Source organism: Squalius cephalus (assembly GCF_949319135.1).
Source record: "Squalius cephalus genome assembly, chromosome: 2".
Taxonomy (NCBI): domain Eukaryota; kingdom Metazoa; phylum Chordata; class Actinopteri; order Cypriniformes; family Leuciscidae; genus Squalius; species Squalius cephalus.
In genome coordinates, this window is record NC_137123.1 from 62,601,975 (window position 1) to 62,674,063 (window position 72,089).

The following is a 72,089-nucleotide window of genomic DNA, read 5'->3' on the forward strand; positions in this document are numbered from 1 at the left end:
ATATCTGTCTATCTATACATGCACACATTACACAATGCAAAAATGGTAAATTAACCAGATAGATAGATAGATAGATAGATAGATAGATAGATAGATAGATAGATAGATAGATAGATAGATAGATAGATAGATAGTGAAAAATATGAGCCTCTAAAAAGTATAGGAGGAATAAAATTTGCAGATGCAGAAGTCCTGATGACCTTCAACCCCCCCCCCAACCACCCACCCACCCACCCACTCACACACACACACACACACACACACACACACACACACACACACACACACACACACACACACACACACACACACACAGAGAGAGATCTCAGACTCAACACACACCGGCATCTGTCTCTCTCCTCTCACACACACTGACATCTACACATCAGTGATGAAGACGGATGGACACACTCCTCCCTGTACATCCATCAGTTGCTCATCTCCAGCTGCAGGATCTTCACTGAGCTCGAGTGTGTGTGTGTGTGTGTGTGTTTGTTGTATAATTCAACCCGCGGATCGATACCGTCTCTCAGTTCCTCTCCATTTAGCCACACAATTCACAGCTGTTCAGTGAAGCTGATTCATCGTTTCTCTCAAAGACAAGAGACCCTGATCTCCACCTGAAGTTAGAGATCTCAGGATATAACCCGTCGGCCCCTAAACTCCCGGATCCTCGGAAACGCTCAACCTGGAAGATTCTCAAACAGACTCAAAGCATCAGCGTTACAGTAGAGCTGTGAGAACTCAATCAGATTAACTGTGTGATGCGCAACTTATCAAATCACAATGAGTAGTGGTCGATGCCTAGAGGGATATTTGTTATTTTATGACCTTACAAGTTCGATTAAACCATCACAATATGATGAAAACATTTTATATTTTTTAATGGAAGAACAAACACTGAGCTTGTTCAAGGTATTAGTCTGACTAAATGATTTGGCAAAAAGCCAAACTACAGAGACAAACTAATTTTTCTATTAGAAAAACGCTGAGAAAAAAGCATACAATGACTACAACATAATCTTATATGTTATTACATGTTTTTGCATATGTTCATAATTTCTTTGTATATGATGGTCTGGCCAAAAGTTATGTCATTAATATTTGAATAAAGGCTGAAGATGTAAATATTCCCATATGGCCCTGACGGCCGTGTCTGTGTTGTCCTGGTTTCATGTTTCTATGTCTGTCTTGTGTTTGAGCACATGGCTCTGTCTTTGGCTACGTTTACATGTGGACACATGGACATTTCACCCTCTCCGTTGTCAAAAATAACATTGTGCACACCTGTCAGTTTTCAGAAAAGTGTTCGTTTACACGAACCCGTGTATATATGGCGTCATGCATGTCAAACCTGTAGGTGGCAGTGTAACGAGAAGCTCAAGGCCACGTTAGCCAATCAGAATCCTGAAAATAGCAACAACAGCAACGAATCACTTTCTCTTTCTGGTCGCACTTTTGACGCAGGTGCAAGTTCTGTGTATACTGTGACGTCGGCTGCTTAAAACTCAGTTTTTCTCAGTTTACATGCAAATTAAGTTTTCCTAAATCTCTGGCCGGAGAATCGTTTTCAGAGGCGAATTCTCCGTTTGTGTGTAAACGAAGGGAAATGTCCCAGTTTTTCAAAATACCCATGCACGTGTAAACGGGGCCTTGGTCTGTGTTTGCCGTGTGCTCCTCATGTCCCGCCTCCTTGTTTCCCATGACCATGCCCCTTGTTTCCCGAGACCACGCCCCCTTATTTCCCGTGACCACGCCCCCTTGCTTAGTCCACGTCTTGTCCTCGTTTCACTGATTGTGCACTCCTGATCCTCATGTGCTCTGGTCCCTTTATTACTGTGCCTCTTTCCCTCATGTCTTTGCTGGTTCGTTTTGTGTATGTACTTTGTGATGTTTTCCAGTTTGTGCTTAGAAAAAAGCACTTGTTTCTTAGCACTTAATCTAGTTTTTTATTTATCTTTCCCAATATCAGAGTATCCTTGTTGCTATTTTGTTTACTGTGCGACAATATTTGTAGAGAAAAGCCTGCAATTTAAGATCATTCTAATACATTGTCAGTCGCGTGAAGCATTACATTAGAAGTCAAAATACTGTTCGGTCTGTCAGTCAGTTTAAGGTTGAGTGCCACAAAAAAGTCAAGTCAAAAAACAGGTCAAATTTTCCAAAGCGTCTTCTTGAGAGCCATTAAATTCATGCATATCCGAAGCGACCTACATTACAGTCAAGCACACATTTGATCATGCACTTCTGCAAATCAAATCCATGACCTCGGTGTTGCTGGACAGAAACGAGTGTGTGTGAACGGCTTCTCATTCGTTCTGTCTGCAGGAAAACGCCTGATTATGTACGGGTCAGGGACATCATTATGCGTGTTCGTGTTTTTAATGCTTAATTAAACTTTTAATGCTTTATTATAATAAATTAACACATTAAATCGACAGCCCTAATTGTAACGTAAAACTGTCAAGATGATATTGAGATTATATTGCATTCACATGTATTCCTGCTTGATATATGTATAAGGAATAATGTAGACAGAATAAAAATTAATTTTAAATAAAATAAAAATATAGTGGATTATTAGTGGATTATTACACGGCTAAAAAAAATGTATAAATAAGGGATCATCAGTGGAGCATTAGACAGATACTTAAATTATTAATAATGATAAAATAGAGGGATTATTACATGGTTACTAAAAATAAGTAAGTAAATAAATAAATAATAGGATCATAAGTGGATTATTACATAGCTAAATAAATAAATAAAATAAACAAAAAAAGAATGATTATTAATGGCTATTAAAATAAAAATAAATAATGGGATCATAAGAGGATTATTACATAATTAAATAAATAGAGGGATAATTAGTGGAGTATTACACAGCTAAATAAATAAATAAATGAAGATGATAGAGAGAGATAGATAGACGGACGGACGGCGGATAGATGATAGATAGATGGATAGATGGATAGATAGACAGATAGACGGATAGATAGATAGATAGATAGATAGATAGATAGATAGATAGATAGATAGATAGATAGATAGATAGATAGATAGATAGATAGATAGATAGATAGATAGATGGGTAGATAGACAGACAGACAGATGATAGATGGATGGATGGATGGATGGACGGACGGACGGACGGATGATAGATGGATGGATAGATAGACGGATAGATAGATAGATAGATAGATAGATAGATAGATAGATAGATAGATAGATAGATAGATAGATAGATAGATAGACAGACAGATGATAGATGGATGGATGGATGGACGGACGGACGGACGGATGATAGATGGATGGATAGATAGACGGATAGATAGATAGATAGATAGATAGATAGATAGATAGATAGATAGATAGATAGATAGATAGATAGATAGATAGATGGGTAGATGGGTAGATAGACAGACAGACAGATGATAGATGGATGGATGGATGGATGGACGGACGGACGGACGGACGGATGATAGATAGATAGATAGATAGATAGACGGATAGATAGATAGATAGATAGATAGATAGATAGATAGATAGATAGATAGATAGATAGATAGATAGACAGACAGACAGATGATAGATGGATGGATGGATGGACGGACGGATGGACGGACGGACGGACGGACGGACGGACGGACGGATGATAGATGGATGGATAGATAGACGGATAGATAGATAGATATATAGATAGATAGATAGATAGATAGATAGATAGATAGATAGACAGACAGACAGACAGACAGATGATAGATGGATGGATGGATGGACTGACGGATGGACGGACGGACGGACGGACGGACGGATGATAGATGGATGGATGGATGGATGGTAGATAGATAGATAGATAGATAGATAGATAGATAGATAGATAGATAGATAGATAGATAGATAGATAGATAGATAGATAGATAGATAGATAGATAGATAGATAGATTGACTGACGGATATCCAAAAAATTGGATAATTAGTGTATTGTCACAAGGCTACTTTATGAATAAATTAATATAAGCAATATTGATATGAATTGTGAAGTGCATCGGAATAAAATAGATACAAGGACGATCAAATGACGCACATTATAGGAGTAATTGATGCTTTTGTCTGTTTGATTTATGATCCTCATGATGGTAAATGTGTTGCACAAGTCTGTCAGCTCAAAGTGTTTACTGTCAAGCTTCATCGCCATAGTCTTCATCAACAGCAAACAACACTGACAATTACAACTTAATTATAATCAATCCCGCTCAGCTTCAGCCATGATTCTTTAATAACTCCCTAATTTACATGTTCATTTACAGGTAAATATGACCTTGAGTTGATGGAAGATCTTGCAGATGGGTCGAGATGCATACAACTTTTTTTTTTAAGTATTTAAACGTAAGCATTTCTTTAAAACCATTAGCCAATGTTTTTCCAAAACTAATCAATCATTGATATTACGCAACATTATTAGGCAAAGAAAAGGAGTTTTAAATGAGGACAGACACACTTGGAAAGTGTTATGAAAATGAAAAAGCCACACAATTTAACGCAGCGCTCAAGACAAGAGCAATACTTTAGCAATATTATGGCAAGGCAACATGACAAGCGAGCCTTTTGAAATTGCTATCAGTGAATTTAAAAAGAAGAAATAAATGTGGAATCCAAGGTGTTTTTGTGTGCTAAAAAGTGAGTGGAAGCTTTAGCACAGCCGAGATAAGGCGGACAATGCTATCAGCTCCCAGTATGAGCGGGTTTAACGGTTTTATTCTTTCTGCTGGATTAACTCCAGCACAGGAGATCCCAACCAGCGGTTATGGGGAGAATGAGGATTCAGATAACACACAAACAGTGTTTGTTTTACTCACTCAGACGACACATGAAGAGAAACAAAGCAAGCAATCAACTGTTTTCATGACTCTGGATTTAAAGGGGCAGTTCACCCAAAAATCATTTGTTTTAATCTCATGTCGTTCCAAACATGAAACAAAAGAAGAATGTATTTGTGTTTTTGTACACGTGTGTTAGTTGGACACCCTTTATTGTCACAATATACTGGGTGCGTAGATAATCCAAGGGAGATCACACTGAAAATCAAATAACTTTTAATAGACAACAGGAGAACTTGCTCGAGGTCATGGAGCAAAGGACCCTAGGTTGATTTTGCTCCGAACCATCCCTTTAAAGGGGTGGTATAATACCCATTTCACAAGATGTAAAATAAGTCTCTGATGTCCCCAGAGTGTGTGTGTGAAGTTTTAGCTCAAAATACCCCACAGATATTTTTATATAGCATGTTAAAATTGTCATTTTTTGAGGATTTTGTCATTTTTTGAGAATTGTCTTTTTTTTTGCGTTGAGCAAAAACGCACCGTTCTTGTGTGTGTCCCTTTAAATGCAAATGAGCTGTTGCTCCCGGCACAGGGGGCGGAGCTTCAACAGCTTGCACTCACACACACATGCACTGAAATTTTCAAAAACTTTTAGCCTTTTATGTTCAAACCGAAGTCAGACAATGATGGAGAGACTCAAGAAGAAGTGACAACATGTAGAAGCAACAGGACATTTCTGAATGGTTAGTTGATGAAGTTATGAAGCTGATGTGTAGTTATCTTCTAGTCATTGATTAGCATATTCTGTCTTGATAATCTATAAATCGTGTTCAGGGGGCGGGGTTTATGTAAATTCTAGGGTTGGTGATGTCACTAACCCTTGAGTAATGTCGTGTAGTCTCTACCAGCCGTTTGTTGTAGTCCTTAAAAAGCGATTTCTTTAAAGCAAATATCTCCCTTTGCTCTGAACTTTGAGCATTTTAACTTTGCAGATGTTGTTTATGCTCAAACAGCAACATTACACACTAACTAAAGTTAGAAAAGTCAAATCATAATCAACCACCCCTTTAAATACACAAGGGAGATCATTAACAGAACAGGGAACAGGCGAGTGATTCATTAGGAACTATGGAAACTAATAGGGAAATAAGGAAGGCAAATCAAACCACTGATAATACACAAGAACATAACCGTTACAACAGTATTGTAAAATGTAATTTATTCCTTTGATCAAAGCTGAATTTTCAGCATCATTACTCCAGTCTTCAGTGTCACATGATCCTTCAGAAATCACTCTAATATGATGATTTGATGCTCAAGAAACATTTGATGTTAACGGTTTATGTGTTTTCACTGTTATACAGTAGGGGGCGCTATTACACATCTTCTGAAAGAGTACTGAATCTCAAGATCAAAACACATGTGAAGAAAACGCAGAAACAAGTGATATCATATGTAAGCAGATGCATATGAAAAATAGCGTGATTATCAACATTAAACAGCTTATAAATCAAAACTAATGTTACTGAATGAAATGTCGACCCAGAACAAGCTGACTGTGAAGTTTTGTGGCTGTTGATGGACTTGATCGACTCCATCTGTGTTTAGATCATCGTTCTGAATCTCATCTGAATGTAGTCTTTGACAAAAACAGGTTTTTCTCAGCTTTTAGCTCAAAATGTTGCTTTTTTATGAAACACCCATATTCAAGTGTTGATAAAAAATGCATGAATCTAGAATAGAGTGGATTTTTGTTGTTGTTTACAGGCAGAGGCTGTTCTTTCTTTTGATTTATTGCATGTTCAGATAATTCATATAACCAAATATTCTGGGGGCCATGAAACTTTTGTGAAAATGATCAAAAATGCTGGCAGTGGCTGGAAACTTTGTTCAGAAACGCTGGTGGGGAAAGAGTTAACAACAGTTGAGCTTCTTTATATTTTTGTGGAAAACGTGATACATCACGATTCTTTGATGAATAGACAGTTCAAAAGAGTTCAACAGCATTTATTTGAAACAGAAACCTTTCGTGACATTATAAATGTCTTTACTTTCACCTTCTTTTAATTGCTTCCCCAACCAGCGTTTTTGATCATTTTCACTAAAATGTCAGACCTGAACTGAAACGTTCCTGAACTGAAGAATCATAATTAAAAATGTAATTCAAGGAAGAATTGAAATGTAAAGTAATGAATGTACTTTTATTCTAACCTAAAACTGAAAGTTTTAAGCTACTGTCATTCCAGAGTCACTTCCGCCAGAGAAACTAAAACAAAAAGGCACGAAAACACATCCATCCGAGAAGCCCATGAAGCTGTTCACTTTCCACTTCTCCTTCATGAAGAAAGTGTGTGTCAACTCTCCATGTCGACGCTCATATTCTATAATCCACAATCACAAACAGCAAAAGTGAGAAACGCTGCTGACAAAACATATTTATCAAACGCACAGGTTTTGTTTATTTTATGAGGCGCGTTTGATTGGCAGTTTGGGGGCGGCGAGGAGCGCCTGATAACACACACACACACAAACGATGAAAAACAACACTTCCCTTCATCACGCACAGGATTGTGTGCGTTATGATGTCAGCTAAAGTGTGCGAGTGACCGTCATTCAATCAACATGCCGCTTTGAATATGAATTCAGGTTAATTTTTTATAATTCAGCCTGTAATTATCACACAGAACAGGTTGAGTGTTTATACACAAACCTCATGTTTTGCATATTACAGCTCAGTTTGGTTGGTTTTAATCACCAAACACGTGTTTCGATGCACATGTGCATTATGTATAAGCAACTTCACGTTTATGTGTGCAAAACTCACCACTATATGCAAGGGTGGTTGCTAGGGTGTTACTTTGGTCTTCTGGGTTTGTTTAGCGCGTTGCTAAGGAGTTGCTAGGTGGTTTCTTACCAGCTCAAGTCAAATACACATGGCAGTCTCTACACATGGCATGGTGAAGACATCATTCCTGCTGCTTTATGCAGAAAATAAAGTGATTTATGGGTTGCTACATCAACTATTTCCTTTCATAACATGCATTAATTAAAATATTGTTATTGGGGAGTGAGCCACTGAGAATTATTACAAACCTGATCGCCATAAAATCTAGTTCACACTAGAAGGATCCCATTTACATCATGGTAATTCAATTACACTGAAAGCAAGCTTGAGTGTTGCTTCATGAAAATATATATTGCACAAAAATATGATAGCTTTGTGTGATTAATAGAAATGTAAGTTCTTCCTCTCCGTTGTAGCTCTCAAAGCCTATGGAAACCCATTTCTGCCACCATGCACTGGTACGTCATTATTATGACAGAAACATAAAGTTCTGACATAAAAAGTCAAAATCACTTGTGTTATGTCAAATTTTTGAATGTCATGATTACAACTTTTATTCTTCAAAAAAATCTTCATGCCTTAAAATATCTTGAGTGTAACTCGACACCCTTTCCTCATTTAGTATGCGCGGTTCTATGAATATGCAAATGAGCCCTGCCTCCACTCACTCACTCAGCTCAGAGATCCACTGGTTGACGATCACACGTTGATCTGATTGGTTACAAGGTAGTTTGTGACGTCAGAAACACCAGCGATTTCAAAGCGTGTTTTTGAGACTGTCTTTGGTTCACTGCAGTTTTAAGGAGGAAATACTCAGCAATGCTGTCGACTTATGAATTTACACATGCTTTGTCTTAAAGCATATTAAAAACACCACATAGACACATAAACTACATTAAAAGCTGGATTTACACCACAGGGGGACTTTATCATTACGTTTCTCCAAGATGATATGCGATGGGAAAAGGGAAAAGAATGAGTTACACCACTCTTCTTCCTCTCCACACCACTGATCCTGTTATCAGACAGGTTTCTTTTGTAATTTTGTAATGGTGGGCGTTACTGTAAATAGCTTCTGCAAACAAACCAATTTGCACTTGGTGAAAATAGCCACTCCGTATACATATATATACATAAATATGTGGAAATGCACATAAGAGCGCTTCTCATTTTCAGTGAATAAAGAATGTGGGTGTAGATTGACATTACTATCACATTAATCCTTTAATGTGTAAAGGTTCAAAATGGTGGCTCTTTTTTTTTGTCTTTAGCAAGGTTTTGCTCTTCATCATGACCTTCTTAACGCAAGCGAACGCTCCAGTGAACAAGTGTGCGTTTGTGTCTCACAGCTCACGTTTGAGCCGTCGGTATCGGTCCGGTCTGACGTTCCCCCTCAGGGATCATTACACACGTCAGGATTCCCTGCTAATAAGTACTTTAAGCATTATCATTTAGGACAAGCTCAATTGTGACCTACATGCTTTTCTCCTGCGTTCATTTACATTTAAATGATTCTCGACTCTGAGGAACGACTGCGTGTGCGTTTTTAAACCTTCCCTCATCTGTCCATTCTTTCTTAACCGTATCGAGAGCATACGCAATGAGCACGACTGCTTTCATCCAATAATACACTCCTGACTGTATTGCACACACACATTTGATCAATCTCTGAGTCATTTTTCACACAGAAGGACGTCTATAACAAATACAATGAGTTTGTATTCAAGCAGCAAGAGATGTGCAGCGATTGTCAATCAACTTGTGATTATTGATCTGTTTTTTACAAACCAAGTGTAAAATGCTTGAAAACAGGATTGATTCGTTCTTTCAATGCATGTAATGATGACATCAGTGGATGAGGATGAGTGTGTGTGTGTGCATGATCTTGTCATCGGCTTCCAGCTAAAACACACACAATTCCCATAAATGCATTTTGTTCCAGTTAGTGAAGAAATAACATTTGGATTTGTCTGAAAGCGGCGTGTCATGCGGAAAGAGGTTTATTGTGGGACACACTGCTTGCGCCACTATCTGAATGGAAACAGAAGATGGAAGTACTTGTTATCGTCAGTAAAAAGGACACACATAATGTTCAAGATAAAGCCACTTTTAGCCTGAGAGGATTTGCACAGTTTTCACTGAAAACATTCTTTACTGGCGTCCATTTTATTCCATTTAGAACCTTCAAATCAAGTCATCTTCATTTATATAGCGCTTTTAACAATGTAGATTGTTCCAAAGCAGCTTTACATTGATAATAAAGTGTTTAGGCTTTATAGCAGGTCTAGAATAAAGTTATTGTCCAGCTAAAGTTAGTTTTGATTGATTCAATTCCGTTGCAAAGATCATTAGTTATTAACTTAGTGGCCGCTAGGGTTGCACGACTACTGATTTCTGCTAGTCGATTTCTTATCAAAACAATACTCGAGTTACTCGACTACTCGTGGTTCATGCTACTGTAAATGAAAAGACATGAAATAGCTAGATCTTATCAATAAACATTTATTAATTCATAGCCTAATGCAACAATTACATAAGTAAACTCTCAAAACATTATAATTATGACATTTCATTTTTAAATTTTCATGTAACAGTCTAAAGCCAAATAAATAGCTGTTCTTGCCTTTCATTTCAGACGTCTGCTTCTAGGGGCTGTTCACATATTGCGTCTTTTTCGCGCTCAAGTTCGTTATTTAAAATGTAGGCGTTTTAATAATGGAATAATGGAAGCCATTAACATAATGGAAGCAACGTGGTGCGCTAGTTTTTCCAGGCGCGCCGATGCCGCGGCGAGATGAAAACATCTCAACTTTTCAGAATGCCTCAAGCGCACCGCAGGTCATGTGACAAAAAACAATCAGCTTTGGCCTTTCCGTAACATCATCGAAAGCTCGGCCGAACAGCTGATCTTAGCTGTACAGGGTGGGTTTTTCCTTCTCATCTCCAGAAATATATCTAGTAGTAAAGCTAATGCAAGGGCTAGAAATCAATTAATCCTTTGCTGATACTTCTTCGTTGTCATCATGGAGAGCGCAGTCATAGACAGTATGAGCGCAGTTCATGGTTGCATAGCAACGACAGACGCCATGGGGAGCGCAAGCGTGTAGGAGACAGCGGCACGGCCGCGCTTTCCACTCGTTTTTAGACGTTCGCCATTTTTAATTCATTTATGGTTAATGGACGCTTGAGTAGTCGATTGTTTCCGACAGCGTCGACTAGTGGTTGAAGTAGTCGATCTATCGACTACTCGACTAGTCTATGCAAGCCCTAGTGGCCGCTAACACGACACCGCTCTAACAGAAAACTTCTAATGCGCTCCGGCCCGTTCATTCACACAACAACAGTGTTTGGTGCTCGAGAACGCAAACCTTGAAATAGGTTTAAGCGGTGAAAAAAATTGAAAAAAGTTCTCTCTGCGTAAACTTCAAAAACGTGAATCTGTGAAAACGCTGACGGCGTGCACATGCATATTACGTTAGGTTTGCGCGTTTGAATATATATGTGCGCAGGTGTGTAGTCTTCTTTCTTTACAAATTGACCTCAACAAATTACTTGTCTGGCCTTAAAAGTTTATAATACAGAATTTTTTTTTTATCACTTCTTTAATAATAATTCGTTACATTTATATAGAGCTTTTCTGGGTACTCAAAGCACTTTACATAGATGGGGGAATCTCCTCAACCACCACCAATGTGCAGCATCACCTGGATGATGCGACGGCAGCCATATTGCGCCAGAACGCCCACCACACACCCGCTTACTGGTGGAGAGGAGACAGTGATGAAGCCAATCAGTATATGGGGATGATTAGGAGGCCATGATGGACAGAGGCCAAGGGGCAAGGTGTCCAGGACACCAGGGTTACACCCCTACTCTTTTTCGAAGGACATCCTGGGATTTTTAATGACTACAGAGAGTCAGGACCTCGGTTTAACGTCGCATCCGAAGGACGGTGCTCTTTGACAGTATAGTGACCCCGTCACTGGGGCATTAGGACCCACACAGACCACAGGGTGAGCGCCCCCTGCTGGCCTCTTCCACACCTCTTCCAGCAGCAACCTGGTTTTCTCAGGAGGTCTCCCATCCAGGTACTGACCAGGCTCAGCCCTGCTTAGCTTCAGTGGGCAACCAGTCTTGGGCTACAGGGTGATATAGATGAACACTTCAGGATTGCGTTGTCGTCGTGTTCAGGCGCAGGTCCTTCATCAGGTCTGGATTCGGCTTGGATTCGGCTTGGATTCGGCTTGGATTCGGCTTGGATCCGGCGGACTGCGGTAAAGTACATCCATAGAACCTTTCCATTGCACAAAGGGTTCTTAACAGTGGAAAAGTGTTCTTCAGATTATTTTAGGGCGTTTTCACACCTGAAAGTCCGCACCAAAGTTCATGTTTTGACTCATTTTATACATTCGGTAAGTTTTGGTTTGGTTTCACATTGCAGTTATGCGAGCGCACTAAAGAACTTTACATACACACTTGCGTCGTGTCGTCATCATCTCTGTGGGCTGCATCTTGACATTGACTGGTTTGTAAACGGACGTGCGTCTGACGTCAGCGTGTTGTCAGTTCGGCGGGAAACTTTGACAAGAATGAGTGAACAGACTCATATCGTTGCCACTATACTGTTATTATTACGACATTACTCCCTGCAGCTCCAGCTATACTCGAGGAGAGTTCACATTCGCCAAATCAACGTCCTCGTTGTGCGAACATTTGATCGTCGCCGGCAGGAAAAGAGGAGGAGAAGACTGCGAGCAATCCTGCGGGAACATCCGGAACTTCCTGTAAATGTTCTGAAAGTCCGAACCATACAGAAAATGCGTTCACACTAGAAACGAACCAAACCTTTGTTCAGTTTGATGCGGACCGAGACTACCTCTTTACGTCTGACCACATTTCATCTGTTTGGTCCGGACCGTGGTCATGGGGAGGTATCACACCCGTAATATTGATTTCGGATCAAACTGAAAAGTCTGAAATTCCGGACCAAACAAGGAAGGTGTGAAAAGGCCCTAAATATCTTTCACTCTAAGAATAAATGGTTCTTTAAAGAAGTTTCTTTGGGGAACTAAAAATGGTTCTCATTGCAAAAACCTCCCCTTTATTTTGAAAAGTGTTTGATCCTTGATTGCATTCAAGAGAGACAATGTTTTCAAACCTCAAACCCATTTCTGTCAGGTCCATTAAGTCAAGAACACACAGACAATAAAAATAATTTAAGAATTTTTATTGAATAGATTGCAAACAGGTTGATGTTCCTGAATTGAAATTTGGCGGTATGGCTCTGTTCAGGGAGTCCTCTGACCTTTCATGAGCACCATGAAATAGCAGAGAGTCAGAGGACAGCAGCAGCAGCATTAGGGAACGTTCACACAGTTTAGGACTGTGAGAGCTAAAATATCCCCCCTGTGAACAGAGCAGGCAACATGACAAAGCAAAATGCCACGTTATGCATAAGGAGGAGCTGGGGAGGTGGCGGGCAGCAGTAGCGAGCAGCAAGCATGTATGAGCAAACTGAATGTGCTTTAAATAGGGCGCCTTGTTTGAGCTTGGCCATTGAGCAGCGAGGGGAGTTACCCAGCTAATGCAACTCAGCTGGAGCAGATCAGCTGGCGGGACAGTGTTGAAGCAATGCATTAGCAGCGTCTTGACTACCTGGCCTGCCAGAACTGACGCTGACGCTCAATTTATGAAGGTTATGAAACCCATCATCATGATGTCCAGTGGATGTTCACATTACTCTGTGGAGATTGCAGTAAATACAGTGTGTCAATATTACCTTTTCATGAAACTTTGATTAACATACAACAACAATTGATTGTTTTCATGGCCCAAATGTTGCACGCAATAGTTTTCAAAACTAGTGTTTAGAAAAATGAATAGTTCGGCCAAAAGAAAGGTAAGTCTTGATGCACCACATCAGTTCACTGTCTTCATTTAATGACGTATATATAGTAAACAGGAGGTGTTTAGCCCTTACATGCTGTTGTGCTGTAGTGGAAACCTGAGGGTTGCTGGTTTGAGGATTCAAGTATATGGAGGTTATCACATATTTTTTGCCAGATGCGAATCAAACTTTAGAGCTGACAGACAGAATGTGGTCCTCCCACCTCTTTTTGTTTCATATATTTTATTTTGGGTTCATGCCAGCATACTGAACTCTGAAGTCTCGTGGGTGGCGATTAGATTTTGCCGTGCAGGATTTGTAGGCCGTCTGACAATAGATGTTATTTTTTAACAATGCATTTTTGAAACACAGATGCCCAACAAAGAACTCAGGTGACTTTACCACAGCAGAGGCTGTGATTGGATAACTGGAGTAACCAGTGGACCAATGGCGTCGCAGCATCTCAGATGTTGGTTTGGTGTTTCTGAAACGCCGGAGTCAAAGTGTGTGTGATCAGAATGATTTGGTGTAATTCCCTACAGAAGCGTCTCACACGAGTGTGTTCCCGAACACCAGCATCCGAACGCCAGAGAACATTTACTGTGTTTCGTCTGACGCTCTGAGACGAAACTCAATTATGATGGAGGGAAAAAGAGAAAGATTGCAGAAACGTACATTATTATTACTGATATTTTGCACCAGGAAGTGACGATTTTGTTCTCTTGAACACATGGGATGAAAACGCTGCTTTATTTACAAAGGTTGTATGCCATATTCCAATTTTGTGCATAAGTTAATTTCACAATGTTGGATGGAAACAAAGCTAATGACAAAGAAATACAGCCGACATCAAAGAGGCCTTTCTTTTATTTATGACATTGTTGAAAAGAAAAAACAGCTTTGTGACAAATGCGGAAAAAAGTGACACAGATTGCATGAAAACAGGCCTGAAGAAAATGAATATGAATCATAAGTGGGTGGACATTTAAAATTCTGTTAAATTAAAACCTTGAAGAACAGAATTAGAGCACGAGTAGATGTTCAGTACATGATGTTTCTGACCCTCTCTGACCACAAGCTTCATGTGGGAGAGGGTGATTTGCTTTAGCCATTAACCTCTGGATGGTCTAATTACCGAGCGCAGATCTCAGGACATCCCACGACCTCACAGGGTTATTACAGACGGCAGGAATCATAAAAACACTCCGTACATGAAGATCTTTCTAGGTCCCGTCTTCAAAGAGTCAATGCCGTTCTAATTCCCGAGTTACACTTTGAAGAGCTCGACAGGCCAAAGGTTCGAGCGTCGCCCAGTCTTTCTTCACAGAGTGATAAGTCACGGGGATTTGATGTGATTTTATGGGATGGAGCCGCTTGGGCTTTGATGTCTCCGGTTACCTAAAATTAGATGTTGAATGGAATGGCGTGCAGGTAGAAAAAGGTGCCTTTGAGAAACGATCCGGGGCCAGAGGTTAAAGTGGACTAATTTACTTTACTGTCACGGGCCTGTCATAAGAGAGAGAGAAACAGGTGAAAAATAGATTCGCAGGAACAAGAACTTTAATAATACGACTGCTTTAAATATCTGTCGCCTTTTTCATTTTCAAGGGCGAAGCCGCTCGAGGGAGCCGCCGCTTTCACAGGGCGACTCCATGTGCGACGGACGGGTCAGTAAAGTTGGGCTTTCAAACTTTGAGCCAAATTATCCTCTTTCTATCGGCCTGTATTTGCACCTCAAGAACAAATAATGAGGTTTTTAGAGAGAGAGAGAGAGAGAGAGAGAGAGAGAGAGAGAGAGAGAGAGAGAGAGAGACTATATATATCATGATATACATACTGTATATATTTTTTCCCCCACACTCACACACACACACGTGCACACACAACTAAAACTATGAAAAAACTAAATGAAAATAAAAAAACGAACTAAAATTTAAATAAACTGAAAACAAAAATCAAAGCTAATTCAAAATATAAATAAATGCTATGATAGTTTATAAATAATACTGAAATTACACACACACACACACACACATATATATATACACACAGACACACATATATATATATACATACTGTACACACACACACACACACACACACATATATATATATACACACACACACACGTATATATACACACACACAGTCAAAAGTTGTATCTGTTAATAATTAAGGGACTAGCTATCATGAACTAGTGTATATAATTATAATTATGATAATTATAATTGATAATTAACTTCAAGATGTGATTTTCATAATGTGAAAGATGTAAGGTTCATTAAAGTCAACATGAAATCTTTCATCAAAATGTTATAACTTACTTCAAACCCAAATTCACATATGATCGAATCCTCTTTAACGATCCTGTTACACAGAGAAATACATCATAATAAGGCAGCAAAATGATTTATTCATACTGACATGAACATAATGCATTAAAAACATAATGGCTATACTTCTCCACAGATATTGTCTCGTTCTAATGTAATGCGGGAACGTCTCGTGCATCTGTCCGCTGCTTGTGATCTCAAACAGAAGTGATGTTAAGAATTGGTGGGACGATGCGAATCTGCTCTCTGATGCTGAAGATTACAGTCTGTAATGAGACGCGGATGCCTGTAATCTCAGACTTTATTCCTCTAGACTGAAATGCGGAGCAGTGACATTGCTTATTAAAGAACAATAAAGGCCTCAGACGTTTCTGGTTTGAAGAGCTGGAATAAAATATGACTGGTGTGCTCAACATTGATGAAAATGAATCAATGCACATTCACGAACATGCTTAATTCTGATTGAACAATAACTATGAGCAATAGCAATGCTTGCTTTCAGTTGCATTATACACTCACCTAAAGGATTATAAGGAACACCATACTAATACTGTGTTTGACCCCCTTTCGCCTTCAGAACTGCCTTAATTCTACGTGGCATTGATTCAACAAGGTGCTGAAAGCATTCTTTAGAAATGTTGGCCCATATTATAGCATCTTGCAGTTGATGGAGATTTGTGGGATGCACATCCAGGGCACGAAGCTCCCATTCCACCACATCCCAAAGATGCTCTATTGGGTTGAGATCTGGTGACTGTGGGGGCCATTTTAGTACAGTGAACTCATTGTCATGTTCAAGAAACCAATTTGAAATGATTCGAGCTTTGTGACATGGTGCATTATCCTGCTGGAAGTAGCCATCAGAGGATGGGTACATGGTGGTCATAAAGGGATGGACATGGTCAGAAACAATGCTCAGGTAGGCCGTGGCATTTAAACGATGCCCAATTGGCACTAAGGGGCCTAAAGTGTGCCAAGAAAACATCCCCCATACCATTACACCACCACCACCAGCCTGCACAGTGGTAACAAGGCATGATGGATCCATGTTCTCATTCTGTTTACACCAAATTCTGACTCTACCATCTGAATGTCTCAACAGAAATCGAGACTCATCAGACCAGGCAACATTTTTCCAGTCTTCAACTGTCCAATTTTGGTGAGCTCGTGCAAATTGTAGCCTCTTTTTCCTATTTGTAGTGGAGATGAGTGGTACCCGGTGGGGTCTTCTGCTGTTGTAGCCCATCCGCCTCAAGGTTGTGCGTGTTGTGGCTTCACAAATGCTTTGCTGCATACCTCGGTTGTAACGAGTGGTTATTTCAGTCAAAGTTGCTCTTCTATCAGCTTGAATCAGTCGGCCCATTCTCCTCTGACCTCTAGCATCAACAAGGCATTTTCGCCCACAGGACTGCCGCATACTGGATGTTTTTCCCTTTTCACACCATTCTTTGTAAACCCTAGAAATGGTTGTGCGTGAAAATCCCAGTAACTGAGCAGATTGTGAAATACTCAGACCGGCCCGTCTGGCACCAACAACCATGCCACGCTCAAAATTGCTTAAATCACCTTTCTTTCCCATTCTGACATTCAGTTTGGAGTTCAGGAGATTGTCTTGACCAGGACCACACCCCTAAATGCATTGAAGCAACTGCCATGTGATTGGTTGATTAGATAACTGCATTAATGAGAAATTGAACAGGTGTTCCTAATAATCCTTTAGGTGAGTGTAGGTTGTTGCATTATAGATTTAACCTTTTATGAGTTATTTCTGGGGGAATATTAATTTGTTGGTGAAGTCGTCCACACTTGGGTTCAGCCCGACATGTGATCGTATCCTATTCTTACAGATTCATCAAGCGTTTGTGACTCAAACACGCAGGCGTTCGACACCAGAGCAGAAGCTCGGCGGAAAGACTTGGGGAAAATAATGAACATGAGACTTTACATGGCTAATCAAATATGTGATTCATATTCAGAGCGCTTTGGTGCAGCTGTTGTCTAAACTGCTCAATGTATTCATCCGCCCACGATGCAACGGGACGAGCGCGTTACGGCTAACCTTACGACCCCGCCGATATTTGTCTCTACCAGAATATACGACGTGTTTGTTCAGGTTCAGGATTACAGCATGCACGAATATAAAATGTCTGTTTCTTGTTTCCCAGATGAATGTTTTATTGCTCGGATGTTGAGATTTTGGACTTTTGATGCAGACAAAAAATATGATTTACTCACCATCATGTTGTTTTAAACCAGTGTGCTGTTGTTTTACTCTGAGGAATACAGTAAGTACAGCTGTAGTGACCACAACGATCAAGCTCAACCATAACTATACATTTTACTATACTGCATTATTACTGTCAAGGTCAATACGGATTTACTGTCTCTATGAAGCCCCTCCTTCTGAAAAGCACACTGTGCTCTGATTGGTCGGCTGGAGCAGTGTGTTGTGATTGGTCGATTGCTTCAAGTGTGTTTGGGAATGTCCCGCCCCTTTCCATAACCGCCAGTTTAACACACAACTAACTAACTCAACCAGGCCCCGCCCCTTTATTCTGCGCATGAATTATTATAATGAGTAATATAGTGACGTGTTCGTTCCCGGAAGAAACTCAAGACTACAATGGAGGCGTTTCAGGAGTTCAGAAACACTGACTCTGATACAGAGAAGAACTCAAACAGCAACATTACACACTAAACACAGATGATGGACAAAAGCATAATAGAACACCTTTAAATAATGGGCTAAAGAATTAAATGATAGGTTACAACCTTTGTAAATGATTTAACACACCACACTATTATAGATGCAGGAATATCAGCGAATCATGTTTTGAAATGCAAACAGCATCTGACACCAGCTAACACACACCGCAGAAGTGTTTTGACAGACGACAGCGAGGGGTTAATCACATCATCTCCTCTCACACCGACAGCACTGGATCGATACGCCTCGTGTTTCTCTCTGGCTCCGAGTGTACAAGCCTGATCCGGTCTGACCCTGAAACCTGCCAGCCGGAATATTCCTGACCGTGATCCTGGGACTTGATGAAGCGTTTATGTGACTTTTTACTCATATTTTGTAATGTTTTTTGCTTGCACTGGGATCTTTGATAAGCGCTTCTGCTGGTCTCCTGCATCTGCACTTATTGAAGAATCTTTTCTCTGCTTTTCTCTTTCTCCTCTCGATTTAAACTTTTTGGGTGTACAAACTGATGATATCATGCTCTTGTTTTGCTGTTACAGACTAGCATGTTCATATCTTTTTTATTTGCTGCTTTTTGAATAATAGATGTCACAAAACTGCATCCCAGGCGGGAAAAAAATTTTCTTTTCTTTTCTTTTCTTTTTACTTTCCAAGTGTCACATTGTCAGTTTGTTTTGATTTCTGTTCTGGTCTGTGTTTGATTAATCCGTTCATTAGTTCAGTTCTGTCCTCCTCCACTCTTGCCTGTTTGTTTCTATGGTTTCTGATTGATTGTTAGTTCAGTTCAGGCGTGTCTTGTTAATTTGCTCTTCAGTTCTGTCTATTTAAACCTTCCTGTTCCTGTTCCTGTTCCTGTGAATTTGTTCGGTAAAGATTTTAGTTTATTTGTAAAAAAAGACTGCTGCACTTAGATCCTGTTTATTCTCCACCATTTGTAACTCTAAGGGCCCTTTCACACGTTCCTTGTTTGGTCCGGATTTTCGGACTTTTCATTTTGATCCGGATCAATATTACAGGTGTGAAACCTCCCCATGACCACGATCCGAATCAAACAGACGAAATTTGGTCTGACGTAAAGAGGTAGTCTCGGTCCGGATCAAACTGAACACAGGTTTGGTTAGTTTCTAGTGTGAAAGCATTCTCTGTATGGTTCGGACTTTCAGAACATTTACAGGAAGTTCCGGATGTTCCCGCAGGATTGCTCGCTCTTCTCTTCCTTTCCTGCCGGCGATGATCAAATGTTCGCACAACGAGGACGTTGATTTGGCGAATGTGAACTCTCCTCGAGTATAGCTGGAGCTGCAGGGAGTAATGCCGTCAGGGCCGGATTGGGGCCACTTTTCAGCCAGGGAGTTTAAGGCCCAAGACTGGCCCACTTTTTCCATGGTGGAATTCCAAATTAGCACTTTTTCCAAATTGGATAAATGAAGCAACAGTTCAGCTCTTACTATTGTGTAGTTTGTAATGGTTCAACAAATAATGTAAAGGTTAAATAATAATTCACTTAGACTTTATAAGAAGCAATTGCGACTTTGTTTCACACAATTCTGACTTTATATTTCGCAATTCTGACTTTATAACACGCAATTGCGACTTTATATGACACAATTCTGACTATCTCGCAATTCTGACTTTAAAAGAAGCAATTGCAACTTTATTTCATGCAGTTCTGACTTTATATCTTGCGATTTCTGACTATAAGAAGCAATTGCGACTTTATTTCACACAATTCTGACCATATCTCACAATGCTGACTTTATAACACGCAATTGCAACTTTATTTCAGGCAATTCAGACTTTATATGTCGCAATTCTGACTTTATAACACGCAATTGCGACTTTATTTCACGCAATTCTGACTTTATATCTCGCAATTCTTTCTCAGATATGTAATATGCGAATGTAAACTCGCAATTGTGAGATAAAAAGTCGCAATTATCTTTTAAAATGTTTTATTCTGTGGCGGAAACAAGCTTCTATATACCTCCTGGCCTCTTCCTCCCATCCATCCTCCCTGACGCGCACCGTTTACGGTAGGGCCGGCCCAGCTATCGGTAGGCGCCGGCGGTGCCGCGGTAGAAACCCGAGAAAACGTTTTGGAAAAGACGGCTATGGACCCAACCAACTCTATAGGAGGGGAGGGGAGAACTCCCTCACATGGTACAACCCATGCAGAGGCGGAACGTGTAATGTAGCCTAACTAACGTGACATTGAAATGTGAAAAAAAAAAATTATTTTCCTCGACCGGCCCAAAAGTGAAGCGGCCCACCGGGATTTCTCCCTATTCTCCCGATTACCCACTCCGGGCCTGAATGCCGTAATAATAACAGTATAGTGGCAACGATATGCGTCTGTTCATTCATTCTTGTCAAAGTTTCCCGTCGAACTGACAACACGCTGACGTCAGACGCACGTCCGTTTACACACCAATCAATGTCAAGATGCAGCCCACAGAGATGATGACGACACGACGCAAGTGTGTATGTAAAGTTCTTTAGTGCGCTCGCATAACTGCAATGTGAAACCAAACCAAAACTTACCGAATGTATCAAATGCATCAAAACATGAACTTTGGTGCGGACTCTCAGGTGTGAAAACACCCTTAGATGATGTAAAGCGTTCTCGCCCATGCAAAACTCATTGCAATGCTACAGAGCTTTATTTGATTAGTTAGCATGACCCTGGTTGTACAGTAGATGATGTAAGTATGGCCATACGCAGGATTTTAGAAATACTGAGGTCTGAAAACTAAGCTTGCTTGGCTTAAGGCCCCTGGGAAAAAATTGGATTCCCCCTGAAGCAAAGATTTAATAACAATCGCTTTAAAACATGTCAGTCAGTCTTTCATTTTCATCTGTGTCAGTAAAAATGCTGTCGTTTTTACAGAAACCACTGGCAGCAGTGGTTGGTATATCTGTACAGTAAATGTACATTTTAAAATTTAAAACTGTGATTTACAAAAACCGATAAATCCAACAGAACTTTTCTGCTGAATTAGCAAAGCCACGCTCATACTAAAATCTGTTTTGTACCTTTTTTTTTTTTTTAAGTTTATTTGAATTTGATTCCTTTTCCTCTCTCCTTTTTCTCACACAGGTGTCCCTGAGGTTTTTCCAGTTTTTTTGCATCTTCAACTAAACACAATGGGTCTCATTCATGAAACACGAGCAGAACGAATTTTTGTGTAAATTGTGTGTAAAGTGGTTCTGGCGTAAATTTTCGGATTCATTAAAATGTTCATATTTTCCAAATGTTAGTTGGTACGAAAGAAATCTACACCTGCTCCCAGCCACGCGTAAATAGTGCGTTTAACATCCGAACGTTTTGCTCATTAATAAGCTGCATATTAATTCACCTTATTCGAGTACATATTTACACAGCATTTTGAAAAAATATTATTTATAGTAATTAGGCCTACATACGGTTTTTCTTTTTACTTTTATTACGAGAGCCAGTAATAGCATCTGCAAACGGAACACAAGTCTTTTTTTTTTCTTTTTTCTTTTTCTTTTTTAATATTCAAGCTGTTTATTCCTTTTTTTTTTTTTTTTTTTTTTTTTTACAAGTCCGCAAGTCACAACAAGTGTTGCAGTCAAGCTTCATGTCGAACCATTTTCTTTTCACTTCTGGGACTGTTCGATTAACAGATGAAACTTAACTGCATCTGTAATATGCTGCCAAGCATTTTTACCTAAAGCATTATTACCTAAAAAATCCTTTTTTTTAGGACCTGATACGCCACTATGTAGCCTAGCTTACGCTTGAAAATAAAATGTGGCGTTTTGAATGAACTTCTGATAATAAAACTTCAATTTCTGCATCTGAGAAATTTCTCTTCTTCATTCGCTTTTGAGAAGACACGTTGAAATCCTTCGTTTCGTGTCATAATATGATGCATATAGTTGTCAGTCGGTTTTAGTGGGCGGGATTTATGGTAATTGAGAGAATGAGCGTGCACGCGCGTCCCATTTACGACTGATTGGAATTCATTAACCCACACACACATTTCACTATCAAATCTGACGTTTCCGAAGTATTTGTGAATCAGGAGAAGAATTTTCGGGGATGTCTCTTTACGCGCAAATCACTCACATATTTACTCGTATATTTACGAATGTTTCATGAATGAGACCCAGTGCGTTTTGTAATGTCAATACACATTACATGTAACACGAAGTAACAAGTTAAAATCATTCGACTAGAAACTGTAGATATCACACCAAGAATGTATAGTATACAGTATTTTCAGTAACTGGTAGTGTAAGGCATTACTCGTCTGAAAATAGTAATATTATTACAGTTTTCCCGAGCTAGTTACTTGCATTACATTTGCCAGTAGCACCTTCATCACACACAAGGCACACAACACAGAGAACAGAAGGGAAGGGGAGGAGGGCGTGAATGGAACAGTGATTGGTCTGGGTTTGGCACGAGGTATCATTTACCATCACCGATTGGTCGACACGCGGCAGTTAAGGCCAATCAGGGATGACTTCCCTAATGAATATTCATGAGTCTTCCCCTACCATCCTGGGAAAAAAAATATAGCGCCCCGGACGCGCGCGCGCAGCCCGTTCACTCTCACCGCCTTCAAACAACACGAGCGCTGTATTGCTCTCTCTCCCTCGCGCATATAGTAAAAGGTCGGAAGACCGGTTGTGTTTTATAGACAATTTTGCATATAAATGACTATTTATAGGGCTTGAATTACAACCTGAAACTGCGCATGCGCGGGTAAAACTACTGGGGTGAAACTGTGGCTCTGCGGCTCTGCAGACAGATATTATTGGGACAGATGGGGAAAAATGGAAGCGTCAACAACAGCAAGTACAAGTACAGTTGTTTGTAGTTATTTGTGCTAGACAGTGCCAGTCTGTTGTTGGCGTAATAAAGACCCTAAAGAACACTCCTCCTTTGTATGTTCTCCCTCCATCTGATGCATCTCAGGCAATTATAGAGTAATTAAGAAAAAAAATGTAACTAGTAATATAACTAGTTACTTTCTCCAGGGAGTAATAAAGTAAAGTAAGGCATTACTATTTTTGAGAGTAATATGTAATATATTACTTTTTTGAGTAACTAGCCCCAACACTGATCGTATACTAAAAGCAGCCCTAAATAGTCTCACTACATTTTGTTACATGTTCAAAGTAAACACGGTCTCTGTCTCTATCTTTGATGATAATAGTGTTAGCTTTCTATCCCAAATGTAGTTTAGCCTGCTAGCCTACACAGCACTGGACTATACGTTGGTTGGTTGGCAATGCTACGCCACACATCGTCTTTCAAATCGTTGTCCTTGTAGTTTGTGATTGGCTGAAGCCTTTTCTGTCGCCGCAAAAGTGGGAAAAAAAATCGGCATCGAAGTGAAAAAAATAAAAGTTGTTTTTCCGCCGCAGCACATTCGCGTTCGGTGTGGAAGCGCTCATTACACAAACAGCTGATCACAAAATAAAACCATCGCGCGAATTATTCGTGCGTCAAAATCGCTATAACTATAATAACACGGGTGGTAAAGAGACGAATCAAAGTTCATCATAAGTAGCTTTTACACAAGCTGAGGGAAATACTAACACATCAAAGCTGCAGTTTCATACACACAAATATCAAGTTTAATCAAAGTAAAATCATTTAGGTGAGTAAATTATGAAGTTTTTGGCTTAAGCATTTTATTTTAGCAGGGAGCAAGAACCATGGAGGAAGACAGATTAAATAAAGCAGACGGCCTTCAGGCGTTTATGGGGTTTGTTTTAAGAAGTTCAATTATAGATGACTTGATAAGTTGGCACTGAAACGTCTGTGCTGTTATTAATCATGTACAGATGGCAAAAACTAAGTTAAGCGAAAGGCTGACTGAACCGGTATGGAAGGGTTAAAGTGTGGATTTTCTGCATGGGTTCAAGTGATTACAGGTCAATAGCAATCACTCAAACTCTAGAAAAACATTTAAAAAAAAATCAATAGGGGAATTTGAAGTGACGAGTAAAAGTTATGAGTATGAGTTATTGAACAGTTTGAGTGTGTGCTTGGTACTAAGAGCTTGGGAAGGGGTCAAATTGTTTCCGTTTAAACCCAACTTTGGTTTTTGTTAATCAAATGCTATTCAGAAGAAGTGGTCTTTGGTTCAAGTCATGAACGCACCTCTTCAGATGTGAAGTGGTTTCCGCTGGGACACTTGCTGGCAGTCTTTTAATTAGTGCTATTGGCGATACACTGAGTGTCATGTGGTTCCTTCTCTTCATTCTGAATGCAGAATGATTGGATTGAGGAGTCTGGAAGCTTCGAGACTCAGTCGGAAAAGACATATATAGACATGCAGCGGATCTTATCTTGCATAATCTCGTATTAAGGACAGAAAAGTTATGAAGTTATGAAGAGTGAGGTGATTTAGTTAACCATTTTATTTGGACAAATAATATTTATAAAATAATGACATCTGTGTACAAATTTTATATATGCAATTGATATGTGCTCATGTTTGTGTATGTATAATATAACATTAATGGGGGCTCATCCGGGATTATTTTCTTATGATTGGCCCATCCCGAAACAATTTAATATTGTTTATATATATATATATATATATATATATATATATATATATATTAATAAGTTATTCAACAAGGACACATTAAATTGAGAAAAAAATGACAGTTAAGACATTTATAATGTTACAAAAGATTCTATTTGAAATAAATGCTGTTCTTTTCAAGAAATAAAATGTGTCACGGTTTCCAAAAGAATTAAAAATATCAAGCAGTAGCACAACTGTTTTCAACACTGATAATAATCATAAATGTTTCTTGAGCATTAAATCATCATATTAGAGTGATTTCTGAAGGATCATGTGACACTGAAGACTGGAGTAATGATGCTGAACATTCAGCTTTGATCTTTGTTATAAATTACATTTTAGTATAGATTCACATAGAAAACAGCCATTTACATTTTAATAATATTTCCCTATTTGGTAACACTTTAGAATACTGTTCCTTCATTAATGAATAATTACACAGGAACAAACGAGTAAAGAATTATTAACATTCTAGTAACTACTATTAACTAACAAGAAACTCTGATTAACAAATTAGTAAGTAATAGCGCTCAGATGAATGTAGTAGTTCACTATTAGTTAATCAAGAACTACTATTTTTCTCATACCTCCCAGAGAACTACTATCTACAGGTTCATAATTAACATGAATAATGCATAATTTATAATAAAAGGTAATGGTAGCCCACTAGTAATGACTCAAGTATTACTACATCATTCTAAAGGAACTACTAATTATTTGGATCAGTATCTAAAGTGAAAAACATGATAACTACCTAATATTGACTGAAGTCATTGTAAGCTTTTGAGATTTTTGTAAGATTTTGAATAGTAATTCCTTCCAATGGATTTGGTGACACTTTAGTCATTACTAGTGTGTTCCCATGATCTTCACTTTAGAGACTGATCCAAATAATTAGTAGTTCCTTTAGAAAGATGTAGTAACACTTGATTCATTACTAATGGGCTACCATTACCTTATATTAAACATTGTGCATGATAAATATTTATTAACCTGTATATAGTAGTTCTTATAGTCTTCAGTGAGGTATGAAAAATAGTAGTTATTGATTAGCTAATAGTGAACTAACACATCCGACTGAGCGCTATTACTTACTAATTCGTTAATCAGAGTTTCTTGTTAGTTAATAGTAGTTACTAGAGTGTTACTAATGCATTACTCATTTGTTCCTGTGTAGTTATTCATTAATAAAGGAACAGTATTCTAAAGTGTTACCCACTATTTTACTGTATTTTTAATCAAATAAATGCAGGCTTGATGAGCAGAAGAGACTTCTTTCAGAAACATCTCAGTAGCCGCGTTTCCATTACCCTTCAAATTGAAATTGCGAATTGAAAATACGCCCAATGGAAACACGTCAATTTCGCAAAAACTCCCATTTATCGCAAAAAAAGTTTTTACGCTCGCATGAGGGGGTTTTTCAAGAGCTCGAAGCAGAAATGAATGAGAAACACCCAGAAACACCTCATGTGTGTCATTAATGCTTGGATAACACGCCTACGTTTCCTTCCATTAATAATAATAATGTCTAGTGCGGTACATGACTGTGATATATATAAACTTACCAACGCCCGTTGCCATGATTTTTGGAATAATTTATCGCTAGAGGAAAAAATGACGTTTTAGTCGCATAACATCGTATAATGGAAACGCTGTCATTTCGCAATAAATTTTAATCAATATTTAGAAAAAAAATCGCAAAAGTTTTGCGCAAATCTTTAATGGAAACGCGCCTAATGACCCCAAACTTTTGAACAGTATCGAAGGCACAATTCATGCATTAATTATAATACCTTTGGTAGAAACGATGATTAATTTTTGTAGGTGTTTAGCTTGAGTCCTTTTCATTTCTCTACGTTTTATTAATCAACACGCTGTCATTCACTCACAGTGAAATTAAAGGCCGCTGGCTTCCATTTGCAATTATCTGATACAATAAACACATTAAAACGGCCCCTAGGGATACAAACTATTATTTATCCTACATTATAACAAACAGACTTGAGCAAAGCACAGGACTTGTGGTTGTAGAAAGCCAAACACAATCCGTCTGTTATCAGGTGTTTCCCACACATGATGCTCACCTGTGAATGTTTACATCATTGCTTTGAGAAACCGCCTCAGTTTCCAAAAGAATCCAATATCTGGGAAAAAGATCCCAGTCTTGCCTTTCCTCTTTGCTAATTCCACAAACGTTGTTCGTCCAATATCAGCAACCCCGAGCGCAGGTCTCTGTGGAGGAATAGAAATGCAATCTAAATCCATTTTGTGTTTACTCAGGCCCTCAGACACACAAAGTGAAGGTAATAACCTTCAGCCTTTGCTTATCTCTCAGTTTCCAAAGCAAGTCAGTGAGTATGTAAGAAATTAAATAAATAACTGTTATTCTTTTTTCTCCTTCCACAGACTCGTGTGATGTTGACCTGAGCTTCCCGACTGAAGTAAAATGGTAAAAACGAAGCGAAAACGTAGCAGGAAAAGTTGGTACATATTCCCTTATCTATCTTTAAAAGCACAAGGAAGAAATCACAGAGCTTCAGGGAGGAATTTCAGATTTCAAATATCTTTCAAATTATAATCTCTAAATTGAATGAAACATCAAGTGCGTTCAATACTTGAGGTACATGTGTCGTGTTTGGACTTTGACTGTGAAGCTTAGAGTCTGAACATCTTCAAGCCCTCCAGAGACGTCGTGGCCTTTTCTTCTGCATTTCCCTTTGGTGATTTCCATTATTTTAAAAATGCCACCTTCTGTTTCCCGGTACAGCAAACGTGACCCGCATCCGTATCCCCGGCTTTATTTTGTGCACTTAATTTCAACAACTCCACTCATAATAAATTGGGAAAAAATGACTCTAAACAGTTGCGTTTGTTTATTTGGTTCCTCTCACCAAAACATTGTTTTAAATCATTGTCCTAACAATATTTTTAACCGTTAGCCCACTTTAATTAATCAAAAGCATAATGTTTAGCAGCTCTGACCCAACAGTGTCAATGCATTATTCTTCCCCATTATAAAAAGGAATAACTTAAAAAGCAAAATTATGACAGACAGGAAATCATTCAAACCTTTTCTACAGCATGACGTGAATAATCGGTAACACTTTATAATAACTGCATGCTATTAATCATTAGTTAAGCATTACTAAACAGTTAATTCATCATTTATAAAGCATTAATAAGCAGTTTCTATAAATGCTTTATTCTTGATTTATAAGCATATCTATAATGTGTTTAATAATTGTATTTTCATACTTTATTAATGTTTAACTTATCATTTCTAAATGAAGTATAGCATTATTTACAAACCAGTTACATTATTTACCATTATTTACAAACTAGGTGTTGTCATTTAATAAGATCACTTGGAAAGTGTAAGTAAATGTAGTAGATTCAGGTATAAAGCATTTAGTAGTGGTCAGTTCACTATTTTTGTGAGCTCATCTAAAGTGAGGACTAGTTATGCTTTGTAAAGCATTTATAAAGGAGATTTAGCCTAAAGACTCAGTATCTTCTAAACAGAAAAAGGAAACAACATAGTGATACAGAACATAGAAATATTAAACAGCCTTTAAATCTCCTTTATAAAAGCTTTACGAGGCATAACTAGTCCTCACTTTAGATGAGCTCACAGAAATAGTTAACTAACAACTACTAAATGCTTTATAACTACCTGAATTAACCCTGAATTACAGTAGAAATACATGTTAATAAAGCATTTATTAACACACTAAGTAACTATTACTATAAGTCTGAATAATAATATGTATTTAAACAGTTTATTAATCATTTACTTACACTTTCTAAGTGATCTTATGAACCACTGACAACTCCTAAATAACTGGTTTGTAAATAAAGCAATACTTCAGTTAGAAAACATGAATTAATCATTAATTAAATATGAAAATACAATTATTAAACACATTATAGATATGCTTATAAATCAAGAACAAAGCATTTACAACTGTATTTCTAAACTGCTTATTAATGTGTATTAATGCTTTATAAATGACTAATTAACTGTTTACTAATGCTTAACTAATGATTAATAGCGTGCAGTTATTATAAAGTGTTACCAAATAAGGAAATAATTTGTGTGTGTGTGTGTGTGTGTGTGTGTTCAAGCATTGAAATTGAAATGAATGCAAATTGATTGCAATAAAAATGATATATAGTATATAGAAACACACATTCACACACAAAATATTATAATAAACTTTTTAAGCTATATTTTTGTCATTTGTGCAACCTTATGAATGGATAACATGAGATTTATAAATTCTATTTAGTTTGACCTCCTTAGTGGACGATAAACCTTTTATGAAGGTTAAGCGTCTCCTTTCCGCTAACATTTGCTTAAACCGAAACAAAAACAAACTATATATTATACCCTGTTTGTCCAGAACAATAATACATCATGCACTGAAGACGTCCAGATCTCCAGAACTGAACATTCCCTCTCTGATCAACTTAACCAAGACTTGTTTTTCTCACTGGAAGCGTTTCCAGTCTCTGACTCTTCTCTGACCTAGCAGTGGCCTAGATTAAATGACTCGTTAGGGAGCTCGTTTAGCTTTTAAGCGCTCCTGTAATTGAGAACATCAATATTGATTTCCTATTGAGAGGCTGACTCAGACCGATCTCTGAAGCTGTAGGCTCTCGATTCACACTCCTCTGTTCTCATGAGAATCGTATTGGTTCATTAAGTCCCTGCGCTACATTAGCTGACATATTGACACTTTGAAACCATATTGGCATTGATATCAGTCCACTATCCCAAACCATAAACCATAAACCACAACCAAAGCAATAGTAAAGTTTACTTTACAGCTGAATAACAGCATTATTGACTTGCCTGCGTTCACACAAAAATATAAATTCCTTCATCATTTACTCTCCCTCATGTCGTTCCTGTGTGACTTCAGTGCAACACAAAAGAAGACGTGAATTTCCATTTTCAATTTTCATACTGCGACCTCTCCGAAACTGAACTCTATCAGTGAAGCACAGAATGAAAAGACCTCGATGGGTCCTCGTGTTTTTCTGAGACGGGTTTAGAGATGAACTCTTCTGCTACTGACACAATGATGTGCTGAAGGGAAAAACAGCTACTTTCAATCTTCTTCTGGTGAAAAGGTGCATTTTAATGGGCGGTAAACATTAATTATGGGCTGGTAATGTTCATATTTGGCCTAACGTTGGCAAAAAATATTGTGATATTATTCGTGCAATGTATCATAAGTGAAATCAACAGGGTATTATTAAACTACAAATGTTGGTTTTCATTCAAAATATCATACTAGTGTTTAGTTCTGTTGTAAACATTAAAACCATTTTACAAGTTTGGAAACATCTACTGATAGGAAAAGTGATATACTGAAATAACACTAATGGAAGTCTGCGAATTAGGATTATGGATAAAAATCGATTATATTACAAATCATGATTGTCTATGATGGATTGTGTGTGCAAAGTTTATGTAACCACAGTCAACTCTGTGTTTAAGTGTAGTCTCTGAGTCGGGTTTAGTCTGCTTGTGTCGTCTTAGTTTCACTTTCATGGACTTTTAGTTTGTATTCATTGGTTCATGTTTCTCTTCAATCAGTTCCCGCTAGTCTTTTGTTGTCATGGTAACTAATGTGATTGTCATTCTGTTCACCTGTCTTCCATTCATTATCATCAGTAAGAAGTCTCTCCTGCTCACCAAGGCTGCATTTATTTGATTAAAAATACAGTAAAAACAAGAATATTGTGAAATATTATTACAATTTAAACTATCTATTTTCTATTTGAATATATTTTAAAATGTAATTTATATCCTGTGATCAAAGCTGAATTTTTCAGCATCATTACTCCAGTCTTCAGTGTCACATGATCCTTCAGAAATCACTCTAATATGATGATTTGATGCTCAAGAAACATTTATGATTATTATCAATGTTGAAAACAGTTTTTTTTTAAAGATTCTTTGATGAATAGAAAGTTAAAAAGAACAGCATTTATTTGAAATAGAAATCTTTTGTAACATTATAAATGTCTTTAATATCACTTTTGATCAATTTAATGCATCCTTAATTACAACAAGTACTGATTTCTTTCCCAAAGTTTTAAATGGTGCATAATGTTACATATGTATCTTTGTATCTCTCTCTCTCTCTCTCTCTCACACACACACACACACACACACACACACACACACACACACACACAACAACAACAACAAAACAACAACAAAAAATCTATCGTTGAATCTACATTTTGTTGATGTATGATATGAGATGAAGCGTCTTCTTTCAGATTGTCTCAGCGGTGCTCAACACCTTCACATTGATTTCACATCTTGTTTAGAAAACACTCTTTTTAGTGCGAGATCTTCACTTAATCAGCGACGGTGTCGGAATCACAGCGCCAGTGTTTCCTCCTGTTTCGCCTTAATTCGTGAAGACACAGACTGAGATATGAACATTGCTTTCCTGGATTATTATATTGATAGAGAGGCTGACCTGCTGTTATTAGAGCCAAACGCCGGGCTCTGTGCAAATATCATCAGATATGGAGGCCGTCTGAGAGGGTTAACCGTGTTACAGAGCCTGAGGTGATCGATCATGAACTCATGAACGCTGGGCTTCAGATCTCATCAGCACATTATATTCACCCGTCTGAAAGAGTGTTTGCTGATGTACGTAAATCACAGCGAGACACTTTCACTGAACGAGAGCTCGATATAGTACATCCCACTGAAAGGTCAAACTCGTCCCTTCGCAGATCTCATTTGTCGAGATATTGCTTCTTTTGCTCTTGTTGACTCAAGCGCATATGACAAGATTGTTTCAAACACCGGAGGGATATTGAAATGAATGAATGCAGTTTAAAGTCACAAATATATATTGTCAGGCCTCCTGGAAGAATTTAAATGTCCCTTTATTGCGTTCTTGTAAATATGATGAATATATTTATATGGGGAATATGATGTCTGCAGACCTTGTTGCCAGATTGGCATACATTTCCATTCAATTACATTAATTATCAATGAAGCTTAATTCTAATGTGTTTATTAATCTCATAGTTCATGCTCTTTTTATCATTTAATAATTAATTATTAAAATCATTATTTAATGGCTCTGAGGATGGACTACCAATAAACAGTTGTATTTTTATAAACTAAAGTTAACAAAGATTAATAATACCTCATTGTTGGCTCATTTTAGTTAATGAGATCTTATTGTGAAGTTCTACCGCCAGATTCATTACTGAACTTTTAGTTCCATTTTAGAACAATTTAAAAAGTAGAACACTTTCAAATTCAAACTGATATAGAAATTGTTTTATATATATATATATATATATATATTGTTTATCATATTGAGGAATAGCTGGTTCAAAGATTCATCATGATCTCTTGAACATATGAGTATATGGTCTTGATGATTAGAGAGTAGTGAGCAGTTGTGCTTTACAACACATACACTGACACACAATTTTGGATTTAATAACCCTAACCCCGTCCAAAACAAATAAAAATAAAGCACTTACATGCAAAAAAAAAAAGTTAATAATAATAAAATAAAAATACACTCACACACACACACTCTCACACTCACACTCACACACACACACACACACACACACACACACACACACACACACACACTCACACACACACACACACTCACACACTCACACTCACACTCACACACACACACACTCACACATAGTTAGGGGGTAACAGTTTTTCAGATGTTTGAAAGAAGATAAAGATATATTGAAGAAAAGTTTTAATGAGGATAGTTTGCAGTTTCATCAGCAGAAGTTCAGCTTCAAGACTCACACAGGAGTTCGTAGGCCGTAACCCCGCTTACAGTTACACAGATCACAGCAGTTATACACCACACACGCACACACACACACACACACACACGCACGCACACACACACACACACACACACACACACACACACACACACACACACACACACACACACACACACACACACACACACTCTTGCACATCTTTATGAGGACATTCATTGTCTCAATGCAATCTTTAGCTGCTTACCCTAACCTTACCCATCACAACTAAGTGCCTAACCCGACCCCTGACCCTAAACCGACCCTTAACCTCATTATAACCTTATCCTTAAAACTCTCAGAAGCTGAGGACCGGACAAAATGTCCTCACTTTACTCTCTTTGTCCTCACTCCTCACTTGGTCCTCACAAAGATAGTTGTACAAGTACACACACACATATCTCCATGGATTATGCGGCTGACACTCGGACCCTGAAGTTCGGCGCGTCGTGATCTTCCAGGTCGCAGATTTGGGTTTCTGAGCACCAACATGTCCAGAACAACATGTTCTGCACCTGTAACCAAGAAGACTAACACACACACACACACACACACACACACACACACACACACACACACACACACACACACTGACACACAGCTTTTCCCAGGTTGGATTTGGCCAGGCTCTAACTATAAACAGGAGAGTCTCAAAACATCAAGATAATGCGTTCATTCTCTCAAGGAGAGCTACACTTTAGTCTAACTGGAAAGTAAGGCTTTAACAAAGAGTCCCTTAAACTAGTGGCTTCGATGACCCCTGTATGTTTGACCTTTCTCAAACACAAAACAAGACCCTATTTCATTTCTGGAGGTCGGGCTGAATGAGCAAGCACTGTCACTGCATTCAGATATCAAATACAGACATTACAGAATACATGAGGAGAACATTTCAGTGATCACACTGGGAACCTCTATAACAAAGTATAATCTCCAGACAAGTCATTCAACTCGTTTGATATTTAGAAGGAAAAATATTGATTAATACATTGATTATAATCACTCATTACATGTACATTGAAGCAGCAGTTTATTCCAATCCCCCCTTTCAATATATATATACACACTTTATTTCTTCAGCATCACTTATGTAAAAAAATAAGTGAAAAAACGAGAAAAATGAAATTACCTTGCCTGTGTCCTGAACCTGTACATCTACATTGATTGTTAACTCGCACCATTTGTTCTTAATAACTCTTCTTCGAACATGAACTTTAATCCAAGACAGTTGGTGAGTTTGCCGTATTTGACCCACTCAAAAAACTTCACGTTTCACCTAAGAAACATTAAAATGTCCATTTTACTGAGTCGAAGTGCCCGAAGTCAAACCCACTTTTCAACAATTACTGACTGCCCCTTCAACCTGAATCCCACAGCCATCATAAATTAAGAGCTCATTCCTTCAACAAGAGTCAAAGCAATTATGACAGGGTGATTCGTTTAGAAAGAGCTGGAAGCTCTACATGAGCGAAGTCAGATCCGCCGCTCCTGTCATTATTCATTGTTAGAAATAACCGATGGAAGGTTTTGGGGGTAAAAACATTATTCAAGGCCCCCAAGTGGAAGGAAAACCTCAGATGTCCTCATTTAAACGGAGTATTTTACAATAGAACAGGAACAGTAGACTTTCAGTGGCTTTGTCTCCATCCGAAGTTGTGAATTTAACTTGGAATATTGCATAAAACAGCATTTCCATCCCATCCAAATCCAAAATCATCACTTTCACCACAATAGGTTTTTATAAATCATTTTGATGACAGACGTTCCCCTGGTTAGTCCAGTTATCCAATCACAACGTCACTCGATGTTTGTGTGAGCATCGAGGGATTCATTCAGTAAATGTGTTTCTATCGTTGTTTATGTGAATGTTTTCTTAACGGTTAAAAAAAAAAATCATCCTCCTCAATTGACCCTTCGCAGGGAGTTTGATTGACAGGCGATCTAACCAATCATAATCCGCCATCCGCCATTTTGTACGACAAAGCAGTCAGGAGAGATAGCAGATTAACATGGGAGGATTTGAACTTGAAAAACGAAGTGTACCGACGCCTTTCCGCGGTTTAAAACAACATTCCTTCTTATGTTCATTCATGTTTATTTGATGCTATAAATGAACTAGAAGGAAGAGATGATCGGTTCACGAGCAGCTTTAACTGATGCTCTACAGCGATCTGTCAGACACATTTAAGAGCCACAAAACGGTATCGTTTAAATTTCTTTAAAAAAAATGACCAAATTTGAAAGGTGAGACTTTGTTTAATATGTTTAATATCAAAAGTAACCGAAACGTAACCTGGTCTGTCCTGTCTGTCAGCGTGTTGTCAGTCTCCTCTCTGCTCCGCGATGTATTTTTCACTGCGTGAGAACATGGTGTGGCGTGAGCTTGTCGGACATAGCGACAGTAACTAAGGGGGGCGGGTCTTTGCGAAGGGTCGAGCGCATACTTTTTTTTATATGCATTTTTTTTAATTAATGCACATCTTGGCGTGTCCATTATTTATTTATTTATTTATTTATTTATTTATTTATTTATTTATTTATTTATTTATATGCAATATCCCACAATGCACATAAAAATAGATGGATGGAAACACAGCCTAGTGTGTAGAAAAGCTCTTTACTTGAAAATATTTTACTGGATATTGCTTTCAAAAAAGTATATCTCATGTCAAACAGAGAGCTACTGTATGTGATCAACCAAATATATATATATATATATATATATATATATATATATATATATATATATATATCAGAAATGAAATGTAACCAAGTGATATGTGACCACCACATTGCCTTTAGCATTTGTTGCAATGATATCATCAATACTTATTGATTTATGGCAATATCTCTATTACAGTTGTGAACAAGCTGGACAATATCAGAGGGGTAAGACTATGAAGTTATGAATAATCTATGAAGCTGGGAAGAATATTTCAGCTGTTTTCTGTAACTACAGAGTCAACTTTGACTCACATGATACTGGATCAGACAAGTTAAAAGGAGAATTTCCTCTAATACTTCATTTTACAGGAAGTATTATATATATATATATATATATATATATATATATATATATATATATATATATATATATACACACAAGGATATATGAATTTCTGACTGAATGGCATTTCAATGGCATTGTAATTTGAAAACTTTTTAAATGCTTAAAAGTAAACGTTTTTTATTTTTTAATAACATAATGTTACTGAAAGTTTCTTATAGGAATATCGTCAACAAAAATGAACAATATTCTAGAATGAACTCACCCCATATGTCATTCTCCTATATTATAGTATAGTATGGTATATTAGTGTTATAGTTGTAACATATTATATTCTGTTTAATAGTCTTGTTTAGTTTTCAGTCTTAGAATAGAAGAATATAGTTTAGTCATTTTCATGGATATATTAGTAGTATATTATTGTAACAAATTCACTGGAGGCAAGTTGAGATGAGGACCCAAACGCATAATTATCAAACACAAAAGCATGACCAGGCATGGAAAACTCCAAACTAAAACAGGAACACAAAACCAAGACTAGAAAACAAGACACCGGACCTGGGACGTAGAACAAACAATACAAGGACACGGGGCAAACATGAGGAACACCTGTGAACAATGATCAGACGATTAACCAATGACACGACACATGGCAGGATCACATGACAAACAGGACATCACATGACAATGACCAGAAACAAAACCCAAACCTTGACAATTACAGTGCAATGCATAAGTGAATACACCCATGCTAAAGTTGACTAAAAAGAGGAATAAAAAATCATATTTTGGAAATTGAACGTAATGCCTTAATTAAAAAATTAGGAAAAATCCAACCTTTAAGGACACCAATTTTCTTTGTGAATGAATAATGTATCGTAAATAAATAAATGTTCTTCCTTAAAATACAGGGTGCATAAGTTTGGACACCCCTATGTTAAATTCCCATAGAGGCAGGCAGATTTTTATTTTTAAATGCCAGTTACTTCATGGATCCAGGATACTATGCATCCTGATAAAGTTCCCTTGGCCTTTGGAATTAAAATAGCCCCACATCATCACATAGCCTTCACCATACCTAGAGATTGGCATGGTTTTATTTCAGTTAGCCTAATAGCTAGTTTGATTTGCATTGAGAGATGATCTTATGGAAAGTACTCCATGCCAATCTCTAGGTATGGTGAAGGCTATGTGATGATGTGGGGCTATTTTAATTCCAGAGGCCAAGGGAACTTTATCAGGATGCATAGTATCCTAAAAAAAAATGTAAAAAAATACTTAAAAATAAAAATCTGCCTGCCTCTATGGGAATTTAACATAGGGGCGTCCAAACTTATGCACCCTGTATTTTAAGGAAGAACATTTATTTATTTACGATACATTATTCATTCACAAAGAAAATTGGTGTCCTTAAAGGTTGGATTTTTCCAAATTTTTTAAATTAAGGCATTAAGTTCAATTTCCAAAATATGATTTTTTATTCCTCTTTTTAGTCAACTTTAGCATGGGTGTATTCACTTATGCATAGCACTGTATATAATATACTATTGTAATATATATAATTATTAAACATTTTTAGATCTTAGTCGTTATGTCCAAGCTGTTCGTTTCTATTCAACACAAGTGGATAGTGATATACTTGACAAGAAAGCACCATAACTGTAGTTCAGGTGACTATACTCCAAGTCTTCTGAAGTCATATGACAGATTTGTGACGTTTTTCTTTAAAAAGAAATCCCCCTCTTTTATAGCTCTAAAGTTTCTTGCAAATGAAGCACGTCAGGTTTAATATCACTGACCATATCACAATATAGTACAGTATGTTAAAAAATAATAATTAAAGTTTTATTGAAACTTGATCATATGGCTTGTCCCAAGAAGAAGAAAAAACATGCAAAATCCATATAATAAATGGCAACAATTAATAAAATTGTGCATAGTTAGGGTAGCAAAATAAACAGGTTTTTTGTGTGTGTGTGCATCCAATTAACTCTTATTTTGACACAAATTTGGTAATTTGGCGAATACCAATTCAATATTGAGCCCAGTGTTGCATTGAAACACTTCTGCTGTTGTTCATGCACAAAACTGCCAGACTATGTCATGTTAATAATTTTGAGAAAACAAATTCAGTTCATAGCAATATTAATTGAGTTCAACGTTCTCCAGACATGTTTTGTAGCTCTTTTGTTGTAAACAGTGAATAATGATGCGCGCTGATGGCCAAACGTGATCGTCCCGAGTCTCGACCCAAACTCAGTCTCCATGGCTGTTCATGACCAATTAGATGTGGTTTAAGAGAAGCTTTTCTGCGCCACTGGAACAGTTTGAGGTTGAGTGCCCTTCTCAAGAGCGTCGCACAGGCATTATCCATTAGGAGATTGAATCCTCAACCCCGGTTACTGTTTAATTTATTTTCCAACAGCATAACCTCGCCGTCCTGAAATTACGAGGCCCGGCGTCTAATGAGGTCAAGGACAGAAAAAATTGCTATTAAAACAATGCGTTTCACTATCAGCAGGTGTTTATATGCACATGCACGAAGGTCTCCATAAAAGACCTTAAAGATCTGCAATTATGCACGATTGTTAATGTTTACGCATGCAAACACACGCTGGATATTCCCGACACGCAAAGCCTTGAAGTCGCTCTCCACCAATTACAAGGCTGTGTTACATGAAACCAATGAATTAACATAACTTACCTCAACACTTTACCTTGTCAAACGACAACATAGTTACTTAAATCTCCGTGAGGAACTGCTTTGCTAATGAGCCGGAAGCTGTACTTGAGCTTTATCGCCGGCGCTGGCCAGGTGAAATTGGACCGGCTCATTACACCATTTAGAAAACAATTTGATTTTAATAACTAATTCCCCTCTGTGATTAAACTCCTCTCCTTAGATGCCCTTCATGGTAATTGTTTTAATTAAAAGCGCTGTACGGGTGTGTGTACTACAAGGACAGATGCCACCAGATTCCTGCTAAGATAAATGCCACCTGGGAGGAAGATAATGAAAACCAATTAACCATAATACCCGAGTCATTATGTTGTGTCGTGTCTTAGAGAGTCCTCACCCGAATCCTCCGACGGCCCGTTTAACACGGCCATGATGGGGAACAACTGGAGCTGAAGTCGGAGCACTGGAGCGGTGTGGTTTTGTTTATGGATGTGTTTATAATTTGCTCCGGTGATTTGATAAATGTAATTAAAAAAGCCCTGTTGTTCTGCATAATCCATACACGAAATATTTAGTCGAATTGTGCCGGGTTTCGTTTTTTTAACTTGTGAATGTAATTTCCGAAGAGGAGAACTTGATCAAGAAGAGATGCAGTAAAATAAAGTAAAGTTGTAATTATGAGTGGGAAACTCTGGATTTGGTTTGGAAACACTTTACAATAAGGTTCATTAGTTAACATTAGTTAGTTAACATTAACTAATGAACTGCACTGGTTACACTGTATTTTAAGGTGTCATTGTTACAGTGTAATTATATATTTAAGTACTGAGTAATATTAATTAACCACATGCACTTACTATAGGGTTAGGGTAGGATTAGGGTTTGGTTGAGGGTTATTTGCATGTAATTATACATAATTTACTTAATCTACTATGGTAAGTACATGTTACATTATAGGACACTGTAAAATAAAGTGTTACATTATACAGCATTTGTTAATCTTTGTTAATTTCAACATTTATTAATACTTAATTAAAATCTTGTTAACGTTAGATAATGCACTGTGAACTAACAATGAATGACTGTATTTTTTTATTTATTAAAAACAGTAACAAATGTATCGCTCATGGTTAGTTCATGTTAGTTAATACATTAATGTTAACTAATGAACCTTATTTGTGAAGTGTTATCATATGTTTTATTAAAAATATCGGTCCCACTTTATATTAAGTGGCTTTAACGACTATGTACCAACTTTGAAATTAATAATTTGATACAATGGACTTATTGTGTGCATACATGTTTTTACATTGTACTTATATTTTAAAAATACCTGCATGTAATTACAGCTGTAATTAATTTATGTACTTAAAACCACTTAAAATATCTAAGTTGCATGTACAAATTACCATATTGTACAATTATTTAAGAATTATTTATTATTTTTCAAAGCAGCTTCACAGTAATAAACAGAAAAATAACACGATCATCAATTATGCACATAACTTCAGAATATATAACCATTTCATTTACAGAACTTTTATTAATTGAATAAAAACATGTTCTCTATACTTTAGTGTTGTTCTTCAATGTAATTATGATAGTATAGCCACATTTGATGTTTCCTGGTTATGCTAAAGTTATGGGTTATTAATAGTTTGACCTGAACATGGTCCTCTATATTGAATTACATTAAACCTGTGATTCTTTAAAGTGATTAGCAACTCGTGAAGGACAGTCGAGGTTGTAAATGAGCTCTAGGACTAAAGAAGAGCGCACAATTATGACTATAATCTTTGAGTCAGTAAATATAAAGTAAATGAGCCAAGCTTCACATTTTTGACAATTAATGACCATTTACATAATTATTATTATTATTATTTTGTGAGAATGACATTCTTTTACTGCCTCGTTTTTACCAGGATTAGGAAACCGCTCTTTTAGAGAGAGAGAGAGACAACATTAAAACCTTTGGTTTGAGTCTGTCTAAAGGAGAGGAAAATATATAATAAATAATAGTAATAAAAATCACACTAGCTAAATTACAGATATTCTTATGAATGATTAGAAATATATATTTCTAAGTAAATTTGCAACTCTGTGCCAGTGTATTAATATCAGAAACAGAATCTCATTTGGCTTCATTTTAGTTGATTAACTTGAGCTCAGAGCATTTTCTACAGAAGCTTCATTCGAGTGCAATCGTGCGTTAACAAGCACAGCTAACATGCCCTAAAAATAACAGAGTACTGTCTGAATATGCCTGTTTTTAATTATTATTAGTATAACTATAGAGGCCATGAACAAACATCTGTATCATGTGAAGACGTGGATCTGCAGTGCCAGTCTCATGTGACAAAATTAGCTCTAGTAAAAAATAGATAAAGAAGAAGAAGAAGAAACTAATCACACTGTTTTTCTCTGTTTTGTGAGGGAAACTACATATGCAAAAAACAACTCTGCTCATATTCACTTATGTATCGTGTAATTTCATAATTACTTAGATTTGAAAATGTATTTCTGTGTGCCTCAAGCTAATTTTGCGGCTTCTTAGTGATTTAGAAACCACAAATGTCGCCATGCAAGTCAAGTTTTCCCATTATCTCAACTCATCAACAGAATTTAACCAGTTTCTACTTCTTTTTTAAGATTTAACTAGACGAGACTTAAAAAAACCCCAATGAGTTATACATTACAGCTCGTAATCGTAACATATTTTAAGACATTATTTCCACATATTCAATTCTAAACACATTAAACTCCCCCAGTTTCGATTGTGAGGCTCTAAAGAGGTTATATCATGAATCAGCTGTTCATACATTCACTTTGACGCTGAGCTGAACGTAGGATCTGTGTCGGCTGTTGTTGAAACTATAATTCATCTTTCATTCAGGCAGAGCTGTTAAAACAATACTTAGAGTAAAGTCCACACGAAATCAAAATGGAAGTATTTTGGCTTTTATTATGAATATGTCAGCCTGTTATCTATAAGCTAGCGCTCTCCAAAGCAATGACAAACTTCACATTTAGAAGATATAAGCATTCAAAACTTCGTCTCTCACTCCCGCCAATATGAATCAATGATTTTAATGACATCACTCTGCACTTCAGCTTCTCATCAGATTTTCTGTCCAATCAAATGCTCTCTAGAATCTGAAGCTCCGCCCCCTACATTATAAACAGACGCTGAAGCTGCGGCTGAAATCGGTCACTTGTTCACACATTTACTGTTTCCTACATGGTGAACGGCACATAGTGCACTAGATAGGGGACAGGGAACGATTCAGACAGTGTAAATATGCTTTCCATCGGGGGGGAATGAAGTCTGGTTTCAGCTCCGGTCCAGAGACACGACACACAGAGCGGATCATGTGATCGAGTCCCACAGACCTGAAAACACATCGGACACATTTGAGTTCTGCAGAATGCTGGATTTTAAAGCGATATTGAGGAGATTAAGAGGAAACTACAGCTTTACTGGCCGATCTGTGATATAGACTAAACGCTATTGGCTATTTTAAAAAGGGGAGGAGCTTCTCTATAAGCCCCGCCCCTTATTCCAGTTTCACAGGAAATTACGTCAACACACTGAATAATGCTGCGCGTTTCAATGCACTTCATTGGGACTTTAAATAAAACTGAGAGTATTATAAATCTGTATATAGAACATCTGGGGGGTCCAGACCTCGAAAAACCTGAGATTCAAAAAGCCTGCTGGCACAGATCGCTTTGTTCAGCTTCATATCTCACTGTATCCGATCTCTCCTGCCGGAGCTGTAAATTGGCCTCGTTAATTGCAACTTGTGACGAATGTTTTGTGCCTCTCAATAACATTTCTGTCAAGCTGCCTGCGCTCACATCTGAAGGTTTTGACAAACTCGCCCTCCTGCGATGATCAGCTTCGCTCGCTCGGATGACGTGTCGTTATATTTATATAGTAGATCTATACATCAGACTCCTAAGATGAAGAGAATTAAAACCTGAGGGCCACAGACTCCCCATATAAACCAGCCTTCATCAGGCGTCCACTCCAATTAAAAAACACATTAATTACTCATCCTCCATCATTTGTGCTGTCAGCGGCGCAGTCCAATGGCTTGTCTCAAACAATTAAGTCAATAAAAATGATCTTAATTTAATTAAGAGAAGTGGCGTCTCGTGTGTCGGCAGGTTTATTATAATTAAGGAGCTTGTTGGGTGGAGGTTACTGGTGTCTGTCCTCTCGGAGCGCCGGGATCTGGATGGAGAGCCAAAGCGGGTCAGTTGTCGTTTAGACAGATTTGGGGAGAATGGCAGAATGGCATCTACGTGTGCCAAACTCTGTGGCGTTGGGGTAAAACTGGACAGCCGGTCGCAGTAATGAAACATATTCCTATGCATATCAGCACCTCGGCAGCATCTGTCTCGCTCCATCATGGTTTGGGCTTCCTGGCACCTTTCACAGAACTGACCTTTGATGGGACGTTTAAAGACCGTGTGTACATAACATTTTGTGGATGTGACGAATGACGATATCTTAATTTATAATGAGACAAAGTGACGTTTGCATTCTAGAAAGCATTTTATTGGACAACAATTTTAATGTGGACACGCCCCTGAGTGCAAGAGACAAAGAGAAAGTATATATTTTTTTTAATTTAAAATATATTATAAATAAATATATATATATATATATATATATATATATATATTAGTGCTGGGAAAAAATTAATCGTGATTAATCGCATCCAAAATAAAAGTTTGTGTTTGCATAATATATGTGTGTGTACTGTGTATAATAATTTTGTATATATAAATACACACATATGCATGTATTTATTTAAGAAATATTTGCATGTATATACTGTATATACATTTATACATAATTTATATTATATATAAATATAAATCATTTATATATAAATAAATAAAAATCTTAAATATATACATGCATGTGTGTGTATTTATATATACAAAATAATTATACACAGTACACACACATATATATTATGCAAACACAGACTTTTATTTTGGATACGATTAATCGCGATTAATTTTTTCCCAGCACTAATATATATATATATATATAAGATTGCTTATGATAGGTATATAAACATCAAATCAGATAATATACACTACTAAAAGTTTTAAAAAATGTATTACTTTTATTCAGCTAGGATGCATTTAATTGTTACAAAATTTATATTGTTTATCATTTATAATGTTACAAAAGATTCTGTTTCAAATAAATGCTGTTCTTTTGAACTTTCTATTCATCAAAGAATCCTGAAATAAAATTGCACAAAAATATGAAGCAAAATGAATATGAAAGGATTTCTGAAGGAAACATTTTGCTTTGGTCACAGGAATAAAATATATTTTTAGAATATATTCACATAGAGAACAGCAAGTTCCAATAATATTTCACAATATTACTGTTTTTACTGTATTTTTTATCAAATAAATGCAGCCTCAGTGCAAATACATAAAAAAAAAAATCATAAAGACCCCACACTTTTGAACAGTACTGTGAATTTCAAGATATAACATTTAAATAACTATATTAATAAATATTAGGATCTTTTATTATATTTAAAATATGCTGGGCAACGATTAATCGCGATTAATCGCATCCAAAATAAAAGTTTGTGTTAACATAATATATGTGTGTGTACTGTGTATAATTATGTTGTATATATAAATACACACACATGCATGTATATATTTAAGAAAAATGTGTTATTTATATATAATATAAATTATGTATAAATATATATTCAGTATATACATGCATATGTGTGTGGGTCAATGACGTGACGGGTCTTTTTTTTTTTGTCCAAAGGCCTTAATAATAATAAAAAAACAAATATATCACATCCAGAGTATGTAAGGTAGTACAACTTGATCTCTTTTACTGAATCCAAAAGGTTTTAATTATATTTTACTACATATAAAGGTATTTTAAAGATTTTGAAGTGTTTAAAGGTCATTCGGTAAAACCGATATAGTAAATATTTAAATTGAATAATATTGTTTTTAATAACTAAAGGAACTACAATAATACAAATATAAAGCAGATAAGGCTCTTTTTTTACATTTCCCCTTTTCTCCTTTCCCTGTGCAATGTTTTACTTGAATATGTTGGAGTGTTTAGAGTAGTCCAATAAATGATTACATTTATGAGATCAGTGATAATTTGTTTTAATATTTCTTTTGTGGTACACACTATATACTATCTCAACATCAATGTCAAATCAGTTTTTAACTTTCAAATCAGTGGTTAAACCGGATGACTTTTTTGGTGACATTTTTTCCATCTTGTAAAAAATGACAAAAAACAGTGTTAATTGATTGTACAAACCACAAAATCTTATTGTTAACACCTAGGTAAACAAAAAAAAAAGGGTTTCAAATATAGTTATATCTCCATTCTATTTTTTTACTCTTTTAAAAACCTTATTCGTCAATGACCCATGTATTTAAATATACAACATAATTATACACAGTACACACACATATATTATATAAACACAAACTTTTATTTTGGATGCGATTAATCGTTGCCCAGCCCCAATATATATATATATATATATATATATATATATATATATATATATATATATATATATATATATATATATATATATATATATATATATATATATATATATACCCTAAGTGACCAAAAGAGACATTAAAAAACATTGAAACATTAATGTGCATAGGTGAGTAGTTATATAGGTTATATATGTAACATTTTAAAAAATAAATTACAAAAGAATATACATATACTGTACATATATGAAATGAGGATCATAATATCAAGATTTGTTTTTGTTTGACCTATACGGCTCAATTACGTACCACAGCTGTCAGCGAAGTAAAAGTACGTGAATAATGCAAATTATAACCTTGAGATTTGGGCAGAAATTTTCTTTTTTTTTCTTTTTTTCTTTTCTTTCTTTTGACATGTTACTGCCCAAATTCCTGTCTTGTTAAGCAGTTGCCTAGCAACAGCACGAGTCCGCCTGATGTGGACAGTGTAAATCAGCGAGGGGACCGCAGGAGGTCTCGAGTCCCGCACGGGCGCATCTATAACCTGTCCATCGCAGAAACATGCGCTTCAACAAACCAAGAGGCCTGCAAAAAGACTAATGTTGGGACGAGTCATTTCATCATTAAACATCTCTCTAATCTGAGGTCAAACCCTTCTGTCAAAGTCTCGTGTCTTTATACAGACGGTGACGACTTAAAGTCAATATGTGTAGTGTTTTAAAGGATCACAACTGTGTCAAACACAGCTGTATATATGTGGCAGAGCTGGGGAAGCTAGACTTTAAGCTTTAACTTTAAGGTTAGCAATACTTCTGTACAAACTACACACAAAAAGCAGAAAACTATATTGAAATTCTCTTAAAATGCCTGTATTTATATGGTACAAAAACACTGGGGATCTCAACAAGGGTGACAGAATTTAATTCTAAACTGCAAAAAAAAAAAAAAAAAAAAAAAAAAAATTATGTAAATGCCACAAAGTGAGAACACAACTAAAGTGATGATTTATGTAAACTATAAGCAGTTAATTACAAAAAAAAAAAAAAATCAAAATAACCAAATTTCCTTTTCGAGTGAGAGGCATTTGATTAATGTAAAGCTGTGACAGAAAACCAGTGATTAATGTCTATTCCAAAAGGAAAAAAAAAGGGCGAAAAATATGTATATTCCATTGTATAGTAATTGTTTTTGGAAAGTTGTCATTCAATAAAAAAAACCTTTGAATGAGAAACCCAGTGATTAATCTGAATTAATGAAATTCTAATTCTAAAAATGAAAATACACTATTGTGTCCGTCACACTATTGAAAAATGTAGTTAGCAGCGTCACTATATTTTAGTTAGTGACTCCCTGAAACTGGCATGTAGTTCTTGTAAAGGTCAGTAATACATAATGTTAACACAAATCTCTAGTGCATACCGAATATGTACAAAGCCAACAGCATTCACGCTAAATTAAATATGCCATCTCTGACTGCGATCCGTAGGGTGATGTATAGTGGAGATTCATGGCTCAGCAACATTACTTCACACCATTCAAGAACAGAAGAGAGAGAGAAGAAGGAAAGGTTGAAAAGAGAGGATTCCTTTGACACAATAATATCGGATAGAACAGTCCAACTCATCAAAGAAAAACATTAATAATCGCTCAGTGCACCTTTAATGATATTTGCGGGTGCATTCCTTATGCAGATGGTATAACAAGTAGCCTAAATATATGGTTATTGTGTCTTAAGCATAAATATAAGCTCTTAAACAAATAAAAAACCTTTTGGACTTTTACGGCAGCCATGATTTAGCTCAGAAACATTTACCGTATAATGTGATTTCATTTACAATAAACTATAGGAAAGGCAATAGCAGTCTGTCATGGGAAGCTGGATAGTCTGAGCCTCCCCTCAAATGTGTTCAGCAATGAAAGTGATATAGTTAAACATAAACGAATCTTGCTTTTAAAGGTACAATATGCAAGATTTTCTGCCGCTAGAGGGCGCTACATTCCAAACAACAACAACGGCATAGCTTGATGACGATGTGAAGGAGCGTGGAATGATGGGAACTGTCGTTTTCAACTCCACCGTGGATGTAAATCAGTCAGGCGGGAATCGAAAAATCATGTTCATGGATGAGGTAAAGTTCTATTTGTATAAATGTAGCGTTTAATGACATCCTTTTATTTCATTAAAATGAATTAACCGCAAGAAAAGTAAGGTTTAATACTTAATTGGTTATCATAGATGTTACTGTATTTGTCGAATTCATTGTTGTGCAGTTTTACGTGTTCTAAACAATAGTTGTAAAAGTACATTTGAACGTACCCACATCATTTGCCAAAATACTGATTAATCTTTATGTATAACACATGCTATATTTATTTACATGGCCATAAACACCAGACGTGATAAACAATGTCTATAAACTAAACACAAACCTAAAGCAATAATACTTTCCTTACATTACCGAATGCTACATTTGGAATATATAAAATTAAGCATGCTGAATTGCAACTTCTATGTGACTTAGGATAATGCACTCCACATAACTAACATTAGATACACGTTTGGTTGACCCGTACGCTGACGTTTACTTTTATGGGACTTGTCTTTGTCGACAGAACCAGCTGCAATCGGTAAAGAATAATTGTGTTCCATAACGACTGCACGAAACAAGCTAACGTTTGTTGCTTGATAGACGCTACAACTACAACTTCCGCCTTTGTCCAGGACTCCAGAAACCGAGGGTAACGCCATATGACGCCATTGACTGGCGACTTCCAGCTCACCCCTGATCACAAGCCCCGTTTCCTTGGTTAAAATCGCAATTTTCTCACAATTTAAAAATAGTTGGAATCATTTGGGAAATTGTAAGTAATCAACTTAACAAAACATATAACACTGGCCTTGTGATTTTGGGATATTTTAATGCAAAAATCTTACATATTGTACCTTTAATAAATTTACCTGAAGAATCACGTGACACTGAAGATCGAAAATTCAGATTTGCCATCACAGGAATAAAACACATTTATACATATAATAAAATAGATATAGTGCTTAATTTAGATGCATGTATTGTACAATTGTGTGATTAAAACTCATAAGCACAGGTGGATTGTTTACCAGTGTAGGTTGTGTACACACACCGCTGACACACACGTTCAAACACCTTTGATGTTTAATATGGTCAGTTTGTATATGACCCTGTGTGATTCTGCTGAGTTACTCTGTTGGCAAGTGTTGTGAAGGTGATTGGATAGAATTAATCATCAAGCCGTTTAAGTCATCAGGGTCTGTGTGGACCATAATTATCATCAAATATTAGAAAATAAATGTCTGAAAAGGGCTGAAAACTGAGTTTTTTTTTTGACTGTCGTCAACTTAAATCATGTGACTCACAACTAGTTGAGAGTCTAGTTAATGTTATTCATACATGCGGGTATTTCTATTCAAGTCAAATCAAATGCACTTTAAAATAAATAAATAAATAAATAAACTGGATGTGGTTGCTTGGTCTGAGAAGCATGCTGTTGTTTTCTGCATATTTGTGAACCGTCGTTACTTATCATTTCATCCGATCTTTTGTGCAGTTTCCTTTAGAAAAAGAGTCTTCATACTTCAATAATATTGAATGGCAAAAAAAAAAAAAAAAAAAGGAAAACATTTAATCCACAAGAGACGGGCATGAATCGCCCTGAGTCATGATGCTTAAATGGTGCAAAAGGTCTGTGTAACATTTCACCCTCCCTGACTCAAAAGTGCATAGGGCAGAAGATTAAATATGTTGTTTTATGCACGTGGGTGGATGTTGAGCTTGTAAAACAGGAGTTTATATTCCTGGATCAGAAGCCTGAGGGGAGTTCAGCTCATTTACTGTTCTGGAGTCAGAGTTAAACTGGAGAAGGAGCTGGTGTTGCAACTTGTGCTTCTTTACTTGGATCAGATAGTGAGACTTTAGTTAAAGGGTACATAACATGCACAGTTTCACCTAATCTCATGTTAATCTTGAGTACCTATAGAGTAGTAGTGCATCCTTAATATCTCAAAAAAGTGTTTAGTTTTATTATATTTAGAAAAGAAAAGTACAGCTTTCCGATTCTCTCCGGAAAAAGCCGAGGTCCTGGAGGCGGAGCTATAGAGTCAAGCGGTAGTGCTTGATTTCCAGCAAAAGACAGAAATCTGATCCAGTTGTACTTACATGAATGGGGTCTTTTATCACTGGGACCGCTCCACGTTTTAATAGCAAACGATTTGCAAATCCAGCGTCGAGGCCTTGTTAATAAAACATTCGTCACTGAAACGACCAGAACACACAACCGCACTTCCTACACTCCGATGCTGCCCCGGAAAAACAAACTGCATCCACTGTTCCTGTAACACTGGGTTCTTTAGAAAACTGAACACGGTAAGCTTTCCCTCACATCCAAATACACACTTTTTTGGAGACATTCTTGAACAAATCCTAAGCAGCGCTGCCGATGATTTCCTGTTGAAGCGTGTTGATGTGCGCGGTCTCGCTCTCCTCTAGTCGACGTGCTCGCGGGCGAGCTTTTCCGAGAGAAATGCTCATATAAGGAGTTGCACTCTGATCTACGTCATTAGATCCACGATCTAAAAAAAACCAGCCGAAACTTGTACCAACCCGGAAGTAAGATTTTCAGCATAGAAATTCTCCGTTATTCGTCCAAAATATTTTTTTTAAACTTTGCCCATGTTTAGCATGAGAATCCATCTCTTTAACACTGTAAACAACTCTGAATACATGAAACACCATTGTACCCCCCCTTTAAACACTGAATTATTAGAATGATCAAAGTGCCTTGAAACGCGCAGCATTGTTTAATGTGTTGACGTAATTTCCTCTGAAACTGGAATAAGGGGCGGGGCATATCGAGACGCTCCTCCCCCTTTTAAAATAGCCAATAGCGTTTAGTTTATATCACAGATCGACCGGAGCCGTTGAGTTCGGTAAAGCTGTAGTTTCCTCCTAATCTCTCCCCGTTTCTCCTCCTAATCTCCTCAATATTGCTTTAAAATCCAGCATTCTGCAGAACTCAAATGTGTCCGATGTGTTTTCAGGTCTGTGGGACTCGATCACATGATCCGCTCTGTGTGTCGTGTCTCTGGACCGGAGCTGAAACCAGACTTCATTCCCCCCCGATGGAAAGCATATTTACACTGTCTGAATCGTTCCCTGTCCCCTATCTAGTGCACTATGTGCCGTTCATCATGTAGGAAACAGTAAATGTGTGAAAAAGTGACCAGCGTCTGTTTATAATGTAGGGGGCGGAGCTTCAGATTCTAGAGAGCATTTGATTGGACAGAAAATCTAATGAGAAGCTGAAGTGCAGAGTGATGGTTTTGATGTCATTAAAATCATTGATTCATATTGGCTTATAGATAACAGTATATAACAGTTATATTCATACTAAAAGCAAAAACACTTCAATTTTGATTTCGTGGGGACTTTAAAGGTGTTTGCTGAGGCCAGCTTTAATATTGCTATTGCTCATCTTTTAGGATTAGCTAGTTGAAACTTTAATGTGTTGAATTGGTTTTATAGTATATAAAATAGTCTTACATCTAAATCTACAAACAAATGAGGAAGATAACAAGCAAATTCGTCACAGTCAACAATATTCATAGCGAATGCTGGATGATCTACAGCCAGCCAGTGGAGCTTTACAGTATAGTCTAGTCTTGAAATGACAAGAACTTGAGAGAGTATCTCTGCCAAATAACTAGATTAAACAAACACAATCACAAAATGAAACATCTCACTGATGCCAGGGAAAAAACAGCCTCTGCATACCAAGATATTTAAAACACAAGGGAAAAGCAGAATACACAGTAATAACCTGAATCAGTAGTACTTGTACTGCAATTATGTAAATTGCATTATGTCGTCAAGGTGTATTCACCATAAACATCTCGCTGATGATAAGAGCACATCGGGGGGAGCTAGAAATACACTTTTATTTGAGTTCAACAGTGAAATACACCCATGTGTGCCAACAATAGTGAAATGCACAAATAAAGCAAGTGTTGCATTAGCGACACGAACAGACTGAGGATCTGAAAATGTGAGTGAAGAGCTGGATAATGCTGGAGTCTGAATGAGTACGCCATTGTTAGACCATATAATTTTACAACCGCTTGTTAGGATGTTTTCGCCATCATCCCCAACCATAGATGCGATTGCAGCCCGCAGCGACGGCAAGTGTTCTCAAACAGTGGGAGGCTTTTGAATGTGCAATAACAGTGTTGGAATGTGCGCTTGTTTACCGGGTTTAGGGCATGACGGATGTGTTCGCTAGATGACAATTGACCTTGAGAGCAGATGGCAAATCCAGCTACAACTTTCTGACATTTTTTTACTCTGTTTCTCTCTTTGCCTCTTCGCATTCATACAGCAATTAGCACCAAAGGGAGACGGTGCTTTAGGGAGACATTAGCATTTATAATGCATGCGCCTGGAGGAAGATCGCTCGATAGATCATTCTCCTTATTAGCACTTCAGTTTTGGTTGCCAGACCTCCAATGGCCAAGCAAGCAAAGCTTCAGCTGGAGGTTTTGGGAGACTTGGGATGCAGAACGTGTGGGATAAGATAATGACATTATAGTGTATCTGTATACCAATGCATTTAATAAAAATTGAGACTGTGATTTTTTTTTTTTTTATGTATAACAAACGATTCAAAAATGATTTGAATTGGCAAATAGGATGCATATTTGTGACTCAACTTTGTATAAGGACGTATAATTAAAATTAATTAAAATTGTTTGCCTTTGAGGTCTTCTTGTAGTAACCCAAAACTTTCTTATTGTGTTATTTGAATGATTATATTCAATTCAGTTCAATTCACATTTATTTGTATTGTGCTTTTCACAATGCACATCATTTCAAAGCAGCTTTTGAGTTCACATTACAATTTAGAGTAATCTGTTATCGGTAGTAACTGTCTAAGTTATGTATTTCAGAAATGTGCATATACAAAATCACAGTTATCTTAATTTTAGACACAATTTTTAGTTTGTCAGCACTTACCACTGCACTGACATTAGCATCAAACACCAGATTCCCCATTTAACCATCGCAAATGTCAACATAACCGCATATGATTTTACTCAAACATGCATAAAATAACATTTAATTTCAACATTTACCCAATTCAGTGAAATGCAAAGCTTGCGGGAAACTAAAAATATACTAATGCAGTTAAAGCAACTAAAATGATTCATTCAATTCAATTCACATTTATTTGTATAGCGCTTTTCAAAATACACATCATCTCAAAGCAGCTTTACAGAAAATGCATATTACAATTTAGAGTGATCTGTTATCAGAGTTATGCATTTCAGAAATGTGCATATACAAAATCACAGTTAGCTAGAGATGTATTCATTTAAACAATGTAATAATTTAAGGCAGAAACAATGAGCTCATTGAAGTAATGAATACATATGAGTATGACATTACAGTTAGGATTTTTTAATGCATTTCCTAAGTAACCCTCCCATCTCTGGTATTATATGAATGTAAGTTGCACACTGAATGGTCACCTTCACAGGGATTTAAAGTATTGCAGTGACCTTGCAGCATCAGTCGGCTTCATAAAGCTAACTGTGAAGAGAAAACGATTGCAGACAATCAAGAATGTTCCCACCGTTTTACACTACAAGGTCAATTGGCAACTGGAGAACAAGCTGAGAGCCATCAAACATGTTATACAGTCGACTGTTCAACAAGATAAAAAGCTCAAAAATAGCACTTCATGGCTTTTGAGTCTCTGTGTTCACTGTAACAACTTTATAGATGCAATAAACTGTCTATCATTACATCGATTGACTGAGACGTCATGAGTTGAAGTGTCATTCTGCAATGTTAAAAGCATAAAAAGTAAAATCTTTGTCCTTGACTTGCAATGATCATTTTCATTAGATTCATTATGTTTGGCACAATTTAGTCATGAGATTAAAAATAAATAGCAAGAGTAGGAATGAAACCAATCAGGTGAACATTAAATTTTGATTTAATGCAAAAGTAGCCGTATGCATTGCAAATGCAATTGTTCTTTTCAACATTTTTACCTCAATACTTTTCTGTTGTTTCAGTAAAAAGAGTTAATGTGCAACTCAACTTATCTGTGGTGAATGAATGCAATGCGTGTTGCAGTTGCTGTCATTAGGGTTGGGTATCGATTGAATTTAAAGGACAAGTTCGGTATTTTACACTTAAAGCCCTGTTTACAGATCGTTTCTGTTGAAATAGAACGGTTAAGATTAAATTTTGGACAAATGCTGCTGTCCCGAGAATTTTAGGTTTCTTTCGCTTTCCCCAAAACCTCCAGAATGGGTGTATAGGTGCACTGGAACAATCCTTCCTAAAACGCATTAAACTTTCGTTTACAAAGACGTGAAACTCACCGAGTGGTCAGGGGTGTTCACTGATATGCTCACACAAAAATCGCTGCAAAAGATGCTTTCCAACTGGTTTTATCGTAGTTTTTGTCCAACTCCATTGACTTGCATTGGATGTGCTGTGAGGTACGGTATTACTCCGCGCCGGAAACTGAAATGGGGTTCAGGGGTTGTTTTCTTCTTCTTCTTCTTCTTGTTTTTTTTTTTATTTTTTTTTTTACGGCGGATCGCAAACAATGAAATGCCAGTGGTTTGCTTGCAAAGGTGCATTATCGCCACCAACTGGGCTGGAGTGTCTATTATTCAAGCTCTCAACGGAAGAAGTACGGGTGTGAGACGTTTGGAAAAATAGGCCCACAGTTTTACAACGAATGGTAAAACACCTGTTGGAAAGCATCTTTTGCAGTGATTTTTGTGTGAGCATATCAGTGGACACCCCTGACCACTCGGTGAGTTTCACGTCTTTGTAAACGAAAGTTTAATGTGTTTTAGGAAGGAGTGTTCGAGTGCACCTATACACCCAGTCTACTGGTGGGCTATTTCATCAGAAACGATCTGTAAACAGGGCTTTAAGTGTAAAATACCGAACTTGTCCTTTAAGCGTATTCCAATTCTGCTTATCGATTCTGATTCTTTGATTCCCAGTTTCGATTCCAATATGGTAAAAAAAAAAACTTTAGATATCAAATATTTTTATTCTGTGTCTTTTTATAAAACATTCTGTTGCAGCTGAATACCAAGAATGAAAAATCAGCAGCAGCCTAAAGAACAAATAACTAATAATCTAACTAATATACATTTCAAAGATTATTAAAGTCAAGTATACAGTCTTAGAAAAGAGAACTCGATTCAGTGTTCACGCACTATATAAGAGGTTGGGTTTTTGTGCACACACTCTGGAGAATAGCGAACGATTTAATTCTCTTTCGCATCTTGCACTTGAATGCACATTTAACGACACATACAGGAATTAATAACATTTTATTACATCCGATTCCAGACCTTTTGTATCCAATTCCAGAATTAGAATCGATTTTCGATTCCCAATTCTTTCTGTCATATATGGTAACCGGGAGCCGGTAGCCTATAACATGTTCTCTCTTGTTATTATTTTTATTTTTTTTTACCATTTTGGGAGGAGTAATATTTACTTGTATGGCTTCAACACCCAGATGCATTTACACTTGTCCAGTTTCGTTTGGATTGTGTCTCAAACCACCCCTGAAGTGGTTTGATGGATCGGATTTATTTCACGATATCCGATATGAACGAAGTGACCAGGCGTAAACAGGCCCATAGTGAGGGAGAAGTATAGACTTTGCTTTGCTCATAATTATGAAGACGTTCGGCCAGTAATCCTAACCGATTTGCTGAAAAGCAGACATGGGTAAATAGGCGTTATCAAGTAGGATTACCGTTTACCGGGTAAACCAATTAGAATAGTTAGCGTGCCATTAAATTTCAAAATGAATATGTTTTTCACCTTCTTTCTTTTCAAAGTCTCTGCTGAAAATGGTTATAATTGCTTTTAAATCAGAATAATTCCTGACCCAATAGACATGTGTGTCCCTTGCTGCGCTGCTTAGATTGGAAACCCATTAGAATACAATGAGAGCTGCACAAAACCCCAGAGCATGTTTTATAATGCTCTTCAATTTGGTCTCACAGTTGGTTCGGTCGCTCGGTAGAGCTCAAGTAACTCATGTGCGGTCCAGGCAATATTTGCAGAGTGCACACCGAGGCCACTTGACAAGTCGAAAGAGATTGGAAAAGTTTGAGAGAGAGAAGGTTCAAGCCGCCCCATGGTTTCTGAGCTGATTTTGCAGATAATGAAACGCTTACAACCAAGAAGGTGATACACTATTCAAACCCTCGATCATCAGCCAACCATGGTCCCATGATCATCCCTCCAAGCCCCAACTCATTAACATACAGAGGGTCCAAAGGTTCCTTACAAAGGAAAATGCTTCTTTCAAAATAAAAATTATATTAAAGTCCCCCGTAGTCAATAATTGTATGCCTTAAAACTCATCTTTGATCACCAAAATTACATATTTAAGTTTTCAATTGCCTTAAATGATCTTGAATGTAACTCAACACCCTTGCCTCATTTAGTATGCGTGGTTCTATAAATATGCAAATGAGCCCCGCCTCCACTCACTCAGCTCAGAGATCCACTCGGTGACGATCACACGTTGATCTGATTGGTTACAAGGTAGTTTGTGACGTCAGAAACACAAGCGTGTTTTTGAGGCTGTCTTTGGTTCACTGCAGTTTTAAGGAGAAAATACTCAGTTTTACTCACATTTTTATTTGTCATTGAATCATTAATTCAAAGAGATTCGTTCAAAAAACGCTGATTCATCCAACAATGAGTATTTATAACTATGAGTGAGTCATTGAATCATTCACTTAATTAATAAAAAATAATAATAATTAAATAGATTCCATTCCATTCCATTCCAAAAATGTCCAAATAAAATGCTTTAACACACTGATGAGTTCACACGTTAGACTGGACTGCAGTGGTTCTTGGCCGTCTCTCATATCTGCCACGTCTCACTGAAATGAGCATAATTAAAGCAGACAACAAACGGCTATTATTTCAACATCAGTGGATCATTTCCTCTGAATGCAAGAACCGAGAGATAATTAACAGAAAAATATGCTCAATTACTCGCTCATTCTCTCTCTCTCTCTCTCTCTCTCTCTTTCTCGTGCGCATGCGTGAGCGTCTGTTGAGTGAGCGTCTGTTGAGTGAGCGAGCGTGGAGAGCGTGTGGTGAGTTTGAATGAGTTTTCTGCCCGCTGTGGCCTTTTTTTCTTAGTTGAATATCGCTATTTTTTGACGTTTAATCTGTATTGAGTAGATAAAACAATATAGTGTTTTTTTCTGGCCGTTGATTATCAGTGTATCACCGAGGGCATGGCGGCCCAAGGTGTTGAGTCACTTGATTCATTAACACGGCGTCACGGGGTTAAAGTGACGGCCGCAGCAAGTGTGGAAGATTGTGTCTTAGCTATCGGTGAGATTGTTGGACATAAGAGTATTTTAGCAGCGTCAAGAATGAGCAATGCGGTTGTTTGTTTTTTGAACACTGTTGAAAATGCCAATAATGTTGTAGAAAGAGGAGTTGTAATTCGTGGTCTTTTTACACCTGTGCTTTCTCTTTCAACACCTGCGAGGAAAGTTATTTTGTCTAATATTCCACCTTTTATCAAAGATGAAGCTTTGGTTAAAGAATTGTCACGTTTCGGGAAGCTAGTTGCTCCTGTGAGAAAGATCGCGATCGGGAGTAAATCGGACTTAATCAAACATGTGGTGTCTTTTAGGAGATTCACTTATATGATTTTGAGTGAGAACAGAACTGAACTGAATTTAAATCTGAAATTCAGATTTGATGATTTTGACTATACTGTCTATGTATCCACTGACACTACAATGAAGTGTTTTGGATGTGGAAAAACGGGGCATTTGGCTCGTGCTTGTCCCGAAAATACACGTACAAGGCAGGACATGATAGATGAGAGTGTGGTGCAAGATGTGGAAAGTGTTGCTGGAACATCTGTGTCAGTACCTGTGATTTCAGTAAGCCTACCTGTAAACTCAGCAACTGTGAATTCAGCACAGAGTGTCAAAGACACAATTAACAAAGTTGCCTGTGAACAAACAGTTGAAACTGTTGTTAAAACTATGATGGTAGTGAAAGATTCGGATTTGACTGATAAGGGTCAGGCAAAGTCAAATGTAAGCTTGCTTCAAGAAGCTAATGTGATTTTTGAAGAATTGATGGACACACAAAGCAGTTCAACGAATTGTTTATCTGATATAGAGTCTGTATCAGACAGTGTAAATATGTGTGAAGTAGACCTAGATCAAGCTGTCTTTAAAACTCCTCTAAAAAGGAGAAACAACGATAAAGAAAGAGTTTCAAAACAAGCAAGAAAAGATCAGAAAAATGATACAGATAATATTGAAAGTGAAAGTGAATTGTCTGATTCTAGTGCTTCAAGTTGTTCACAAAGCGAGTGGATATGTAATGATTACAGTGCTGAAGAAATTAAGAAGTTTTTAAAAGTAACAAAAAATCAGAGAGGAGTACAGGTTGCTGATTTTTTCCCAGACCTGAAACGGTTTGCAGAAAGTACTAAGAATCTGATGAGTGAAGGTTCCTTTCTGGATAAAGAAGTATATCGACTGAAAAAATTTGTTACAAAAATCCAAAACCAGCTGAATAATGATGATAAAGTGGCATAGATCCTTTGCCTTGAGTGGCTGTGTGTTTCTGTATAGATTATTTTTTGTAAGTTTCTTTTTTTCTTTACACATGGCAGATATCCGTATAGCATCTTTAAATGTGAACGGAGCCAGAGATGATGTAAAGAGAATGCAAGTGCATGAAACAATAAGGCAGAAACAACTTGATGTTCTTTTTTTACAAGAAACACACAGTGATGATAGAAATGCTACAGACTGGATAAAAGAATGGAATGGTCATATATTTCTAAGTCATAAAACTTCACGTAGTGGAGGAGTTGCCATCATGTTTGCAAAGAAGTTTAATCCATGCTCTTTTAAGATAGAAGAAATAGTGAAGGGGAGACTTTTAAAAATTCAAGCTTTTTTTGAAAAATATGTTTTGGTTTTTATTTGTGTGTATGCTCCCACTTTTCCAATAGAGAGAGTTGCTTTTTTAGATATTCTATGCTCAACTTTAGATAAATGTAATAGCGAAGAGTATTTATTTCTTGGTGGTGATTTTAATTGTGTTGAACAAAATATTGATCGCAATCATATAGAGCCACATATGCCTTCTCGTAAGCGGCTTTGTGAAATAATAGAAAGAAACGATCTATGTGATGTCTGGAGAAGCATAAACGGAGATTTACGGCAATATACATGGGCTCATGCACACGAAAATCTATTGTCTTTAGCAAGACTAGATAGATTTTACAGTTTTAAACACCATCACAGTGTTTTTAAGAGCTGTATAATAAATCCGGTTGGTTTTTCAGACCACAGTTTAGTTATTTGCAGTGTTTTCTTCAATTCTGTCTCACCAAGGAGTGCGTATTGGCATTTTAACACTGCTTTGATAAATGATGCCTTTTTTAAAGAGACTTTTGATTTTTTTTGGAAAAATTTTAAAAATGAAAAAGTTTCTTTTTCTTCTCTGCAGAGTTGGTGGGATTTTGGCAAGACTCAAATCAAGGTTTTTTGTCAACAGTATACTCAAAATATCACAAAGGAGACCGCTAAGTCAATAAGAGTTTTAGAAGCTGAAATTCTTAATCTTCAAGATATGGCACAATTAAGTGAAAATCAAGCGTATGTCGATTCTCTTTTTTTAAAGAAAACTGCTTTATCTGACCTACAAGAGATGAAGGCACAGGGGGCGCTGGTCAGATCGCGTTTTAAAACCATAGAACAGATGGATGTACCATCGAAATATTTCTTTGGTTTAGAAAAAAAGAATGGCCAGAAACGTTTTATTCATTCATTACTTTCTGAGTCTGGATCTTTGTTGTCAGACTCTAAGGAAATAAGAGAAAGAGCAGTTCGTTTTTATGAAAAACTTTACAAGTCTGAATATAAAGAAGATAAAGACTTAGAGAAGGCTTTTTTTGGACAATTACCAAAAATGTCAAAAAAAGCAAATATAGCACTTTCAAAGCCTATTGGCCTGGAAGAATTGTTTAAAGCTCTTCAAAGTATGGACAATGGTAAAGTTCCTGGATTAGATGGAATCCCGATTGAGTTTTACAAAAGTTTTTGGTCTGTTATAGGAGAAGATTTGTTATTAGTTCTTAATGACAGTTTAACAAAAGGACGATTGCCAATAAGTTGTAGAAGAGCGGTCTTGACCCTTTTGCCTAAGAAAGGTAATTTAAGTGATATTAAAAATTGGAGACCCGTGTCCTTATTGTGTTGTGATTATAAACTGTTATCTAAAGTACTAGCTACCCGTTTGGGTGAGTTTTTAGATGAAGTCATTCATCCTGACCAGTCATATTGTGTGCCTGGTAGGTCAATTTTTGACAACATTCATTTAATCAGAGATTTGTTTGATGTAACTAAAATGTTTGGTCTTGACATAGGCTTGATTTCCTTAGATCAAGAAAAAGCATTTGATCGCGTCGAACACAACTATTTGTGGAAGACGCTTCAGGCTTTTGGTTTTAACTCAGATTTTTTATCTTATGTTAAAATCCTATATTGTGATATTGAGAGTATTCTGAAGATTAATGGTGGCTTATGTGCTCCTTTCAAAGTGGGTCGAGGAGTACGACAAGGCTGTTCACTCTCAGGGTTATTATACACACTTGCAATAGAACCACTTTTAAGTGTTTTAAGGAGAGTTCTAGAAGGAGTGTCTCTACAGAATTGTAAGATTCCTCTGTGTCTGTCTGCATATGCAGATGATGTAGTGGTGATGATTAATAAACAAAGTGATGTTGATGTATTACTTGAGACACTAAAAGATTTTGGATCAATTTCATCTGCAAGAATTAATTGGAATAAAAGTGAGGCAGTTTTGATGGGAGAGTGGAAATGTAGAGCACTACCAAATCTTCCAGGAGGTCTATGCTGGACAAGAGATGGTTTGAGATACTTGGGAGTTTTTTTAGGAAATGAAACAGTATCTCAAAAAAACTGGATCGGAACTGTTGAAAAGCTTAAGAGCCGACTTGAAAAATGGAAATGGCTTGTACCAAATTTATCATACAGAGGACGTACTTTGGTGATTAATAATTTGGTGGCTTCCTCTTTGTGGCACCGGATGGCCTGCATTGACCCACCAGCTTATTTACTTGCAAAGATCCAGTCTGTTTTATTGGACTTTTTTTGGGACAAGTTACACTGGATACCGCACAATATCTTGTATTTAAAAAAAGAAGAAGGGGGTCAAGGACTCATACATGTACAAAGCAGGACTGCGGCCTTTCGGCTACAATTTATACAACGCTTGCTTACCAGCTCAGAGAACATGGCCTGGAAGTCAGTGGCCTGTGTTATACTTCAGTCCGTTGATGAACTCTGTTTAAGCGAAAATTTATTTTTGATGGATCCAAAGAGAATCAGTACAACGGAGCTTCCTGTTTTTTATAGAAATCTGTTTAAAGTTTGGGACCTTTTTAAAGTGAAAAGAACTGAGACAGATTCTCTTTTTTGGTTACTCGAAGAACCCATGATTTATGGTGCTCGTCTGGATATCTCACATGCATGTGGACTATCAAATGGTGCTCTTATTAAATCCAAAATTGTAACACTGGGGCGTTTAATTAATGTGACTGGTCCCTGTTTTAAAAATGTGGAAAATGTGGCTGCCTTATTAGGTATTAAATCAGTTCGAATTGTTGAAAGATTTCTTCAGAATTTGCAGTCTGTATTTACAGCGAAAGAGTTGAACATGCTTGGAAACTGTTTTGCTAAGAAACTTCTGCCTAGCGATAAAGATGCTTTTCCAAAGTGTTTTTTGTCCCCAAATATAGGGGAAAATTCTGGAGTTTTTTTGGAAAATGTATCCGATATGGATTTATATAAAGTTGGGGGAAAAGTTTTTTACAATGCTTGTGTAAAAGTTTTCAACAAAAAAGGGTTGCATGAAAGAGTTGATTCACCTTGGCGCACTATTCTTGAAGTTCATGAAAATGTAAAACCAGAGTGGAGGGCACTTTATAAGCCACCATTAACAAAAAGAATTGGAGACTTACAATGGAGAATTGTACATGGTATAATTGCTGTTAATTCTTTTATTTCTATTTTAAATCCAAATGTTAATCAAGAGTGCCCTTTTTGTTCTCAAAGAGAAACAGTTTTTCACATGTTTATGCACTGCTCAAGACTTAAGCCTTTATTTGACTTGTTGAAGGATATTTTCATTCGTTTTGATGAGAATTTTACTGTAACAGTTTTTATTTTTGGTTTTAAATATACCAGAAGAAGACAAGATGAATGCCAATTGATTAATTTTATTGTAGGCAAGGCAAAAATGGCAGTATATGTTAGCAGAAAGAGGAAAATTGAACAAAAAGGTGATTATGATGTTGTGATGATGTTTAGAGCCATGATCAAAGCTAGACTGCTAATTGATTTTTATTTTTATAAAGCTACTAACTGTCTAGAAGCGTTTGAAAAGATATGGTGCCATAGAGGGGCATTGTGTTCCGTTATGGACAGTGAAATTGATTTTTCATATTTTCTATAAACATTTACATTTGAAAGTTTTTAAAATTGTTAAATATTTTTGTAATAAATGTTTTTTGAAAAATCAAAAAATCTCTCTCTCTCTCTCTCCAAAATTTTTGTTATATAATAATAATGTATGTGGACTTTTATATTGTTTTATATTGCTTTAAGTTTTTGATTGATGTTTTATAATGCATCATACACATGAAAGATTAAGGGTTAGTTCAGCCCAACATGAACATTGCCATTATTGATCTACATTTTCTCCATCTTCATCTACATCTACATTTATCTAAACAAGATTCTTTGATGTCATTTCTTTGTCCTCTTTAGTTACTGTATCTTCGTTGTATAGAAAATTAGTCCAGTCATTTTAAGCCAAAATGGGGCTCAACCTAGGATAAATTGCAACAGAATCAAACTCAACTGAGTTTGTATCCTCAATATGTCCTGAGTAAGGGAAAAAAAAGCCCAGAAGAATCCCATTAGGGGAAAGTTTAGAAAAAGACCCAAATATAGCCTATTCATACGCCTATTCATTCTTCTTCTCACGTGAATAGAGTAAAATATTTAACCTTTAGATATCACCATAAGACAGGAACTCTGCAATAATAATTAATAAAGGCTGGTTTCTAAAGTACTTCTTCCTGCCTCTATGTATTAATGCTCATGGGTAGCCTAAATGGGTTCCACTCAGACATTAACATTAAGTATTTTACTGTGTCAACAAGATTCAACAAGACATTTTCACCTGGCTATCCCCAATGTTTAGACCTGTTGTGGTATTTATGCAAATTAGCATATACATAATTAGATTATGCATGTTAACAAACAATTTCAAAAAACTTGTAATACATTTTTTGTTTGTCTTGATGCAAGTAGTCAACTCAGAAAGTTTCATGGTGATATCTAAAGGTTAAATATTTTACCCTATTCACGTGAGAATAAGAATGAATAGGCGTATGAATAGGCTATATTTGAGTCTTTTTCTAAACATATTTGGGTATTTTTCCTTACTCAGGACATATTGAGGATACAAAATCAGTTGAGTTTGCTTCTGTTGCAATTTGTCCTACCTTTTTTCATAAAATGACTGGACTAAATAGTGTCTTGAAGATTCTGCTAAACATCTCGTGACAATGAGTTTAGATGACAGAATTATCATTTTTGCCTTATCTCCTGCAACACGTTATGAAATGCAAGATCATTGGGTTGCATGTGACTGAAACAGAAAGACTGATAAAGCAAAGTGCGGAAAGGAAAAATGAGACAAGACAAACTCTTCCAAAATAGAAAATGTTCTTGAATATTTTCTCGGAGGTTTCTCTCTGATCTGAGATGGATTTGTGCTCTTATCATGTGCGTAGCGTCATGCGTATCGCAGAATATTCAGCTCGGGTTCTCTTCCGCTCACGTCCTTCATCCGGTGCTTTCAAACACAAACCTGTCGCCTGTTACTGATCTTATTAAAGCTTTGCATTAGAGATCTCTAAAAACTATGCATTTGATAAATGATCAGACCAATATTTTCTTATGCACAATAGCCATAACAGGAAAAAAACTCACTTTTAAAAAAAAATAATGCATAAAACTCAAAAACCTACTGAGCTGGATTTGCTCAATAATGAAATTAAATTTAATTCAATAATGAAAAGCATTGAAAATTAATCGAAATCAAACCGAAATTAAATCAAAATCACAATCCCTATCCGTGTAATGTTTTAAAAATTGTTTGTGTTATGTTTATTAGAATAACATAGCTTGGCAACCAATCAGTTATGAGGAGAGAAATGGTCAAATATGAGGGTCCCATTTCAATAGGATTCTGTCCTAGACGATAGACTGCAGTGAAGCTCACTCGAGATGAAGGCCTGAAATCTCACACACTGCGTGTGAATGCAAAAATGAGTATATAACAGGAGGATTTCAAGCGTTTTTGTGTTTAGAAAATTCTCAGAATTGGTCAAAAAAAAAATTTCTTCTGCATTTGAATATTTCCAGCCTAACGTTTTCACACCTGAGAGTCTGCACCAAAGTTCATGTTTTGATTCATTTCATACATTCAGTAAGTGTTGGTTTGGTTTCACATTGCAGTTATGCGAGTGCACTAAAGAACTTTACATACACACTTGCGTCGTGTCGTCATCATCTCTGTGGGCTGCATCTTGACATTGACTGGTTTGTAAGCGGACGTGCGTCTGACGTCAGCGTGTTGTCAGTTCGGCGGGAAACTTTGACAAGAATGAATGAACAGACGCATATCGTTGCCACTATACTGTTATTATTACGGCATTACTCCCTGCAGCTCCAGCTATACTCGAGGAGAGTTCACATTCGCCAAATCAACGTCCTCGTTGTGCGAACATTTGATCGTCGCCGGCCGGAAAAGAGGAGGAGAGGAATGCGAGCAATCCTGCGGGAACATCCGGAACTTCCTGTAAATGTTCTGAAAGTCCGAACCATACAGAAAATGCGTTCACACTAGAAACGAACCAAACCTTTGTTCAGTTTGATCCGGACCAAGAATACCTCTTTACGTCTGACCACATTTGGTCTGTTTGGTCCGGACCGTGGTCATGGGGAGGTTTCACACCTGTGATCTTGATTCGGATCAAACTGAAAAGTCAGAAAATCCAGACCAAACAAGGTAGGTGTGAAAGGGCCAGTCAACATACAAGCTCAAACCTCAAGCTATTTGAAATCTATGTGAAACAGTGAGTTTGAAAATAACATCTGTCTACCTGCCTCTCTCACACACACACACACACTGCTCTTTCATCAGATGAAATTCAGCCAGTGAGTGGGTAGAAATGCACACAACTCCTCATATCGGCTCTCAGCTCGGTCCAGACGTGCCACTCCGTCAAAGTAATTGTGGCATTCTGCTTTTCTGCTAATGAGGAGGTAAAATATGATCAGCCATTGGAAGTGGTTATTTGTGGCCTCTCTCTCTCTCTCTCTCTCTCTCTCTCTCTCTCTCTCTCTCTCTCTCTCTCTCTCTCTCTCTCTCTCTCTCTCTCTCTCTCTCAATCTACCTCCACACATCCGTTTGTAATTATTCCTCCGAGACACTCTCACCTGCTCCGGCTTTAATCCCACACAGGGGCAGCAGGGGAATTAAAGTTTAACTGCTATCTGTGTGTGTGTGTGTGTGTGTGTGTGTGTGTGTGTGTGTGTGTGTGTGTGTGAGTGAAGAACCAGGTCCTTGCGATGAGAATGTAAGTGTAAGAAAGTGTCACACACAATCCAATTCAATCAGTCACTAAATGCACTGCAATTGTGCTGAGCTTTGAGTATTTCAATTAAATCATTGTCATTCTTTTGGGTTCAAACACACCAACTTTCCATGTAAATTAGGCTTGTTATAGATAATCACAAAATTCAGGGCTATTTGCCTGTGCAATTACTTTCAAATTTAGATATACAATTTTGGTAACAGTTTACATTAAAGTTCTCCATTTGTTACAGGATTAGTTCACTTCAGAATTAAAACGTCCTGATAATTTACTCAACACACGTCATCCAAAGATATTCGTGTCTTTCTTTCTTCCGTCGAAAAGAAATGAAGGTTTTTGTCCATATAGTGACTTCAATGGGGTCCAACAGTTTGAAGATTGTAATAAATATTGGAAAACAAATGATTATGAATTCTTCTGATAAATCTTCTTCGGATAAATCCTCAGAAATGGTATGTATTAAAGACTATCATGCATGCTTTGAATGTAACGGATGGAAATGACCCAGAAATAAGAAATGTTAATGTAACACACAAGGTTGAGATTTTTATGGACGATCTTATAGTCTTATAGTTCCACTAAGGCTCAACTCCCTCGGAATGATTCATCGTGCACGCCAGTTAATAAAAATGATCTTTCAAAATAAAAATAATATTAAAGTCCCCCGTAGCCAATCATGTTATGCCTTAAAACTCATCTTTGAACAACAAAATGTTTTTTCCTTGAAAAAAGTTCTTCATGCCTTAAAATAGCTTAAATGTAACTCAACACCCTTGCCTCATTTAGTATTCGCGGCTCTATGAATATGCAAATGAGCCCCGCCTCCACTCACTCACAGCAGCGAGTGAGTGCAGACAAGCTGAACGATTAAATAGGAAAATAATACACATTGTAAACAGTTTTATGGTTGAAAATGAAATAAACTGCTCAAATGAGGATGTGTTGAATTTGCAGGACAAGCTCAAATTATCATAATTTGAGCTTGACTTGCGAACTTAAGGGTCATTGTTAGAGGTGTTGTGTGTGTGTGGGTGTAAGTGTGTTTAGGTTGTTAGGACCACATGTATTTTTAAAGGGAACTGTGAACATCGTTCGCCTCAGACCTGGAAAATATGTGAAACTAGAGAAAGGTCAAAAGGGCTGCGATAGTCAAACTTACCGAATCAGGCTTTTGTGTATGTGCTGCATTAAACAGGTGTGAAAAGAAATGAGATATTTTGAATATGTGCTTCTGCAAGCTTATGTTAATAAAGGACTAGTCTAAAGTTTGACCTTATAAGGGAATAAGCTGTATTATAATGACAGGCCATGGTAAGAAGGCCCAGAACCGGGTTAGTGTAAAAAGCCCTGAGTGGTTTTTTTGGGGCGCATTTTTTGGGGGGAAGACTTTTACGTGTTTATGTTATTTTTACCTTCGGAATTTTTATCTTTGTATTATTCTGAATCTTTTTAAACAAAACGAAATCATGTTGTGGTGATTCGTAAAACTTTTTAAACAAGTCTAAGGGTGTTTTCACACCTGAGAGTCCGCACCAAAGTTCATGTTTTGATTCATTTGATACATTCGGTAAGTTTTGGTTTGGTTTCACATTGCAGTTATGCGAGCGCACTAAAGAACTTTACATACACACTTGCGTCGTGTCGTCATCATCTCTGTGGGCTGCATCTTGACATTGATTGGTTTGTAAACGGACGTGCTTCTGACGTCAGCGTGTTGTCAGTTCGGCGGGAAACTTTGACAAGAATGAATGAACAGACGCATATCGTTGCCACTATACTGTTATTATTACGGCATTACTCCCTGCAGCTCCAGCTATACTCCAGGAGAGTTCACATTCACCAAATCAACGTCCTCGTTGTGCGAACATTTGATCATCGCCGGCAGGAAAAGAGAAGAAGAGCGAGCAATCCTGCGGGAACATCCGGAACTTCCTGTAAATGTTCTGAAAGTCAGAACCATACAGAAAATGCGTTCACACTAGAAACGAACCAAACCTTTGTTCAGTTTGATCCGGACCGAGACTACCTCTTTACATCAGACCAAATTTCGTGTGTTTGGTCCGGACCGTGGTCTGGGAGAGGATTCACACCTGTAATTTTGATTCAGATCAAACTGAAAAGTCAGAAATCCGGACCAAACAAGGAAGGTGTGAAAGGGCCCTAAGAGTAATTTTTCCCTATCAATATTTCATGAATTTCTGTAATGAAATATTAATATTGGCAAACGCCCAGTGCATTCAACTGGTTAGAGGCACCGTTGAGAACCCTGAATCGACATCTTACATCCTCAATCTAACGGTAAGGGCAATGTTTAATTGCAGCAGATTAGTGGTATGTTTTATGGATAAAAATACAACAAGATCCAAATGTGAGTTTCAGTGCAGCTTCAAAGTCTCGACACGATCCCAGCCGAGGAATAAGAGTCTTATCTAGACAAACCATCGACCATTTTATCAAAAAATTAAACATTTAAATACTTTTTAACCACAAATGCTCATCTTGCTCTAGTTGTGATGCGCCACGCATTACGTAATCACGTTGAAAGGTCACGCGTGACGTAGGAGGAAGAACAGACCTAGTGTTTACAAAGACTAAGTCAAACGCCATTTTAATAAATAAATAAAAGGTAAAACAACAATGTCGGAACGATTTTGAAGTTGGAGGAGAAAATGAGAGACCCTACCCTACATTTTTTAACGGGAACACCCGTGAACATTCAACGTGATTGCGTAATGTGTGGTTACGTTATTACGTAATGATTAATGAAGTCGTGGACATGCGAGACGAGCATTTGTCCTTTAACTAATCCTTTTAACTTTACTACTTTACTTTAATCCGTTAACTAATCCCCCCCCCCCACCCCACCCCCCCTGTTTTATCACAATGCACTGTTTGCTTTTCACTGTTTTTGTTCATGACCTGTTTAATCTTTGAAGGTCTAAATGCAGTGATTTTTTTGGCTTGTACACCTGTAACCAAAGCTGAATGTCTTTTCACATGTAACGCATCACCCACACTGGCGCCGCCCTCTTCAGTAGCCCCGCCCCAAATTCAAAGTGATTGACAGATCTGGGTGGACCACTCTCAGTGTTTTAAGTGGAGCCTGGGAGACTCGATGTTTAGGGGGAGATGAATGGCATACCGATAGTAATCAATCAACAATAAACTGGGTTAAGAGAATGTATTTTAGCATCAAAAAAATCTGACATACTTCAACTAACTACTTTAACTACGAACTTTGGAAAATGCTTCTAAAGCATTTGTTAATCTTCATTATTGTTAATTCCAACATGTACTAATTATAAAATTGTATCTGTTAAGCCTAAAAAACTGTCTCAGTTGGTGGTTTATGGTAATATATTTCTGGTTGCCAATATTTATTTTGGTCAAAAATAGCCAAATGAAACTGTTAACATAGACGTCGCTGTGGTTCCCACTGTTAACCATCACAGGTTCAGGAGAGCAGAAGCACTTGTGGAGAGAAAACATTGGGGATTCACTCCTGTAAATAAATGTGATTATCACTCCCAAAACTTGTTTTGGGCAATATAACTTCTGGAAATGTGTTTATCTATCTATTCCTGGATACAGTTTGGTAATTTGTGTTCCCGCTGGGTGTTTTCTTACTTATTGAGAATGTCTAATTAATCACTGTTTGACTTCATGTTATCTCTAAGAGCCAGAGAGTTTAAAATCCACTTTCTGGGGTTTGTGGGAGCAGATTATCATCACATGAGTACATGCATGTGTTTCATACTCTTGGGTTACATGTAAATGTATGTTTTCCATTGCATTCAATCAAGGCAAAACATTTAAAAAAATGATTTGCATTTGAAATGGTAAAACAATAGATCTAATGTTGACTTGAATGAAAAGTGACGCTTTGTAGTTGTCAAATGTTAGAGGAATGTGCTCATAGTTAATGACTCTCCCTGTGGTTAAACCTCCTGAACATCAGCTCTCAGATCAGTTTATCTGATATGAGAGTTTTCAGTTAAAAGTTTGTTATGGGGAACTTTTTCTTTTTGGAATGAAACCGAACGATCAGCTTCAGGCTTTAAAATGAGACGTGCGTTTTCCGTTGCTTTAATGTGATATCAGGATGTCTGTGTTATCCAGAGTCACCAGAATATTGAGATTCATATCAACCATTCCTTTGCTTATGAAACCAACCAAAAAGGCTCATGAGAGTAAGAATTCCTCGTCATTGCCTGTAACTGTTTCATTCTGTTAAAGAAGAAAGAAAATCTAATTTTCTAATTGTATTGTGTGTCTTTTTATTTCTTTTCAGGACATTTAGGAGACACTTAAATTAAACTGAATGCAGAACTCGTTAAGTCAATGCAACTTCAATCCCTCCTGAAACAGATTGGACCAGATTAACCTCCAGTATGGTCTTTAAGTGCCCCTATTATGCTTTTTCTAATATTCCCTTTCATGCAGTGTGTAATATAGCTCTTTGTGAATGTAAAAGCTCTACAAAGTTGTGAAGCCGAAAGTGCATGCTGAATAACATCTCTCAAAAGAAAGAATCGACTCAGAACAGCCTAAACGAGTCGCCAGTAATTCGATTTCCACTTCCGTGACCTGCATACCTAACTCATTTGCATAATGGTTTTCATTGGCTGCCCACAAACAACGTCTACTTTGCCCCGCCCTGAAACACTTTAGCTGGTTTGTGTTGATGCTGTTTTCTGCTCTGCGGAAGCAAATTCTCTTTGTAAACACTTCCAAAGGATGGAGATGTGAAGTGTCAGTGGTTAAAATCATCACAGCGATACAACAGCAGTCTAACCTGACAATTTCTTCTCAATTCAAATGTTCGGTGATATCTTTCAAAGATTTTTTTTAAATTTTGGTGTTAGTTTTTCTCTATATAGTGTTAGTAGTGGCAACTAGTAAATACAACTAACACCATGTCCTAACCAGACGCGATGTGTTAGGATTCCAGGACAAATCATTTATCTGTCCACACTAGACACTAGATGTGACTGCGAGATGCGTCAAAATCAGTCAAAACCATAGACTGTAAAAAAATATGGACGTAGTGTCCGTGACGTCACCCGTAGGTTTCTGAAGAGCATTTTTGAAGCCTAAAGTGGGCGGAGTCGGCCGTCGCCATCTTGGCCTTGCGTCACTCCCGGATGGGCAGAGGCGGGGCGTGAGCTGGAGCCTGGCTGTATCAGAGCCCGTACTGGCTGTATCTGAAATCACCTAGCTCGACGTGATCGAGTTTTTAGTTCAGGCTGGGCATAGATAATAAACATATATGATATATGTTTTTCTATGCAGGCTGGGGAAGTAATTCTATAACGTTATATGCAACTGACAGTACCAAGTGCGACTGCACAGCCTCGCGCTAAAGTGACAGTTGATGACAGTAAAATACACGGCTACAAATGAGACTGTATCGTGATTCTGTACTATTCTGCTAGTTGAAAATGTATAATGCAGGAACTCTTAATATTACTCTGAGATTACTCTGTGTGACAGTGATTTATGTGCATAACGTTACATGTCAGTCACTCCTTTTTTATAGTCTATGGTCCGTCAGCGCGGCATTGCTCGTCAAGTTCATAGAGAGCTTATTCAGTCCATTTTAAATTCCGATTTTGGCCGCCTCTCAAATGGGTTAAACCATAGATATAACGTTATTGCCTATGAAGTTCAAGTAAATGCGTTAGAAAATCCGCGCTCATTCAAGGATGTGCATTTTTTGCATGGACGGAGAAAGCGGCGACGCCTGCAGGATTTCATCTGACGGTACATAAGCATATTATAATCTATCTGTTCCGCGAGAGCAGAACGAACGAGCCTTTATTGACGTTTTTAAATCTGAAAACCCCAAAAACCAACGAAATTGTCAGACATCCATTAGTGCATGTTCACAGAGGAAAACAACTGAAATACAGCGCTGGTTGTTCTCTCGAACGAACGATACTCGACGACAACGACGGAATCCTAAGCCGTGGGCGAAGTAGCTGCTAATGGGTGTATTAAATTGTATGAAATAATCCTGAAAAAAAGGACAAACACTGCAGAGATGGCAAGTTCAGCAGCTAAAATTTGCTGAGGTGAAGTGACGGCTAACAGCAGACAAACGGCTAGCATTGACATCAGCGGCAATCCACCTGTCACTCAAGTGGCCACGCCACACCCTTAATTATGCAGAACTTTAAATATTAATCAACTAAACGGATGAGTTATAAAAAAATTCACCCCCCTCACAGTTGTCATGAAGGGCAAACTTAGCTGTATAGACCAAAGCCACATACAGACACCAGGCTGTAAACACGTTTTTTTCTGCTGTAAAATTTGGCATTTTAACATGGGGGAGATACAGATTTGACTCCCTTTTGACAACAGCCTCAAGCGGCTAGTCAATGAATTGCAGTTTAACTCACTTCCGTGTTGGTTTCAAGAGAGAGACGGGGAGGTTGCCGCTTGGTCAAAACCCACAGCCAATCAGAACAGCGTGTGGGCGGAGTCAGCCAATCAGAACAGCGTGTGGGCGGAGTCTCGCGGCACCAGAGAGTAATCTTGACAGCAATCACAAGAAAATGGATAAGTCGCTACATAATCAAATTCACAAATATTACACCATTAATAAAAATACATAGGCTACTGAGTTACTAAAACAATCTTTGTCAAATAATGCATTTGTTTGTTCACAGTTTGAACGTTCTTGTTTTCATTTGTTTAATTTGAAGATCTGAGGTGAATTATCCATTGTTGCTTTTACAGCTACAAAACTGGAGCACTAAATGATATTCAGAGTCACATGACACGCTTTTAACATTAAATAAAGCTCATAAACAGTGCCTGAGATTACCATCGCCACACTGTGTTTGTTGTTCCAGCGCAACGTCGCAGAAAAATAGAAACCGTTTCTAAAATAGAATCGTCGCGTGTCGCCGTCGCGGCTGGATAGGACGAAAACTCTGATTAAAGGGTAACTAAACCCTAAACCAACTTTTTTTAGTTAATGATCTGTAAGAATGGGGCTTT

The 72,089-nt window shown here is 37.3% G+C and overlaps 1 long non-coding RNA gene across 1 annotated transcript; it reads right to left on the reverse strand.

Annotated features, from left to right (window-relative positions):
* Window positions 1-14,506: 14,506 nt before the first annotated feature.
* LOC307145301 lies at window positions 14,507-35,382 on the reverse strand. The gene is made up of 4 exons (XR_013818935.1): window positions 35,312-35,382; window positions 27,255-27,402; window positions 15,880-15,922; window positions 14,507-15,061 (listed from the first exon to the last, which is right to left on the reverse strand). It is a non-coding gene; the product is annotated as an uncharacterized lncRNA (long non-coding RNA).
* Window positions 35,383-72,089: the final 36,707 nt, after the last annotated feature.